General features: G+C 40.4%; 1 protein-coding gene across 2 annotated transcripts; it reads left to right on the top strand.

The window, feature by feature from the left end:
* Positions 1 to 591: 591 nt before the first annotated feature.
* Positions 592 to 44,609, top strand: LOC137153169 (ubiquitin carboxyl-terminal hydrolase 12-like). 2 transcript variants are annotated; one of them, XM_067548266.1, is made up of 10 exons: positions 592 to 759; positions 21,256 to 21,336; positions 27,463 to 27,676; positions 28,787 to 29,013; positions 30,373 to 30,449; positions 31,412 to 31,495; positions 32,156 to 32,353; positions 35,250 to 35,328; positions 39,063 to 39,127; positions 42,132 to 44,609. In XM_067548266.1, exons 1-9 carry the CDS (start codon positions 712 to 714, stop codon positions 39,078 to 39,080), a joined length of 1,026 nt encoding a protein of 341 aa, XP_067404367.1. In that variant the 5' UTR covers positions 592 to 711; the 3' UTR covers positions 39,081 to 39,127; positions 42,132 to 44,609. The 2 variants fall into 2 exon arrangements, with proteins under 2 accessions (XP_067404367.1, XP_067404366.1); XM_067548265.1 differs by lacking the exon at positions 39,063 to 39,127.
* The last annotated feature ends 16,339 nt before the right edge of the window (positions 44,610 to 60,948 follow it).

Genomic DNA, 60,948 nt, shown 5'->3' with positions numbered 1-60,948 from the left:
ACTACCCCAGAACAAGTAATAAATACTGTACTAACAGCACTTCACTCTTCTTGAGCACCTTCTGCCCCTGGGTCTCAAAGTGCTTTACAAATATTCATCACTTCTCCCATCATCTTCTTGGGAGGTAGGGATCTGTGTCCCCCTTTTACAGACGGGGAAACTGAGGCACAGCAGGATTAAGTGAGGCACCCAAGAGCACTAAGCGAGTAAGGCCCCATAAGTGTTGTAGCACAGATGCTTGCCAGCGGGAAGACAGGGGATTTTCTGCCACTGTAGTAAATCCACCGCCCTGACTGAGCAGGGGGTAGCTGGGCCACGGCGCCGTTCCTCTGCGCAGCTCCTCGCGTCTACCCAGGGGTTAGGGCGGCCTGGCTACTGCCAGGACACTGCAGCAGGGAGGCGGTGGGGGGCTGGTCCCGGACCCGCTCCCATTTCCACCACGGGCAAAGCGAGAGCGGGCCGGGGGAAGGGAGCGGCAGGGACCCGCCTGAGGTAGAGCGGAGGGGGCGGGGCGGGGCGGGGCTTGTTGGCAGGGCAGCGCGGGCACCCGGCGCCATTTCGCTGCCGCACCGGCGGCGCCCGGCCCTGTTTGGCTGTTGCGCCACCTGCGGCTCTGGCTGCCGCTCGCTGTCAGTTGGGTCCCAACATGGCGTCGGCGGTCGCGGGGGCGGCTGCAGGGTCCGGGTGCGGGCCTGGGTCCGGGTCGGGCGGATGGAAATGCTGATGACGGTCCGGAGACTCGCCTCCATCTGTACCATGGTGAGTGAGTGCGGGGCCGAGAGGGCGGCTGGGGCGGGCCGGGGCTGGGGGGCAGCGCTCCAGGGCCCCTCTGCCCAGCCTCTCGGGAAGGCTGGCACTCGGGAGACTTCCGTCCGCCAGGGCCCCCGCCCTGGAACGGGGGCCGAGGAGACTCCTTCCCCTCCCCCACAGGGCTCCTCTTCCCTCAGCCCTCCCCCCGGCGGAACAGGGGCCCTTCCTCCTGGAGACCCCACTTCCCTGGAAACCAAGAGACCCCCCCCCCCCCCTTTCCCCAGCTCTCACTCCTGGAGAGTCCGCCCCGTCCCTTTCCCTGACTCCCTTGGGAGATTCCTCTCGCCTCCCCCCCTCCCCCCCGAGATGAGGTCGGGGCCTCCCCCCGGTAGCAAGAAAGATTTCTCTTACCCCAGGGAACCAGGTTATCCCCTCTCTTGCAGGTCGATATCCAGAGTTAAAACATATTTTTGTCAAAATGTACAATTGTATTCAAATAATTTCCTTCCCCCGTCCCTTCAAACAGAGCATTGCGTGGTAACTACTATTTATTTAGGTTGTGAGTGCACCCACAATGTACCAGGTGCTTTCTAACCATATGTAAAGTGGTGCAGTCCCTGCCTTCAAGAGTGTGCATTTAAAAAAACAAAACAAAACTATAGGGGTGATTTGTTTATAAATACAGCCTCATGAAACAAGGGGTGTGTAACAGGAAAATGGTGGAGGAGGAAAGCTTCTCTGGTACCACATGATGGCTGTGATGAAAAATACTTAAGACAGGAAAGGCTGTACAGAACAGCATTATCTGCACAAGAGGCCTCCCCTTTCCTGCCCAAAGAGACTTCTCCAAACATAGGCCTGGAATGATACCAGGACAGCCCTGCTCCCATGCAGTGACCATTAAAGTCGATGAGACTCAGTGCAGGACATGTTGGTGGTTCTCAGTGCAGGAATGGTGCCAAATCTGAGTAGTGTTCTGTTCCACAATTAGTAGAAACACATCTCCTTTGAACAACCAGTTTGTCAGTCCTTTGAGTGGTTGTTTAGGCCCTGATCCCACTTGAAGCTTTTAAAGTGTTTAAAAGTAAGAAGGGATGGACTAAGAGAACTTGAGAGAATGTCAGACTTCACACTTGTGTTTGCAACCATTAGTCCCAAAAGAGAAGCTCCCTATAAGCTAGTATAATTGTTTTAAATAAATTTGTAAACCTCCACTCAGGTTAATATGAGAATAATAAGAGTAGCATGAGTTTCATATGTGTTATTACTGTGGGATTTGTGAAACTGTATAGTAATTAAGGATTTTATATTTATCTGGTACCTTTAACAAACTAAAACTGATCTATAAAATCATACACAGCAACCAATTAATTTACCACTAAAAACAACTGCCTCTGCCGCAAAATATTGCATCTGTTCAATAGCACACAACTCCTCTGCAATCTTTTAGAACTCTTCTTCATGTAGAAAAATCCTTTATCCAGGTGAAATTGCAACTAGAATTTAGGTTGGCAGGATGAAGTTGTATGAGTTGGAATTTGATCAGGGCATGCAAGCTCAATACTCATGTTCTTTATAGTTCCATGGAATCTTAATAACCCCAGGTGGTCAGAACCTCAATGTTATAATTGACAGTAAATTTAGGAGCACAGTAATCCTGGAGTGTCAATTCAGCATTGACTTGGCACCACTCTTTTTTCCTAGCAACTAGGAAACGACTCTTCTTTCCTAGCCAGTTATGCTTCCTGCAATGTTTAGATATTTTTAAGCTGGTCTTCTCAAATACTGACTACCCAATTTTGCTTAACTTGAGATCTGCTTGAATCACACTGTGTTGTATGGTTGCAGGTTTATTGTGCTAGGAGCCTCTCTTAATTAGAAGTATAAATATAATTGAGTTATCTCTGCTACTAGGTTTTCTAGAACAAACCTCCCAACTACGGGTTTTAAAAACTCACAAACCCATTTAAACGTGCTCATGTGCATGCATGCACCTAAGTTTCCTCAACACAAACACAATATAAGACTATGAAAAACATGAAAATAAGACCATGGTATATCCGGGAGGTGTGGCCTCTCTCGGAGATTGATGGCAAGGGAGAGCCAAACCCCCTCTGGGGGGCGGAGCTTGAGAGTACAACCCCACTTGACCAGAAGCAGAAAGGCGGGGCAGAAAGTATAAAAGGCAGGCCTTCCCGCTCAGTAAGGGGAGGGTAGCCAAGGGAGAAGGACGTCTCTCCTTGATGCTGGAGCATGGACCAGGACTAGACCGTTACCCGGAGGAGGAGCTGCCAACTGCCTGGGGCCCTGCGGACCTGAGACCGGTGAGCTGGCGGAGACCCCTGGATCTTGTGACCTGGAGGAGCATCCGAGCTGCCAGCCCCCTGCGAGCCAGAGGAGACCCCAGGACCCTGCGACTTAGAGGAGCTGCCCTCCGCAGACGGCTCCGAAGAGGTCCTGGACCTGCCGTCGAGCGACAAGGCCGAAAGATTCTGGAACTTCCCTTGGGCAGAGTATCCTGAGGAAACGGGGGGCGACTCGAGGGACCAGGTATTCTAGAGAAAGGGGGAAGGAAGGAGCCCAGGGGCTCTAGACACCTGTCTGGTTGCGTTATGGCCTGTGGCTGAGTCAGCGTGTTTCGGCTAGAGCCCCGCTGACCCAGTGACGGGACAAATCACTGCCAGGGCCCTGGACTGGGACGTAGTGGAGTCGGGTGGGCCTGCGTCCCCCTTCCTACCCTGACCTAGGGGTGATCACCCGCTGGGCTTTGGACTATTTCCTTGCCCTTCTGACGGCTAGAGACTGCCTCACTTCTGTTTGGCCTACCCTGCCTAAAGGCCGGGGCCTTGGACTGTGTGCCTGCCCTACAGAGGGCTAGTGACTGTTCCCGTTTGCTTGGCCAGCCTAAGGGCTGGGGCCTTGAACTGCTTGCTCGTCCTACTAAGGGCTGGAGATTGTCCCCCTTTTGTTTAAACTCCCCACAGGGTGCAGGAAATTGATGGCCCCGCCCACGCCAGGGAACCTTTACATATGGGAAGTGGCTGGACAGTTGCTTTGATGTCAAGTTGGATGCAGAATTCCGTGCCCACAAGCTCCACTTTGCACGTGATTGACTCGATCCCGGACAGTTCTCTGGACAAATTCCCTAGCTCAACAATCTGAGCATCAGAATAAGAGAATTAAGAGGGCAAATGTAAGGCTGAGTGTTTTCTGTGAACATGCAGTCGACTTTAGTCATGCTTCCAATATTCAGAGGTTTGTTCTTGGTAACTTTGGACAAACATGCACTTTTGGATTGGTTCTGCTCCTGTCGTGACTTTTCTTTTGGTTGGTGTAGTAGATGGATCACTAGCAGATGCCTATGTTATATCAGCATTCTCCTTGCAGTACAACTTTTTGCAAGAGTATGCAGTTAACCTTCATGTCCTTAGCAAATTCCAACTTTGGGAAGGTATATTCCACCTATTTGAATGCTCATTTTTGTTTCAAGCAAAGAAGTTATTTTTCACTTCTACAAAAACTGTTGTGCATTGCTAGTGGTGCAGAATGCTGTGCTCCGTCCCAGAGAGGACTACTTGCATAAAGGTCCCTAGTTTATGCGCTGCATAAAGTTTTATGGTATTTTTCAGGATAAACATTTTACATTTTTGGAGCAGTTATTTGATTTACCTTCGCTGAGTTTATTGTCAAGCTCACCCATAGTTGTATTTTCAACTAATACAGAAACATTAGTATGATGGTTGCAGTGGTTTTATTTAACTAAACCAATATACTGTAGTTTACATCTTCTTCAGTGATTAAGTTAATGTCTAGTAAATCCAAAATATAACAATCACTTCTACCATAATGTGAAAATGAAGACTCTGAATAACCATTATTTAACTAAACCATTTAATTACTTAAGCAAGCTGTGTTTGGGAATTAACTTTTTCTTTTAGGATTCTAATAATTTGTCACATGTAAAGTGTTTTATATCTTCAAAATACTCTACAGGCAGTCTTGACACTTTGGTGGTGGTATCTGTTTTATAGACTGAAAAACTGAAGTAGGAGGAAGTTATGACTTGCTCAGTGTCATACAATGAGTCTGTGGTAGAACCATGATGCATAGCTTTCAAATTGGAGCTCCTGACTCCCAATCTCATGTTCATTCCAATAGACAATGCAACCTCTTTAAAAAAAAGCGAATATTACAATTGGTCATTTCAGTTTTATCTCTGTACTAAGTTTAAATCCTAATGAACCATCCACCTTAAAGGGATTCACAAACTTTTTGTAGTTTGGATCATATCTCAAGTGTCCCGTGGACACTCTTCTTCCTCTGTGTGACCATCCTCCTTCCCATTCACAATTGCAGAATATCCGGTGGCAACTACAGCAAATGGAAACATTAGTAACGGATGCAAGGAAAACATTTGATGTATTGTAACTGCCTTTGATTGTGATTCAGTAGCTGGAAAGTAGAGCCAACACCATGTGACTAGACAGATTCCCCACAAACCATTAGCAAGTTCTCAGGGGACTAACAGTGGCCCACAGGCCATAGCAAAAATCTGTGCTGGGCCTGCTTGACTTTAACTCCCTTCCTACCAATAGATGTTTTTGTCACATATTCCACAAGGTTCGTTTTTCTTTTCGGAAATGGCTGTGATGCTGATTAGGATAATGTATTGGAGAGGATATTGGTGACATTTCCTTACATTCCCTTATGCCCCCAGGACATACACATAGATCTTGTGCTGAAGTTATTTAAAATCTCATACCTGACCAGGTATATTCCTAGTTGTCTCTGTATCTAACTCTAAAATTATGTTAAATCAGATACTACAACCTTCTATGGAAGGGAAGGAAAGAAGATATTATTTGGCCTTCATTAGCCATGTTGATATAGCCAGTCTGCAAAGCTTCCTCCCTCTGCTAGCCATAAGACTGAGACTTAACACAGAATCCTTAGAGTTGGAAATCAGCTTGTTTTATTGCATTATCTGTAGCTTTTGCATTGACTGGACCACAACAGTATAGAAATGAGTGATGAAGCACGGATCTGATCTTTCCCTAACTCAGATTCCTAATCTTGTGATGTGTCTTTACAAGGAGTTAACAGCAATGTTGTTATATCATAGTAAGGCAATTAAGGCCCCTTCCCACTAGAATCTCATGTAATCGCTCTACAAAGCTAGTAAGACATACTTGGAGAACACGAATTCAGCATATACATTAATGGCAGTCCTATTTTTGTCCCCCAAATCAGTACAGCATGGGCATAATTATTTTTAGTGCTGTTAAGAAAGAGGACTGAATACTGAGCATAGAAAACAACTTGCAAGAAATGAAATTAGTATTTTTACTATTCACTTTGTGCAATTTACTTGCAAATAAACATGTCAATTTACCATATGAGCCAGATATATGATCCGCATCAATAAGGTTTTTGAATGGTCTTGTTGCAGTTTCACTGATAAATATTTTTAAAACTTTGTTGTACTGGTAACTTTGTGGGGAAGGTAACCTTTATGGATAGACTAGTAAATAACCAGGGAAAATAGTTCAACTTTTAAATCAAACTTTTGTTTCCAGTTGTGTGTCTCTTCTTACTTAAGAGTCAGTTAAAGGAAACAAAAAGTTACTTCCACTCTAAGATCGGAGCACAGCTAGTTAACACTAACAAATATTACTCTAGAAAAAATTGAAACCATATGCAATCCTTGGCAAGTCATATAGTACATCCTTTCTGGAAGATTTATACTACTTGCCATTAGTTCTTGAATTTAAAACCAGGCTTGGTAATAGCTTATGCTGGGATTTTAGTCCCAACTCCAAAGGGATGCATATGATTTATCTAGTAACTGCCTGCTGGCAGCACATAGATATATTATAGTGGGGTGAAATATCGGAAGTGTGTGTAAGGGATGTACATTCTCTTCACATTGTGCATCCTTCTTTGCATGCTTCTGTGCAATGGGGATTTGCAAGGGAGGCCAGTGGATGTGATTTGTGGATACACTGGTGCTGGAGCAAGGACAAAAATTCCCCTTAGTTGCCTAAGTGGGTCTGATAGAGTCCTCTGATATTACAAGAAGCTGTCATGAAAGAAGGTTGAAATTCCATAGAAGGTCAAAGGACATCATCTTGTACCAGTTCTAATTCTCTTCCCATTTCCATCAGTAGTATTGGGCTGAGCTTCTCAACAGGCTCCTGGACATTCTGGTGGCCCTTCTCCACTCATTTGAATTGGTCTGTGGCTAGTAGGTATCTGGTAAATTATTCAAGGTCAGCTATGAGTCTGTGTAATTGACTCATTATGTATTTAATAATTCTATGTTTTCACATAAAAACATCATTTGTTTCTTTTGGATTTATAGAGTAAAATTTTCTGGGTATATGAAAAAGAAAAATATGCATATCTTCTTGACCAACATCAAATTGAAGTTGAGATAGAGGCACTTACTCTGATATTTTTTGTTTTACTAAGTCAGGTTGTTGGTCATCATGCTCCCTTAGTTGTGAAGCAACTCTAGTTGAGCTGGCATAGGAAAGAGATCAGTATCTGTTACTTTCTCTCTCTTGCCTCCAGACACCTCAGAAGTCCTGGAAGAGCTGTAGAGCTCACTGTAAGAACAGAGAAAACCAGGGGAGCTGAGTAGCTGTTCTCTCTAGCATGCTATCCTGCTCCTCCTCAGGAAATTTCCATTGTAGATAGTGCTGTTGCACCATCTTTTTCAGGTTTTGGGGTTTTGAAGCACTTGTCAACAGGGATTGCATGGCAGTGTGGATCCTGAGGGAGCCTTGGAAGCTATACTGGATCACTCAGCCTCCACAGGGATGCTTCAGCAACTTGTGGAATCTTAATACAGTATACCCATTATTAGAACATAAGAACAGCCATACTAGGTCAGACTAATGGTCCATCTAGCCCAGTATCTTGTCTTCCAAGAGTGGCCAATGCCAGGTGCTTCAGAGAGAATGAACAGAACGGGTAATCATCAAGTGATCCTGTGTTGGCCATTCCTAGCTTCTAGCAAACAGAGGCTAGGGACATTTCAGAGCATGGTTTTGCATCCCTGCCCAACCTGGCTAATTAGCCATTGATGGACCTATTCTCCATGAACTTTTTTTTAACTCTGTTATAGTCATGGCCTTCACAACATCCTCTGGCAAAGAGTTTCACAGATTGACTGTGCATTGTGTGAAGAAATACTTCCTTTTGTTTGTTTTAAACGTCCTGCCTATTAATTTCATTTGGTGAGCCCTAGTTCTTGTGTTATGAGAAGGAGTAAATCACACTTCCTTATTTACTTTCTCCACACCAGTCATGAATGTATAGACTTCCATCATATCTCCCCCAGTTGTCTCTTTTCCAAACTGAAAAGTCCCAGTCTTATTAATCTCTCCACATATGGAAACTGTTCCATACTCTTAATCACTTTTGTTGCCCTTTTCTGTATCTTTTCCAATTCCAAAATATCTTTTTTGAGATCGGGCAACCAGATTTGCATGCAGTTTTCAAGAGGTAGGTGTACCATGGATTTATATAGAGGTAATATGATATCTTCTGTCTTTATTATCTATCCTTTTCCTAATGATTCCCAACATTCTGTTAGTTTTTTTGACTGTTGCTGCACATTGAGTGGATGTTTTCAGAGAACTATCTACCATGACTCCAAGGTCTTTCTTGAGTGCTAACAGCTAATTTAGACCCCATCATTTTATATGTATAGTTGGGATTATGTTTTCCAGTGTGCATTACTTTGCATTTATCATCATTGAATTTCATCTGCCATTTTGTTGCCCAGTCACCCAGTTTTGTGAGATCCCTTTGGAAATCTTTATAGTCAGATTTGGACTCAACTGTCTTGATTATTTTTGTATCATCTGCAGATTTTGCCACCTCACTGTTTACCACTTTTTCCAGATCATATATAAATATCTTGTGAATATTTATATTCTCAAGCTATCCACTGGTTTAAGGATCCAAACCCCTTGGGCGTTCCATGGAGTAGAGAACTATAATCCTTCCTCATGGTTCCATTGAGTAAACTTGTAGCATATAAGTCTGTTGTTTGAAATATTAACTGATTTAGTTTATTAGAGCTTTTTTTGACATTGTGCTAATACAGGGGTGGCAACCTTTGGGAAGGGGCATACCAAGTCTTCCCCTCGCCCCTCTCCCACGTGTCGTGGGACCAGCGTCCTGGCCAGTGACTTAACCGGGTATTTGGCGGCAGTGGGGGAGGAGTGTCTGTGGGCCCATTTCCTGCTCTTTCTGCCACCCCCTCTGTGGGGATGGCAGGGAGCAGAAGTGAGAGGGGGGGAAGGCTGCCTGGCCCCTGCATGCCTGGGGTCCCTGGAAGGGGGGGGGAGTGCCCTCTGTGTGGCCGTGTTTGGGGCCAGGAGCGGCGCAGTGTGCCGCTCAAAATCATTACACGTGTCACCTTTGGCATGCGTGCCACAGGTTGCTGACCGTTGTTCTATAAGATTCTGACAGCTTAAACAGTGGGTTGTAATTAGTCAGTGAGAGCCATTTAAAATAGCAAAATGTCTGAGTGATTCAAGTGGTGTTCTGTATTACTGCATCTTCCTTGTCTGTTCTGCTTACAAGTGTGGAAGTTAAAGTAATCACGATTTACGAAATGTAGCATAAAGGTTTATATGTCTTCTCCTGCTTGCACACCATGTACATCCCCATATCTGCAAAAACAGACTGTGTTCTATTCTGCAATCTTACAAATGTCAGTCTGAGAGCACTCTGGCCTTGTGGTCAGGCCAATGGGCTGCATTGTGGACAATCATTTTGTGATGTCCTCTGTGCCCCTCTCGTCTTTATTTTCAACTCCATGCCCAGTGATTTATCCACTTAACTCATCATGTGTCAAGATGTGAATGCCCTCATTCTGATCCACTAATAGGTTCTATGACTGGATTTCGATACTCCTACTTCTCTGTGCCAGTATGTAAATGTTTAATAGCTGAAATTGCAACCCATTCACAAATCCATAATGTTAGACTTTCCCTTCATCAATAGCTGCTTCTGTATTTTCCTGGTGTTGATCTGTCATTATTTGGCACTGATATGTGAAGATCAGGCAAAACTTTTAATTCATTTTCAGTTTGCAAAATAGGTGCTGGTAATAGTGCCCTGGGTGTGCCCTTGGACCTTTTCAAACGGGCAGCTGTACTGGCAGGTCACATGCCTGCTCTTAGTCATATGCCTGACAGGATACAGCTTAGAAAGCTTCCTACTTCATAGGGAGGGGTCAGACAGGAGAAATCCAGACTCAGATAAGGACCTGGGAGTGGACTGTCTACACTTTACAGGTGGGGAAGGCCTGGGAAAGGGTGTGATGGTTCTTGGGGCCCTCAGGACTGTGTCGTCTTGTTACCTTCTGCCTCCAGTGGGAAGGTAGTCTTTCTTGTGGGAGCTGGGTGTCAGCTCCCTGACACTGCCAGCCTTCAGCCACTCAAGTACACTCCTCTGGGTTTATGCCAGCCCTTTCATTGCCTTGCAGGTTAACAGTAGGTGCATCCCAATCCCAATTTCCTTTGAATCGTTCCCCCAGCTCCTGACACCAACTACTCCAGAAATTCCGAATCCTCTGCACCCAAAAGTGTAGTGTTTCCCAGTTTTACCTTAAACCATGGCTCCTGTAAACAAAACAACACTTGTGAACATCTATAATGAAACAAAGTGGGTTTATTTAAGAATGAATAAAGATTTAAATAGAAACGAGTGTGGGAAACAAGTGGTTACAATATAAAACCAAATCTTAAATGAGACCCTTAGTCCACACTTATCAGTAGTTACCTTTCCTATCTAATAAAGTAGATTTTCCCCCAAAGGTCAGTCTGTTGCAGAGCTGCCTGGTTTCTCAGTAACCAGGATCCAAACATCCATGGAAGAACTCCCTTGTGCCAAGGATTTTCCTTAGTGAATGGATCAAGAGTGCCTTCACTGTGTCATACTGAAAATGGTGTTTTGTCTTTATTCATAGCCAGGGCGATCTCCTGCCTACTGTAGTGTTCCTTTTCACCTCCAAGGGGTTCCGGTTGTTTGATGTTGTCTCTGATGGTTTTCCATTGACTGTTCTGGGGTGTGGCCTGGGTAGACAATAGAACCTTGCATTACCTCGCCAGCTGACTAGCAAGTGGTAGCAATTCACTTTTCCTTGAATGGGTCATCACCGAGGCACATGGTGTCCTGGTGACTAGTTTCTATTCTAAGTCCATAAAGCATATTAGTCCTTAAATATTGCCCAGACACATATCTCGCAGTGATTGAGTCTTGACAAGTATTCTGCAAATACTTTGCTTTTTTTATAGATAAATATTATGTAATGATTGGTATAATGAGCTTGTCAGGTCTGGAATTAGAGCTGTTTGCCCATATATAGCCATATATAGCCAACATAACCACCTCCGCGAATGGCAGTAGCTTTTTTATGCCAATGGCAGAGTTCTCTCCCATTGGCATAGATTATCTTCACCAGATGCACTGCAGCAGCACAGCATGTGTAGACAAGTCCTAAGAATACTGAGTGCTGGAATCCGAAGTTGTTTACCATAATTTGCTAAGTCTAGAATGGCAGCCTTGTTTGTCATATAAAAAGAGATCATTTCAAAACACAAATCACAATGTGAAACAGACTGAGCTTCTGACAGTTTCCTTCTTCCCCTTCATTTGAATTTGATGTTACTGGGCTCTGCAAACACTCAAACCAAGAGTTAAAAATTGGCAAGAGATACTTTCTCTTTTCTGAAGGCTGATGTTAGCATGCAAGCCTTGTCTTGTAAAATGTGGGGAAGGGTAATCACTGCAGCATTTTAAGTGTAGGCAAGCCCTTAGTGCTCATAAAACTGGAACAGCTGCTTTTAGCCCGTCTAGCAAAGTGAAGAGGGCAGGTAGGCCTTATGGAAACTCCTCATCCTATTCAGATTCCTTTTTTTTTTCATTCCAGGTTCTAAACTACTTTACTTTTGCCTACATCTCTTCTCATCATTCCCTCGCTCTCACTGTACACTTATCTAAATTTTGTCTACTGTACTCTACTTAAATTAAGTGTCCTGGAAAGCATTAACTGTAATGGGATAGGGAGGATTCAGTGATTCTGTGCTTTGGTATAAAATATGTGATGATAAAATTAATATGCCGCTCTGAATTTAAAAATTATTTTAACTGTTACCCTAGCACAAAGGCACATGGTCAAATTTCCTCTGTGTATGTGGAATTATCTGTGGAATCACTATTTTAAATTAACCAATTAAGCTTCAGTCTATTAAGAGTAATCTAAGGAATAATAATTAAAGCCTTGGAATATATTCTAAGTAGGGCTGAAGTAGTGAATTTTTAAAAAACTATGGATTTAAAAAACCCTATATAAATAACAAACTGGTGTGGGGGTTTTTCTGTAGCTCTGAGAACATTGGTGTATTAGGCTGAATAGTTTATATAGCAGTTGTGTGTGGGCAAGACAAGGTTTAAAAAAAATAACATGGGAAGCCAAATAACCAATCATTGGCCTCTGAATAGCAGTGTTCAGCTTCAGAAGACCTCAAGGGAGCCCAGCACGAAAAGAACAACCATCCAGCACATGTGCAGAAACATCCCGAGCACCAAGATGCACCATGGGCTATCCTGGATGTCCCAGGCATGGTCGATCTTGGTGCAGCGAACCATGCCACACCTGAACCTGTTAAACTGGCTTCAGAAGTGGCAGCGGAGCCCAAAGCCACGTAACTGTTCATCCAGCCTGATGATGATACAGGAGTTCCTGGTAATGGCACAGGCTCTCTAGTACTACAGCATTAAAAATTCACATGAAAATGTCTTCCAGTCTCCAATGAGTGGTTTTGAAGTGAGCTTTAATGTTTTAACCTGAAGTGATGGAGCACCTCAAAATAAGCATATCAATAAGTTAACCAAACTTGTCACAGATTTTGGAAGTGTCTGCATAATCTTGAATAAATAAGATCTAATCAGCAGAATATTATTGTGGGGAAGATATATGAAAAGGGTCTAGTAATTCTAGTTATTTCCTTTTGCTGCTCCTTGAGCAACTGCTGCTTTCTGTGTGGTGTGTGTGTAATTTTCCATGGAACAAAATGTGTTTGGAACATTTACTGTCTGCTTAGGCATTTTTGATTTTTCACATTCCCTTTTTAAAAAAAGCTTTCAATTCCTCTCTCTTGGATTTTGAAGAAACTTGTATCAGTGATGAAGACAGGTAGAAACCCAGTAACAGCTTCATGCCCTTACACAGTTTTCTTGGTTACACATATGTAACTAGAGCATATCTCCAGCACTGATGCAGCTCTTAACTCAGATTTAATGATAAATGCATTTCAAAATAACATATTGCTAATCTTGTGAATAGTGATATGAAAATTTATTAGTGTCATATGAAGAAATGAAAAAAATTGCTCTAAGTATTAAAGTAAAGAGAAGCACATATGGGAAAAGTGCATAATCTTTAAGGTAACTGGGTACGGTATCTCTCTTGGGTGCGCAACTTGTAATCATTAAATAGGTGGAACAAAGTAAGCAGAGTTGTCAAATCATTTTATCTTTTGTTAAAAATAGTATATGGTCAGGATGCGGGACACCATTGGATGGGAGGGATGTTCTATGCAGGGTTTGAGAAAATATTATCAAATGCTTACTAGCCTGAAGATTAATCCAACTAATCGGGATGGAAAAAATATATACTGCCTTATCCCCTGCAATTTAAAAGAATAAATATTTCTGTCTTTAAGATCCAGAAGAACTTGGATTTTAACAGTTCTCTACACCTGAGGTTCATCAGGTTATACTAGGTCAGATAAATGCTCCATCTATCCAATATTCTGTCTTCTGGGGGTGGCCAGTGCCTGATGATTCACAAGGAATAAATAGAACATGGCAATTATTGGGTGATGCATCCCCTGTTGTCCAGCCCCAGCTTCTGACTGTCAGAGGTGTAGGGGTACTCAGAGCATGGGGTTGTTTTGTTGACCATATTGGCTAATAGGTCCATCAGTGGCTATGTTCCATGGACTTACCTAATTCTTTCTTGAACCCCGTTATACTTTTGGCCTTCACAACATCCCCTGGCAATGAGTTCCACAGGTTGACTGTGTAAAAAAGTACTTCTTATGTTTGTGTTAAACCTGCTGCCTATTCATTTCATTGGTTGACCCCTGGTTCATGTCTTATGTGCAGGGGTAAATAACACTTTTTTTATTCACTTTAAAATCATGAATGGTGTTGACAATAGACTCTCTATCATATCCTCTTCTCCCCCCCCCCCCCCCCCACACACACACACACACACACACACACACACACACAAGTCTCTTTTTCCAAGCTGAAGAGTCCAAGTCTTTTTAATCTCTCCTCTTATGGAAGTTGTTCCATATCCCAGTCATTTTTGTAGCCCTTCTTTGTACCTTTTCCAACTCTAATATATCTTTTTTGAGAAGAGGGGGGCCAGAACTGCATGCAATACTAAAGGTGTGAGCGGACCATGAATTTATATATTGACATTATGATATTTTCTGTCTCATTATGTATTCCATTCCTAATGCTTCCTAACATTCTGTTAGGTTTTTTGACTAGCGCTGCACATTGAGAAGATATTTTCAGAGAATTATCCACGATGATGCCAAGGTCTCTTCCTTGGGTGGTAAACAGCTCATTTAGAACCCATCATTTTGTATGTATAGTTGGGGTTATTTTTCCATTACTTTGCAGTACTTTGCATTTATCAACATTGAATTTCATCTGCCATTTTGTTCCCCAATCACCCAGTTTTGTGAGATCGCTTTGTAACTCTTCACAGTCACCTTTGGACTTAACTAGTTATCTTGAGTAATATGGTATCATCTGCAAACTTCACCACCTCACTGTTTACACCCCTTTCCAGTTCACTTATGAATATGTTCAACAGCACAGGTCCCAGTACAGATCTTGGGCGACCATACCATTTACTTCTCACTAGTGTTTCCAGATGTCAAAGCTCCTAAACTGGTTTTAAAATTGTATATAGATTAACTTGCCTTGCAGTTTCTTGGGCTCTGCTCTGTTATTTCAAGATGCTGTTTATTACAATTAAATTTGTACTCTTTAAAAGGATAAACTTTAAGGTTTTCTATGGCTGGCTGGCAGGGAACTAAGTACAGTCATTCTAGGCAGGCGCTCCCTAATGTAGATGTTCATAATATCCATAAACAGTACTTGTTGGGAGCATAGTCGCTGCAACTATTGTAGAATATATATTATCCCCAGATGATGATGATGATTTTTGTTCATAATTTATTGGATGACAGTATTTCCCCTACTTGCAAGCAAAGAAAGAAATAATTGCTTGGAATGTGTAGAATAGTATTTCCTGTGCAAGAAGTCTGAGTGTCACAATTAAGCTTCATGATATCCCTGTGAAGTATGCTGAACTATCACCATTAACAGAATGATGAACTGCAGCACAGAAAAGTCAGGTGACTTGTCCAATATCATGTACTAAGCTCGTGCCAGAAGTTTGAAGAAACCCAAAATTAACGTTTCCAGTCCTTTCTAAACACTAGGGACCTGATCCAAAGTCAATTGAAAGATTTTCATTGACTTTAGTGGGCTTTGAATCAAATTCTATGATGTGTGTGCTTTTAGAACAGAATAAAATAGAATGGAGGAGGTCTCAATCCGGACAGATAGTCACCATCCCTTGGAGCTCCATAGGATTTGCAATATGCTATAAATTGCTGGGCACAAGTGATTGTGCATTGTTTTTGGTTGTCAAGTGGTGTAAATCTGTGTTTCTCAACCTTTTAAGTAGCAAGTACCCCCTAACTTCTGAAAATTTTAATAAGTATCGTATTTCCCCATGTATAAGACGCTCCCATGTATAAGACGCACCTTAATTTTGGGGCCCGAAATTTGAAAATAAATGTATTATTTATTTACATCACCGGTAAGTACCACTGTATAAGACGCACCCAGGTTTTAGACCCCAAATTTTTCGAAAAAATGTGCGTCTTATACATGGGGAAATACAGTACTCCAACACTCAATTTTCCACTCTGAGAAATACAATTTTTTCCCCCTTTCCTGCTGGACGACTGTATTTCTTGTAAAGCAAGAGAGTTCTGAGTTCCGCAGTGCTGTGTGGCTGTGGCAGATCACAAAACCCCTGCTGTTTCTCCCCTCCTTCCTCCTCCCCTTCCTCCATATAGGAGCAAAGGTCAATGCCAGCCAATCACTATGGCCTGATGGCAGGGTCACGTGGTGTTCTCACACAGGCGGGAACTTGTGAGGTATAAGCAGGCACTAGCAGCCCATCAGAGCCGATAGCAGTGCTCCCCATGGCCGTCCGTAGGGGCCCTGTGTGGGCCCCTGTTAACATTTTTATACTGGTTAAATCTGGGGCTGTCATAGTTGTCAATAGTTGAGCAGTGAAATTGACAAGTAAGCCTGCGGGTAGAGCCCGGCTTCAGGACTGGGCAAGCCGCTGGGCTCTCCACCTGGCTTTCTGGGCACCGGTCTTTGAGCTGGGGAGGGGAGCTGCCACCTGGGCAAGTTGTAGGCGGTTGCCATCTTGTTGCGACTGCCACCTGCTCCAAGCTGGGGCTGGGGAGGCTTCCATGGAGGCTGGGACCTGGGGATGTGGGCAGGCGGCAGGCAGCTGCTGCCCATCTTCAAGCCAGAATGTGGGAGACTGTCTCTTGGCTCAGAGCCAGGGCACAGGTGGTAGTCACCCAGCTGCAAACTAACTCACAGGGTGCAGGAGGCTTCTGCTGGACTCCGACCTGGGAACTGGGGCCGGGCGGGATGCAGGCGGCTGTCACCCAGCTTCCCAAAAAGCCAGTGGCTGCTGCCCAAGCCGGTGGCTGCTGCCCGGCATCCCAAAAAGCTGGTGGCTGCCGCCCAGCTTCCCAGGACTGGAGTGGCTGCCATCTATCTCCCAGCTAGGAGGTGGGATCGGGCAGGAAGCCGACGGCGGTCACCTGGCTTCCCCAGAAGTCGGTGAGTGCTGCTCGCCTCCCTTCACTGGGTTTTTACTGCGTACCCCCTGCCTGTGTCTCACGTACCTCCAGGGGTATGCGTACCACAGGTTGAGAAACTATGGTGTAAATAGTATCACCACTTTAGTCAAAACCATGACGATGTGTTCTTAGAATCACGCAACCTTTCAGAAGGAAGACTTATATTGACTGTGTGAATTTATAATTGATGTTTACTTCCTGCTCAAGGAGCTATGTATAGAAAGTTATACCTCCTCTGTGAACCACTGTATCAGAACAGTTTATTGAGAATAAGGTATTTATAAGTTTCAATGCAAGTCTCATGGATGTACCTTTTGGAAGCTTTATAGAAAGAATTATTTGTCCCTTGAGATGGGGGGATAATAAATCCATTTTAATTTGGTCCACCTAATTGCTTTCTTTACACTGTAAAAGAGTTACTGTGAAATACAAGCACAATGAGACGTGTGGGAGGAGTAGAGGTGGGAGACAGAGATTTTGTGCAAAAAGCAAGCAGAAACATATTTAAATAAAAGTATTTGCTTTCATGAAATGTTGTAAAAAGGTAACATGATACATGTGAACTGCCAGAGTTAAGATTCTAAATCTGATTGAATTGGGCTTAACTGTAGGCTTTTGATACTAAGGCGATTGAGTCATTCTTAATCAGAATTGTATCAGTAGCCTGGGAATCAGGCTAGTTTGCAAACAGTTGTTTACAATCTGTAGTTTAAACCTATTATCCCATGCACAGTTTGAAGCATGTATGTCAAGTAAATCAAGATCTTGCATTTTTTCATGTACGGATGAGAGTCACTGTTGGTTTTCCAGCAAACAGCTTGCCAGCTGGTCAAGCGTAAGTTCTCAGGTTGTATTTGTCACTGTAGAATTCAAAACTATGGTATGCTTATATAGCACTTTCCACTATCTAGATTTAATGCAAGGCCATGTGTATGAGGAGGATCACTTGTAAATCTGTCAGTGTCTAAGGCTTGGTCTACACTAGAGACTTTTGTTGACCAAACTCAGCCTGTAAGTTTTAGCCCTTGTTGACAAAGTTGTGTGTATCATGGTGCTTTACAGATACTTAAGACAAAGGGTCCCTGCCCTAAGATGCTTGCAGCTTAACTTGGCTATTCATGAGACTCCAGATAAATCCAAATGCAAAGAGATGTAGATGTGGCTCTGGGAGAGACTATTGGAAGGTTTTGTGAAAGATAAAGAGGAGGCACTACTGGATGGACAAGAGGCATTAGTGGGTTATGGGATGATATGAAAGAATGCTTAAAACTCAGAATCTGAGGTTATAAAAGGAGCCCGGGAACAAGGTTTTTGAAGGAGAGTACAGGGCCTGGAGGAGAAAATGAAAACAGATACGTAAATGAAGTGGAGTTGTGCAGGAGACACATTCCTCCACAGGAGAGGAAAAAAATGGTCTGATGCCCTTATTTGCTATTTTATGATGGTTGAAGCTCTGAAAATTTGGGCTTTTTGAAAGGATATTCAGAGTCTTCTTTTTTCTTTGTTTTTACATTAGAAATATGGATCATATCTAGGCTGGATTAGTGAATTCAAGTAGTGACCCGATGAGTGTGAGAGCTGAGCAATTGAGAGGAAAAGGGATTTTTTTTAGTCAAACTATTTTGAACTTCGGGAGTTTTGTTTTTTGTTTATTAACACTAATAAACAATATTTAGACAATATAGACAATACTAATGTCTAATATTTTGGATGAAGGGACATCTTTGTTAAAGATTCAGCATTTTTGTCCCTTTAATTGAAGTATTAGAGCTCTCAATAAATATCTCTGTGACTTCCCTGATTTTGCTGGAGGACCTCTAGGAAAGACCAAACTTGACAAAAACAAGCTGCAGAAAAACTCTTCAGGCCTTCCTTATATATCATACAATTGCCAAAATGGCAAAAGTGTAAATTAAAAAATATTCTTTCCAGGTCACCTGTAAATGAAAATAAATTGGAGGTGTTTTATTTGCTGCTTCATGATGTATAAAAATGGCCTAAAGTGTGCTTATTATTTTTCTATTTTAGAAGTATCAAAAATTGCAAGTCTGGTCTTCCAGGTTTTGCTGGAGAACTTATGGGATGTCTGCAGAGATATATTATGAGATTTCTAGCAATTAATTGAAGGAGAAAGTTAATGAAGATAAACAAAATAAAGTTTTAAGCAGTCTGAATAAAAATAACTCCCCTTCCTAATGTTTCTCTGTCTTAATCATACCTGTTCTCCAGTTCTCAGTAGTGCTTTCTAGGAACAGCAGCAGAAAAGACTGAGTTTCTAATGTAAAATATGAGCTGAAATTTGGAACACTTGGAAGCTGGGGTAGGGATGGGAATCCTTTCTGTGATCCTTGATACATCATAAAGATGCAAAAGAAATACAATCCTAATCTTTTTCCCCCTCTGCAGGTTACTTTCAGTTTTAGTGTTCATTTTATATCAAAAACTTAAAGAATGTGCAAAATAGTCAAATGAATATTTCTGTTGGAACATCAACCTTTGCATTTGCTCATTTCTTTTATGATTTTCAAGTGTGCAACTGCAACATCTGGTTAACATAGGGGTTTTTTACTTACTATTTTAATTTGCACTTTCAGTTACATTTATTTAAATAAAAACTGGAACAGCATTGGAAAAAGAATAGTGAGATTATTAAAAGTACTTAAGGCACGTCTAAGCATCTTTAGATTTTAAAAATTGCTATGGAAAAGCACTTGTCTTTAGTGATTCAGAATCCTTAAAATGCTGCTTGAGCTATAAATAGGACATTAACAGAAGACTTGAAATGGGGACCTGGCAACTGACAGGCACAGTTTTAGATTATGCAACAATCTTTACATACATTTTCACAGATAATGTACTCTGGTAATCCAATTTCTTGTGTAGTTTGACTTTCTCAATGGATGATTCAGGGAGACACATTGTTCCCTTCCTGTAGGCACACTCCTCCGCTTAAAGATCTATTTTCTCCCATGGTACCCATCTTGCCTACCATTCTGCCTGCCCTCCTGTTGGTTTTTTTAAATCCATCTAACAGTGAATTTATTTTGAGTTCCTTGTTTATTTTTACAGAACATGCTCCATTACATTTAAGCGTCCTGTCTGGTGACTGACTAATGTGAGATCTCCTTAGTGAATGTGGAAAAATTCTGTGTATTTCTCTAGCAAAATTTTGTATAGATTCAAATGCAGAAATCCCTGAGTTTGATGTACCTCATGTAGTTTTGATGTTCACCTCAAGAAAAGATGGTATCTTTTTTTTAATTTAAACCCATAGTGGACTATTATAAAGTGGAGTTTTAAAACAGAAAGCTTGATGTATTGATAATATGAAATGAATTTGAATAAGGTGTCCATACTGTGGTGCTCTTTTAGGAGTTGTACGGTTAAATGCAAGTAATGTTTTAGACCCTAATCCTATAATCAGTTCAGTGCAGCTGCAGTGGAGGGATTTGGGGGGAGGCGGGGGAGTTTAAATGGTAAATTATATTTTTACACTCTTGAAACTCAAATATCATAAAATAATTTTTTGAAATAATTTAAAATATTTTTTGAGAAAATATGACAGCTGCAGTTGTTTGATCTAAAAAGACGACCAGTACTTACTATTTTCATGTGGTTTTTTTTGTCTTTATAGTATCTTTGGAAATATTGAAAATGAGCAATGTTTCAGGTTTAAATTTTAAAGTTTCTTTGATTTTTAAAAAAATTAATGCTACAAGAATTGTAGAACCTAAAAAAGTACTTCTTTTCCATTGTCCAGCACTGATAAACTATTTTTGTTCTTCACCTCCATGCCCCACAGAATCTCCACTGGTAACTTACTACACCATAGCTAGTTGCACCATCATTGTTAAGGTTCTGTTACAGTTTTCCGTGAAGTTCTAGAAATAATGTAGAATCAAATATTTGAACAAAAATGTGTCGTGTTACCATGTTGATTCCAGCCTTGCAAGCATACATCACTGTCTTGTAGATAACATTTGAGTTAGTGTGCAGGAGTCCAGTAAATTCTCTGTTAAACTATATAAATTGTTGCAATTTCATTTTAGACTCTCTGAACTTTGCAGTCTTTTAGTATCTGTCTTTCATAGAAGTTCATATTAACTTGCTTTACTATCCTTTAAAATCTGAAATGCACAAATTGTCTAACATTGAATTAATTTTTTTGATGAACTGGGACCTATTACATTAACAGCTAGTTCTGACCCAGCTGTCTTACCACACAACTTCGTAAAAATCTTGGAAAGAGATTTTAAAAAGTTGTATTCATTGAACCCTGAAATCTAAGCTACAGGCTGATGGACATTAATTTAAAATATTATTTCACATCTACATTTAATTCACCCTTCTTACATAGCATATAAAATGTTTTAATTAATTGTTCCATCCTCACTCTCTTTGTTTTACTAGAAATGACACAAATTTTATACGGTTTTTTTGGTAGGTAGTTTTTTCCTACTGGTCATATGTGGTTGGTTTTTTGTTTTGTTTTCCCCAGGGCGCCAATGCCTCTGCTTTGGAGAAAGAGATTGGTCCTGAACAGTTTCCTGTGAATGAGCATTATTTTGGCTTGGTCAATGTGAGTGAATTTTCTTTTCTATTTTTAAAACGCTGCTTTCTATTTCAATCCTCCTATTCTGAAATTGACAGGACTCTCTTTTAGAACCTTATCTGTGGGTAGTTCTGGCACAAATAGAAATCTTGCACTACATCCTGTAACATGCATGCTAAATTTTGTTTTTAACTAAAATATTTATCTTAAAAGTTAAATATAGTGAAACAGAAAATATTAATGATTACAAAAGTCCGTGGGACATTCATACTTGGGCATACTTTTAAATATAGGATTAGAGGAGTTAAAGCTGGAAAAGGCTTGTGAGATCATAGAGTAGATACTCTTGTAAAAGCAGGGTCAGGTCCCAAATAGAGAAGGTTTATCGGATATTAAACTGATACTTTGGTATCAGTTTAATATTTGATACATATACTTTGGTCTCAAAGGCTCAAACCAAAAAAATCTGTTCACTTTTCAAGTCTTAAGTTTTTCATATGGGCTTAGAGGATACAATCCTGTTTGAGGAAAAATCAGAGAATACAGGGGAAAAAAACAGTTAAGTCCATTCTCTTTGTGTAGAAATGTTTTTTTTTTTTTTTCAGGTTTGTATCAGTATGAAAGTTCCTGTGTAAAACAACTGTTTGCCATAACTTCAGTCCGTTTTCATGTATCCAGTGTGATTAAGTCCTATTAGACAATTTTTATTGCCTTGCAATGTTATAATTAAATTAAGGATCGTGAAAAGAATCCAACGTTATTCTATCACTTACATTCATCTTCCTCATCCAGAAGCATTAATCCCTAAGTGAAACATCTGATCTGTCACATCCTTTTATTAATAATATGTAACAGTCAAATGTATACAATGATCACAGGACATAGTCATTTTTCATGTGAAAAATATGGCTCTGGTTAACTTCATTCACAGTAAATTAAACTTACCTCTTCTTCCTTTAATGGGTCATTTAGGCCTTGTTTACTCTAGAAAAATGTCAACCTAACACAGGTCAACTTACAACCACCTTACTGCAGTGGCTGATGTCCACACTGCTCTCCTTGAGTTGGTGGAGTGCATCCTCACCAGGAGCACTACCACTCATGTGGAGACTGGGCTCTTGGTTCCCAGTGGACTCCCCTTCCTCCTCCCGCTCCCCCCGCCCCCCTCCCGCTGTTCCCTGCTGGGAGCCAGTCCAGGGCTTCTGCCCTCCCCATTCCCTGCTGGGGGAAGCCTCCAGGGACTCAGCCCTGAAATTGACAAGGCTGCCCCAGCAGGTGAAGTGCCTGGGCTTTTCCCTACCAGGAGCTAGTCCAGCTGATCAGCTCTCAGGGGGCTTTCTTGTCAGTTTCACCACTCCAGCTGCTAGTGTAGACTAGCCCTTGGATGCATATTTCACCTCAGAATTGAAACAACCTAATATATGTTTACACACTGAATACTGCTAATACAGTTACTAAAGTATTGCTTGCCTACAGCTGCACATTGAGAACTCATTTGATGTTATTGATTTTTGCTTTGTCTGTAGCAGATCATGTTCTCAGACACTTAACAATTTAAACATACTGAATCATCTTCCTTAAGTGTTGTGTTAATGGCAGTGCTAATGGTTCTGAGGTTTGTATCATAATGGGAAAATATGGAAGGCATGTTCTGTTGTGACAAGTGATAAATTGCTTGAAGAAGAAAAAATTGTCTTCTAAAAATAATGAAAAATCCTTTTACCACCCACATGTGGTATTTCAAAAGACAAAATATGTCTAATATCTGTAGTTTGTTTGTTTTGATAACTTTTTTGGATTTCTGTTTCTCCATCAAAAATTCCTTCCCCATTACCTAAATTTTTCCCCGTTATTCTCAGCCCACTTGGTAATGTGTGAAATCAGCTGGAACACCCTAAAGGGTTGCAGAACAGTTTTTGACTTCTGCAGATTTTAGTCCTCTATTCTGAAACTGTAACATTTTCAATTTTAAGAGTCATCTGTTCCCAAAGTGCAATGTGCTGGGAATTCTCTGTAGATGGCTAATTTTAAATTATTTTGAATTCAGTTAAAATTGGATAGTGTTTGAGCTAAATATTTTGTTTTAAGCGAGATTTGTTAAATTGAATGAGTCATGTATTTTGACTTTTTTAAAAAAAAATTAGTTAAAAGTAATGTCATGTTATTTAATGGCCTAAGTCCTCTGTTCAGTTTGTGTAAATTTACAATCTCATTTTCCTGTTTAAAAAACACAAACAACTTTCCTGTTGCCCTGTGGGCTCATGTAGGGGGAGTAGACTATAAAGGAGAAACAGTGAAACTGACTAGACACAAAGAGCTTGTTACACACACAACATGAACAAACTGAAAAGAATATTTTATTTATAATTGTGTAGTATAAATATTATAATTGTAATGTTTATTTCAGAGAATGGTCTCTGTAATACAAATGAGGGCATGATCAGAAGCTGGGTTCTTCAGTACACTTGGGGAGATATCCTGGCCCTCTTGAAGTCAGTGGAAGTTTTGCTATGGATTTCAAAGAGGCTGGGACTTCACTGTTGGTGTTTTTATTACTTTTGACTCTGAGTTCCTAATATAAGATCTTTGCAACATGTACCTTTTTGTGTTTGTAAAGAACCTAACGCACTTTTGGATGCAACGAAGTTAATAATTAAACTGCATAAATAGAAGATAAATAGCTTTTTCTCTAATCACTTATTTTTAATAATAATTTTAGGTATTACTTGTAAAAATAGTAGCATTTTTAAAAAAAAATCAGACAAGTGAGTTGTTTTTTTTTTAAGTTGGCTGGGTCTCTTTAAAATGTCCTGAACAGTGGGTCTTCCATTCCTTAGGAGACTATTACATAGTATCTTAAATCTCACTGTTAGAAAGTTTTTTTTCTTGATGCTCAGACTAAATGTTCCCTTTATTTATTTAATCCTTTTGCTGTTGATTCTAAGTTTTATATATTACATTCTCTCTGTCCTTGGTGTTTACACACTTCAAATATTTATAAAGACCAATACCATGTTGTTCATATTTGCCTCCTAGTTAAGCTATACAGATTTAGTTCTTTTACTCTTTCTTCTACTCTTGATCATTTTTGTTACTTTTTATTGAACTCCCTTCAGTTTACCCTCATCTCTTGGAAAAGTGCCAAAAATTAAAGGTGATAGTCCATTTGAGGTCACACCAGAGTTGTATACACAGGACCTATTTATTAATCCCACACTCTGTGACCTGATTCCTCTGTGTGCACAATCCAAAATCACATTGGCCTTTTTGCTGCCATATCACAATGTAAACTATTTAACTAGAAATTAGCAATGCTGAAAGAACTGGAGGTTAGTAAGGACAGCAAGTCCATTATTAACCTCCTGCTATTTTAGTATTGCTAATTTCTAGGATCCTCCCTCCCATTAAATGTGTTTCTTGAATTTCCCCCCCAAGTATATTAGCTAGCATTCTTCCAAGAGATTTTCATTTTTCTTTCCTGCTAGTGTTTCTAATCTTTCCAGGTCCTCTTACATTATTTCTCTATCATCATTGGTGTTGCCAACGCTTGCCAATTTTCTATTATCTGCAGATTTCATGAATGTGCTGGTTATTCAGTCTTATAGGTTATTAATAAAGAGGTGGACTAATAATAAACCTAAATTAAATGTTTGTTCAGCTTGTATATCTATTTTGAACGTGTAACTAACAATTTTTGACCATTGTTCACCATTTCTTGTACCATGTGAAGTGATGATGCAATTATAAGGATGACCAGGCTGTAACCTCTTGAGCTGCATGAATTAAATTTTAATTTTGTATTTCTCTTAGCCAGCAAATTGACTGTTAACCTGCAATTGTTCTGCTATAGTAATTATACAAAATTCTCATGTACGCTGGTAGCCATAGTTCCAAAGTACCACTTAATGTGACTATTAGTATTCTACAGTTGGTTTATTTGTATGTTAATTATGTTTATTTAAAATATTTCACCCAGAATGCTCTTGAGATATAGAGCTCATTTACAGGAATATCCTTGGGATAGGCAGACCTGAAATCATTGTTTGTTTGTTTTTTTGAGTAACAGTATTATACAATCCAGTCATTCTAAAATAAATTGAACGGAGTACTGTAAACAGAAGGAACCAAACCACCAAAAATGAACTATTTCATGTCATTGTATAAAGACATCTAACTTTTAAGCATTTCTCTTTGCTAAGCAATCTGGGACACATTGCCTCTAGACATTACATACCATCAGCCCTGGCCTCTAATGACTTAACCTTCAGATATGGTAGATGTAAAACAGCTGCTCTTAGATATCTTTGCATCACATGCTTTTGCAAATATTTCATTGTAAACAGGAAATATTTAATGTTACTTATTGTCTCAAAAGTAATTTTGTTATCTGACACAGGCAAACATAAAATCTGAATCCTATTGTGACCTTGTTACTGTAATAGAACTGATCTGAAGGGATACAGTGATGCTACCAGTTACCATCCTATCACTTTGCTCCTTGTGTCGTCTTATGCTCTTAGGTCTCTGTGGCACTTCTTCACATCAGTGACTGCAGCCTCTGCTTGATGCAGGACTGACTAATAATCATGCACTCACTAGTTTTACCTGCCTGTGGCAGACCCTGGAGTAGCCTTCTCTTAGCAGACACCTGTTGGATTATCCCACACACATATACCACTCCTCTCAATAATTTAACTATGGCGGTTGCTTTTGCAAATAAAATAAAATTTTTATACTACCTAATTACCACAGAAAAAATCTTGCAGATAAGATAACAACTGCATTGATCCAGATCCTTAGTAAGTTTGGTAAAGGTATTATATAAACATAGTTACGCTGAAAATAAGAGAAGAAATATTACTTCAACTCCTATAATGGAGAATCTGTTCCATTACACCCAGTTGCTTTTCTTGTCAATCATGCCACTTTTGATTTGATGTATGTTTAAAATCCAGGTGAAACTCCACTACTCTTAGTTCAATCTCCTGAAGTACAGGCTAATCTTTTGATCTTAATCAATGCTAAAACTTCCCATTTGATCCACAGCACATACTGACTATTCAATAATATGTACCACTAATGTATCATTAATATGTACCATACTGACTTCATTAATATGTGCCATTTCTTAAACGTGTAAGATGCTTGTCCCAATTTACCCAGATACTATAATTTCAGATCTATTTCAGAGAGGGTCTTTGATAAAGCTGTGTGGTTATTGAAACTTTGTTTCAGAAAATTTACTTGCCCACTGTCTGAGCTTCCAAGATTGAAAGCAGTTCTGTTTAATGTTTACTTTCAGTTTCTCCCATCTGATGGGTACTAAAGGCCAAGATCTGAAACAGAGGCTTGTGGGTTTTTTGCCTTACCAATGTCCAAACTGAGCCACTTTCCAGGGGCCTCTGAAAATGAAGCCCCTTTGTCAAGTTCTGACCCAAAAGTCACTTCTAAAAATATCTTGACTGATGAACCTTTGTATATTTTTAATTTAAAACTCTTCTGCAGTTGTAAAGAATGCAGATTCAGTAGGTGTCTTTCAGTTTTTCCTTTTACTTTTTTTCTGTTAGTAAGATGTTCCTAGTATTATGTGTGCTTCCCATTGTAACTGTTGAGGATACCTTCTCATAAAAGTAAAAAGTTAAAAAATAAAACAAAGTGTCCATGGAAACATCTTCCATAAAAAAGGCCAGTAGTCTGTTGCTTTGCCAGAACTACAAATGTCAGTCTTCAATACCTTCTCAATAAGTGATTGCTCAGAACACCACAATTTGTATGCATTGATAGTGAGCCTATAAAGCTAAAATTGTTTGCAGAAAACCTTTAATTATTCAGCTTAATATAAAGTTAAAAATCTAATTTTTTTTCACAGTTTATGTTGTTACACCTTACTCTGTTCAAACAAAGAAATTGTCATGATCTGTCTTTCACATTTTGGTTCTCATGCTGTTATGATTAGGTTTCCAGTATTTCAGATGGACTGTCTCAATTAAAAAAGCAGTCATGGGATTTTTTTAATTTCATAAAAATATTTATCTATATACTAGTTTTTGTAACCCATTTACTGTTTGTCCTTAGTTGCCTCAGTATCCCTTTGTTAGTTACTTTTTAACAGACATAATAATGGAAATATGTGTTTTGTTCTGTTTTAACCAGTTTGGCAATACCTGCTACTGCAACTCAGTCCTACAGGCACTTTATTTTTGTCGTCCGTTTCGGGAAAAGGTTTTGGCATACAAGGTCCAGCCCCGGAAGAAGGAAAACCTCCTTACGTGCCTCTCCGATCTCTTCAACAGCATTGCCACACAAAAGAAGAAGGTGGGCGTCATCCCACCCAAGAAATTTATTTCCCGTTTAAGGAAGGAAAATGGTAAATGAATAAGTGATCAAATTTCAATATTAGGATATTTAGGCTGAACATTTTTAAGTAACCAGAACTCTTTTCAAGTTCATCCAGTGACTGACATTTGGCAAATTTTAATAACTGGATTTTAAAAGGTTCATGCCCCAGTTTATGTGGTGTGAATTTTCACTGCTTCTATAGCATAAAGAGACTATAGATGGTCCCTGCAAAGTGTTTTTATTTTAGGTGGGTTTTCCAGCTTGCTTAGTGAATTCATCCTGATGTAGGCCAAGCATACAGAGCGGGTTCCAGAGCTCTCGGTGCCCTGGCTACTTTATGCTAATGTAATTGTTTATAGAGGTCTGTAACAAGCCATTACAACTTAGAACATCACTGGCAATGCTTTAAATTGTGCCATGGATAGTACACAAATCGTGAGGGCCAGAATTAGGGAGGTTCAGTGGTGACTTAAAGTCACTCTCACCCTCTTTCCCTCCTGTGTTCAGGGCAGGAAAAAAGTAATGGGTAATCAGTTTCTCTCTTTGTATTGGCAATCCAGTGGTTATTTCCCAGGACTAGTTATGAAAAGCCCTTGTGCATGCTAATTTACAATCTCTGATTGGCTTGACAAGACACCATTAATTGACTATTGTAGGATTTTTTTCAGTTTCCTCTTGAGGTAAGATACTGGACTTCATGGACCAATGGTCCCTTGCAGCACAGCTGAACTTCCTCATCTTACCCTCATTCCCCAAGAGAATCTACAGAGGGCAATTTTACATGTTTGTCAGGCCCTTAAGTGGCGGGGCTTAATTAACTTTTAGAAGGCTGCCTTCTTTCTGAGAGCTAAGAAGTAGGGGAGAGTAACTCAAAGTCCACAACATCTGTTGCTAGAACTACATAATACAGCTCTGTTCTTTGTAGCATCTTTAACATAGTTTATACTAGAATGATTTAGAGCGTTAAATACCATTAACTAATAGCAGTGGCTGAAAGAATGTAAAAAATTAGAGAAGAGAGGGAAGAACATGCAGTGCTTTCCAACCGCAGAGTAGCCTTATAAAGTTTGTGCTTTAACAATACTGTGGTGGTGTTGCTGTTCTGCTCTTTCATTCTCCCAAACCTTTTCCTTTCCAGAGTTGTTTGATAATTATATGCAGCAAGATGCACATGAATTCCTAAACTACCTACTAAACACTATTGCTGACTTACTACAAGAAGAGAAAAAACAGGAGAAACAGAATGGCAAACTCCAGAATGGCAGCATTGAGAGTGAGGAAGGAGACAAGACTGATCTGACATGGGTCCATGAAATCTTCCAAGGAACACTAACCAACGAAACCAGATGTCTTAACTGTGAAGCTGTATGTTGAAAAACAAAACACCTCTTTATTTGATTTTCAAAGGCGCTGGACCATTTTCCCTAATTCTAAACACAATTTTTCATTTATTAGGGTAGATGAAATTGAACATTTTCTGATTAAAAATTGAACCTAATCTATTTTATGACTCTATCAGCTGTCCATTCAAACTAGTACTCATTAAGGTATGTTTCTTAGAAAAAGCATAGTGTCCTTTCCTTTCCCTTCCCCATTTTTCCCAAAGCAGTTTGCACCTGGTTGATAGGAGCTGCCTTTTTGTCCTGTTGTAATTTCTTGAGACAATGATAGTGTGTTATGTTTCCATATGAGTTACTCACCATTTACTTACTTTACAATAGCTGAATTTGCAGTGATATTGTAGCCATGTTGGTATTAGAATATTAGACAAGGAAGGCAAGGTAATGTCTTTCTTTTATTAGACCAACCTTCTGTTGGTGAAGGAGACATGCTTTCGAGCTCCACAGACCTATTCTTCCAGTGTAGGAAAGATGCTCCTGAATTTGTGTGTTAACCATGTGCTTTCAGTCAAAAGATTGCATTTCTTGGTGTTGATCCAGAATGACTGTATTAAGAATGAAGGAAGTACCAGAAAGACTGAAGCTGCAAGAACCACTTTGGGGCTGGGAATTTATACTTAGCCATGTAAACATTGTTTTAACAGTATTTCAAAGGAATGAAAGCCCTGTTGAGAGGAAAAGAAAAATTATTATAACATTAGATAGCAACGCTTTTTCAAATAGCTCTGAATACTAGTCAGCATTTTAAATCTAAACTATGGTTATGCTCTAAAAAGGGTCTTTCTAAAAATGGCACTAATGGCACTTTCTCAGGAATGTTGAGACGAAATGTGATTGGCTCACAAGTCAAAAGAGAGTTTTCCTAATCACCCCAGCATCTGAAAATCCAGCTCTTTTTGTTTTTCTTATATCCTCCCCAGTACTAAAGAGTCTGAAATACGGGAGATAATTGTATTTCTGTACAAAGTAGAATAGAATCAATGTAAAGCCTGTCTATCGTTTTGATAGCTGTCAATGGCAAAAACTTGTTTTTGTCAGTAAAGTAAACAGATATGACTTGCAGGCAGTTTGAGAAGAGTTTTGTGCAAGGAGGTTCCTTTTTTACAGAGTCCCTTTTTGGACTATTACTACCTTCAGATTGTTTCACTATTTCTCAAGTAGTTCAGGAAAGAGCCTCTTAATGCATTTATAGATGTGTCAAATCCTGAAACTTCTTACTTGCAATCACAACATTTGTACCATTTCCGGGATTAAAGCAGTTCTAAACCTGCCAGATTCCAAGCCATAATGAAGATTTTGTTTTTTGTTTTGTTTTGTTTTTAAGGTTAGTAGCAAAGATGAGGACTTCTTGGACCTATCGGTTGATGTGGAACAAAATACATCAATTACGCACTGCCTAAGGTAAATGAAAAGGAATCTATGGCTGGAAGAGACACCTGCAAACATTCTGAATGGAGTGGCTACTTTAAGTATTCAGTTGTGCAGCAGTTTAGGACTCAAGCTTACTGTAAACTAATAAATTCTGCTCAAGATCCTGTTACACAGAAAATTTACCAAACCTGAAAGAATTATCCATGTAATTGTGTCTTCTAAGGCTGTTAATTTATTAGTATTGTTAGTGGGTGTGTGTGTGTGTGAGAGAATTTCTTAGTGGCATATTATAGGAAAGGCTTCAATATGATCAGGATTTGGAAATACTACTTCATGTGTTCAGACTTTACCAAAACTAAAGATTCGTGTTTGTGTTTAAAATATTTTTACTTTGTCACATTGCTGCTGCATTTTGCTAAAATGCTCCTACTCTTCCTCAAAGAGGGTTTGAGCTTCTGAGGACAGGCAGCAGGGCATTCTTTTTGAAGAGCTCTCTGCTTTAGAATTCACTCTCTGATAGCTTGTCAAAGCCCAAGCTTATCAGCTTAGCACTATGCAAAATGCATCCCTTGGAACTGGCTTTTTAGCAGCTGATAAGGACTCTAATGATGAGTGAGGGTTAGGGAGTGATTATTTGCTTTTGTGGCCAAATTATGGCCCGTGTTGATGGGTTTTAATTTTTGTGTATGCCCCCAAATATCACACAATAGGTGTGAACTAGATAATTGTACAGCCAAAACCATGACAGCCTACACTGCTGGAAGAAGCCATATCCAAATTTCCTCAGCTGGAATCTTAGATCCCACAACATGGGATTGAAAGAAGTGTGGTTAAACCAGTGGTTGGGAGGTATTCTTGTTTGAGAGAAAAGACTCTTCATCGCATGTACATTTCTTTTCTCTGATCTTAGCAGTTACTTTCCTACTGAATAGAAGGTTTGGCTCAGTTTCCCACATGTTTGTAATTCATTTTTTTGCTCTCAATTTCCACAGAGGGTTCAGTAATACTGAGACTTTATGCAGTGAATATAAATACTACTGTGAGCAGTGTCGTAGTAAACAGGAAGCACAGAAGAGGTAAGGTTAGGATATGCTGGAAAGTGTTAATGTTCTCTCTTAGTGGGGGCACATGTTTGTGTAAATTTACAATGGCGGCAGTTTGAAAAAAACAAAAAAGCCTCACCTTCTAAGGTGGTATCTGTGTGTGAGGAAAATATAAATTGGGAGCAGCTCTTATTATCAGAGGAGACTCCAACAAGTCAGTTTCACATTCCTTCCTCAAAGAATTAATATCTGGCACTGCCAGACATCACTCCTTTTTCGCTGTTAGTTGTAATCAGTTTGAAGCCTCTGGAACATTTGTCCCCTTCAGCCACATATACTGTAGAAAATCCATTTTTTTTTTCATTTCTTAGTTAATAGCAGCAGGGCCACAAGGGCAGAGGTTTATTCCATCTTCCACTTTCCCTGATGTGATGAAAGATTGATGTGTTCAGCATAGACAATCAGCTGTCTTGCACGTGGATATCAGTTGTGCTGTAAATCTTTCCCACTTGTCCCAAAATGCTTGTATAAAAAGCAGCTCTTCACAGATCATCTTTATTAAAACTGAATTTCAGATTAAACTTTTTTTGAAATCATTTAAACACCAATTCTAATTATTTTCTTTTTAAAAGATCCAATTTAAGAATTATTTTCTAATGTGGTGTTCCTTGTTTAATATATTTTATGGTCTAGAATGAGAGTGAAGAAGTTGCCCATGATTTTAGCTCTGCACTTAAAAAGGTTCAAATATATGGACCAGCTGCATCGATACACCAAACTCTCCTACCGTGTAGTCTTTCCTTTGGAGCTTCGGCTCTTCAATACTTCAGGAGATGCTACAAACCCTGACAGAATGTATGACCTTGTGGCTGTAGTTGTTCACTGTGGCAGGTATGTCTCCTATGATTTCGGAGTTTTAAATGAGATTCCATGAAAATTAACTTGCCTAGTCATTCATGTACTTCTGCATTGTCAACTGCTGAAGTGATATACAGAACCATCTCAGCGAATCAACTGAAAGAATAAAAAGGTTTTTACATCTAAACATTTTTGTGAAAATATTTTTAATCTATTTTTGTATTCAGTGTGCACAGTCTCAGCCTTGCTCTTTTTATATAGCTTTAAAATATGTTGAAGCTTCCAGGAAAGCTAAATGAAATAAAGCAATTCTTGGAAAAATGAAAATATCAAAATAGAATCCGTTTGTATGTTGCTGCTTGCTAGATCGTTAAAAAGTTTTTAAAAAACGGGTGCCACCAAGTGGCTAAAATTGTGTACTGCTCATTTTTAAGTCAGCTACACAGTTTTGATCCAGCGTGATTAAAACTTAATTAAAATAACTGAAAAACAAATATTGTTTAAAAAAAACTTAGTGCAAATAGAAAAGCCAGTGTAAACACTGCATTATATATATAAAAAAAATCAAATGATTTTCAGAAAAGTCAAAAAAGGGATATGTTTACGCTATGGGCTGGTCTACATTGGCGTCAACAGGAGATACGCAAGCTACCTTACGTAGCTTGTGTATCTCCCGTCGACTTACTTACACTGACGTACCGCCCTGTCTTCATGGCACAGGTGTCTCCCGTCAACGCAGCCTTACTCCTTGCGGGGAGATGGACTAATAGCGTCAATCAGAGAGCCCATTTCCCCTCGACTGAGTGGGTCTTCATGACCCACTGAATTGATCGCCACGGAGACCACAGTGTAGACAAGACCTATGTAAAGACGGTACTAGCATAGCTGTGCCAGGATAGCCCTGTAGAGTAGACACATCCTTCGCCCAGGGCCATCCCTACGGGGGTGCGGGGCCAGGGGCGAAGCTGGGACCCTGGTGACTGCCGCCCGCCTTCCGCCCAGTCCCAATGCATAGCCAGGAGGTAGGCTGCAGCCACCCGCCTCCCATCTAGTCCTGGCACGAAGCACGGGGCCCCCCAAAACACAGGGCCCAGGATTCGCCGTACCCTTGGGACGGCTCTGCCTACACCAACAGAAGAGGTTTTTCTGTTGGTGCAGGTACACCACCTCTGCTAACAAAACTAGCTACATTGAAAGAAGACCAATTCTGTCAACATAGCTGTGTCTACACTGGGAATTATGTTAGTATAACTACAACTATTCGGGTGTGGTTTTTTTACAACCCTGACCCAACATAGCTATGCAGATATTACGCTTTAGATTAGGTCAGGCTTTAGGATGGGATGGTTGAGAGGGTTTTTTTTGGAGTGGTGAATTTTAAAATAGTTGGAAGTCTAGCATAAAGTCTAAAGAATGTTTCCAAATTCTCAGTGTCGATATTAGAGAGCCAACAAAAAACCAACACATGCTGGTGTCTGATGAATTTATCATGTACATGTTTTTAATTGTGATGTAATTCTGACACACTTTTGTACAACATGTTGATGTTGCAAAAGAAAGGATCCTATCCTGCAAACTTTCTTGTGTGAGTTTGCAGGGCTGGAACCTAAGTTTGCTCTCTCTGACACACACAACAACAAGCACGACTATCATCTTCAGTAATGATGTCTAGAAATGGCGGTTAGTGTGGTTTTGTGTTATTGAAGGGGTCAGCAATTGTGCTCTAGAGCTGCTGTTTTGTAAATACTAGCTTTTTAAGTCTTCCATAGCTCTATTGTAAACTTTGATCAGGCTGGAACTTAACATATCAGGATAGACCAGATACAAATGTGTTTTCTAAATATTTTAGATCTTTTAAAACATCTGTTTTAAATATTTTGCTTTGATAGCTTCACTTTAATTTACCCTCTCTAAACAAAAAAGACTTCATTTAAAGCAGAAATTGTATTAATTTCAGTAAATTTGTAACCCTGAATGGGGCTAGAGAATCACTTTCCCCAATATACAGTAAAGTACTTTTAAAAAGCTGTTGTTTTATGTTTATGTTGTTCAGATCATAAATGAAACACAAAATGAAGCCAGAAAAAGTGAGAATTTGGTTTCTTGTTTTATCCTGAACTTGCTCCTTCACTTTCTGAGGTCAGCAGTGAATGGCTCACCTTGTATGTGCTATTACACCCCCAAAATTCTTCATCCCAATCTCCTTCCCTTGCCACCCTCCCCCACCTGATCTGGCTCTTGTCCCCTCTGCATTTGTGTTGGGCAGCTTCCTCCACCCCACTTCCAACAGGAGAGTGTTAAGAGCACACGACAGAGGGGGTGTCTCTGCACTTAGTTCTGGGGATGATGCCACAACAACTGGAAGCAACAATTGCACAGAAAGTCTAGCTGAGTGTCTACAGCCCTGGTCTGAAGCATGCTCAGTACAGATGGCATCTTCAGAGAATGTAGCTGTCAAACTCTAACAAGTCTCTATTGAGAAAGTGTTTTTTCCCCCAAAGGTTTGTAACTTGGCTGATTTGGGCATTTTTTCATGAGGATCACAAATGGCACAGACCTGTTACTAAATAGCAAGCCCTTGCGCCAAAGCAGAGAGACCCTAGAGCTTCTCACCGAAAATACTGCATGGCTTTTTACATGGTCAGAACAACATATTGACCCTAACCTCATTCTCCAAAAAGGCCAAACTATTTTTGCTGAAATTGTATTTTATTTATTTTTAAATCAAACTGAGGTAGACACCCAGCCTGTTAAGATATGGCAAAATTATAGGCAATTGAAAATAAGGTCTTCCACTGGAAAGGACTGGTGAACCTTAACTATAGGTGTCCCTACCAGCTCCACCTATACTAGTTTGAGTTATTTACAGATGTTTTGTTTTTCATATGTAGGCATCAATGTAATAATTTTTTTACCCTTTTTCTGGCAGCGGTCCAAACCGTGGACATTATATCACCATTGTGAAGAGCCATGGCTTTTGGTTGCTGTTTGATGATGACATTGTAGAGGTAGGTATACAGATTGCTTCTATGTTGTGAAAACTGTGTAGACAGTGCTATTCTCCAACTATGTGCAGGGGTCATGTTTCAATATCTAGGATTTCATTTTGCATCCATGAAAGAGATTTGTAGCAAAATCTGTGCATGGGGCATCCTCGGCAAGTTCTGAGTTCCTCAGAAGCAGATTTGTGTGTATATAATTGCCTTATACAACCTTGCTCAATTAGTCACTTGGCAGAAGACTGAAAATGACATCTATTTGGTACTACCCTGACTGCCCTGTTAAGAATGTAAAACTCCAGGGTATTTTTCTCCACATCTCAAGCTCCCTCTTTAGACCACTTTGCTTTCTAGAGTCAGTGGCTTGATCCTAAATATTTCTGATGGCTGTAGCTCAACACTAAATTCAAGACCATTTCATTTTCTTTTGTAGGTTAAGAGTATGTAAAAGGAAGGATTCAGATAGCAAGATCTGTGGAAAGAATTAGAAAATCAGAGACTTGTGAGCACATAGATAGTTAGATACTGAAGATATCCATAGAATGGTTTCTCTTTAGCAGAGTATTTAGATTTATTCTAGCTAAAATAAACTTTTCCTGTACTCCACAAAATATCTTGCCTATAAATATTTTGAGTACACACATACATATCCACAAACATTGCATTTTATGCATGACTCCTGAGCAGGTAGTAGCATTTTGTTGCATCTCCCTGTGACCTGTCTGTGCCTAGGGTAGACCACATGAAAATGCCAAAGTCAGGGCAGGCTGTAAAAGGAGAGCAGATTCTCCCAGCACAGGTAGATAACACTGAAGTTAGACTTCTCAACCAGCCACAAACAGTGCTTCTGATTCCCCACACTGGCCATGAAGAAGCTAAAACAAAAAGTACACAGCCCCCTTTACTGCATTTCAGTCTCTGGCTCCCAATCAGCCACTAGGTCCAGTAAAGAGAGAAGTTATTTAAAACTCTATGCTCTTTACCAAAAAGTTCTACTAACCCCAAAGGGTCAGCCACATTGCCATGCCGCTTATGGAAATGTACAGAAATAAGATGGACTCCAGGGTCACATGAGTAAGTCACCTGATGACTCATAAGGTGTAGCCCCTGGGTTCTTTCCCTGGTCTTATTGTACCTTTTGAGTTCCCTTAATGGGCCATTAAGCAGCTTACTGCCTGGTGTGTTGCCAGAAACACAGCACAAGTTGAAATACAGATACAAACATATCCATAACTTCCAATACATACATGACACATACACACAAACAATATCATCATACTTAGCAAATTATAACCTTTCTAATGGTACTTGACATGGCATATCTCATATGAATTATTGTCATTTTGAAATATTGATATTAAATCATATTATAAATGGTCCCCCTAATCCAGACAGAGTCACACTCCCATTGAGCTATTTTTAAAAAAAGATGGAGGTATCATGGACTTCTTGAGATCACTCTGTAAAGTTAATCCAAACTCTGATTAGTAATAGCATCAAGTTACACCTTTAAGACTATGTGTATGGATTTTAAAGAGGCGATAGAATAGCCATGTTATATATCTATTCTCAATCAATTACTTCCTTGTCATATTTGCTCAATTTATGGGCCAAAGCAAAATTTCTCTGTCTGAAAACACTGATGGCAATTGTATTGTACCATGAGTCAGAGCAGAATACAGTCTGATCTCTGGCACGTGTGCTGGTGTAGTCTAGAAGACACACACAGAGTAGATTTGTCTCCTTAAACAAAGATGTCGGTTTTTCATTCACTTTTCTTACCTGAGTCATGCTTTAAAGTAACGTGTGAAATTTTATTTTTTTACACCATAATCTCGCTGATCTGAAAATAGTACTGTCTCTGTGTGTTGTTTCTATCTTGCATATTCACTGTGTTACTCAGGATCAGGAATCCAGAATGTAGCTTTTGTAAAGCTGGAGACTAAGCAGTTGAAAAATTCACTGGCAAGTGGGAAGCTTTCCCATATTAGTGAGGGGAAGGAGCTGGTGGTGCAGGGGGTTTTCATCAATTTCTGCAGAATGAGAGTTTTCATTTAAAACGAGTTCCTATCCCATATGGTTCTGAAAGCCACAGTTGAAGAATCGGGGGTAGAAGGGTTTGGCATAAGTGAAGTCCAGGGAGAAAAGTCCTGTTGAAGTCCAGTTCCACTGGGAAGAGTGTAGAATATTCCTACCAGAGTTTGTCTCTGAACTCCATTCAATGACAGTCTTTCATATCAGCTTCTAACTGGTGGTAGATAAACTTCAAGCCCTCCTCCCACCCTCTTCTGTCAGAAAAGCAATGTTTCTCCTGGCCATTCCCACCTGTCCCTCCTCTTCACGCACCTGCTCCCCACTTCCCCTCCAGCTACAGCACCCCTGAATAATGTGATTTTGGGGATCATCCTGGTTGCTGTAATGGTTGGGGAGATGGAGTGGTTTCCACGACCCTGCCCTTTACGTACAGTGCTGGCTGCAACAGGAACAGTGTCTACAGCTCTGCCCATCCCCCTTTTCCTTTTCTGAGTCCTCTGTTCCTATGAATGGCTTTGCTCCTTGCTGCTACTGCTGCTGTTCTAGCTTGTCCAAGCAAATGCAGAGTGAAATTGAAATGATTCTTGTCAGTTTCATTGCTTCCCACAAGTTTTTTAGTAGTGGTTCTGAAACTGACCATTGTGATTTCATTTTATGTTGCTGTTGCTGCTTGGCATCACAGAGAGATTGCAAGAAACTCAGTACTTTCATCAGGTCAAATTCAGAAGGATATATTCACAACCATGAGGCATGAAAAAAGTAATTTATAAAAATAAATTTGAATTCTGCAGAAGTAGCGGGCTTAGGTTTCATCATTTGCAAGGGGGAAGTTCCTGCACACCAGTGTAGACTTTTCAAGCCCTGGAGATTTAACCTGCTAATTATGAAACAAATTATGAAAAGAAAGTTGTCTTCCTGAGTCTGCTGACAGATAACTCCAAGATAATTCTGTGCCTGCTCATAGCTTTGCCAAGTAGTAAAAGAGCAGAGGAGAGAACTTTTTGTCTCTGTTGGTTTCATAATGTAGGACTTCAAAAAGCTTTATCACATTTTTGTTATAAATGCTATGATTTTATGGATCTGAAATGTAAATAGGAAGCAGTTTACTCTTCAGTTGCTAGCCTGAAGATTTGCTAAATGCCATAAAAGTGGAAGCGCCACTTTTCATTTTTGCTTGGGTGAAGGCTCAAACTTCAAATAAAATGTCAGGTAAATGAAAGTTATTCAGGTAAAACATAGTGCATTATTACAGCATATGTGCAAACCTGTCAAATACCAAAGGCAAATGAATATTCAGATAGAATAATATGTAAAGCTAAATTTCTTGGAAGCAGTATGGGTAAATGCACTTTCCTATACTATTAGCTTGTCAAGCTATCACATTGTAACAACCAAAAATGATGCAGCACAGTGGCAATGTCTATATGGAATAGAGGGAGAAGTGTATATCCACATTGGTTTTTCCCAAGTTATGAGGAAGGGTAAAAAGAACAAATTTGTAACTTAGCTAAACAGTTATTCAGGACTGTGGTAACTCTAATTAGAGTTGTAAATGCTGTGGAGGGAAAAGTATTGTCTAAAGTGGATTAGAAAATGATCAAAGGAAAATGTAGGCTCAGTAACAAACAAAAAAGATCCTTAATAACAGGTCAGTTAGTCTCCCAAAGAGAATTGGTGGAAACATCAACTGATTGTTACTTTAAAACTAGGCTGGACAAAACTCTTGAGTGTACTGGTGGAAAACAATCCTGCTATGGAAGGGGGAGGAGACAAGGTAATCAAATAGTTATTTTCTGTCTCTAATTTGTTGTTCTGTGAATACTGAATGTGGAAATGAGTTAGGATGCGTAGCTATGCTACCAAAGAATCTAAAAATATCTGGAGTAAGTGAATCTCTAAGAATATTTCTGGGTTATATTCAGAATACTAGGTAATGGAAATAGACTTGATTTTTGTGGTAAATTAGCTGGCCTTGAAATTAAATTTAACAGCAAAGAATGTTTGCTGAGCTGTCCGATAATTATATTATGAAGTCTGTTGGTGAATATGCTTTGTGAGTATATTGTTTGTTAGAATGACTGATCTTTCTGTCTTGAATATTGTGGGAAAAGACCTTTGGAAAAATATACTTTTCTGTAGAAATTCAGAGCATTTTGAAATACATGCGTTTGAGGGAATTTGGATTTTCATACCACATAATGCATGTCTTGTTTCAAATCGTATCCTACGTAATTCCATTTTGTGTTTGTTGCATCTTACTGGCAACTTACCAGCTGTGTTGCCCCATGCTCATAAGGTGGGTGAAAAAAGAAAAGTACTGGCCTAAACAAGCAGGGTATTGTACATCCTTCAAAACTCAGCTCACCCACAGGCAGCTTTCATTTTTATGACGAGTACATTCATAGCAGACCACAAGAACAGTAGCTGAAGCTGTTGGATCTGTGCAGGCAATATTCAGAGAACCAATTTGTTCCTCATGCACATAAACTAAGAAACAAATTGGTGGTTCTTTGAGTATTGCCTGCACAAATTCACATGCTTGGTTCAGCCTTTGCGCTCTGCATTTTCTTAACTGGAAACTTCTAGAAAGTTTTGGTGTTTGAGGCTGCCAGCATGCTCCCTCGTGGAACTGATTGTTCAGACCTGAACATTTTATATGGAGCTGCAGTGCTATCCTTTGGTTCCTGATGGGTGTCTAATTGGAATCCCTTTAGCTTTCTTCAGCTGCTTTTTTGTTTGCTGTGTTCTTTGTTGTTGCTAAACTCTTTTGTTTTTAATATAGCTAGAATGGTGTAGTTGTGTCTTTGCGGTTAATTTTACCCCTTTGTGTTTTCATTGTTTCTCTGTACTGGGCACCTCATCTTTCCATAGGATGGCAGGCAAGGTAACCAGCTTCAAATAATGCCCGCTGTAATGTGAAAATGTCCTTAACTGCCCTACATCCATAATACTCCCCATGTACCACTGAGGTACACATACTGTGAAGGTGTCTTCTTTGCTACCTTAACCCTGAGAACTCAAAAGGACCAGGAATCTCAGCTCTGGATACACCCTTAAAGCAGCTCAGTTTGATGTTTGATTTGGAGTTGAGCCTTCATTCCTTGCTTGATGCCATGTTGAAGTCTGAATCCCAAGAGATCTCTGATCTGATGAGGGGAATATTCCCATTGGTCCAAGTACTCTAATAACTCAGTACTACCATTGCTCTCCCCCTCAGAACTGAGGTGTAGAGAAGGAAAAAAAGAAAAGCCACTGTTTTTGTCCTGAATATCTGACTCCATATGGATCTGTGAACTCAGAACCAATGATATCAATTCTGAGAGGCTCCTTGATACCAAGGACTGCACCCCCTGCCTAATCCGTACCAATAGCCATTTTGGAGTGATGAGCTTCCTTAGATGACTTGTAGCTTGGGGCCTTCCCCTGTGTGTGCAAGCAGAGAACATTCTCTGCTACCTCCACCCAAAGCAGTGTTTCTTCTTTGGCCCAAGGGTTTGGTTCTTTGGTGTTCTAAGGCCATCTTCACTGCTCTGTGGGGTAGTATTAAAGATCCTTTTGTATTCTGAGTTTCTCTCTGGTTCCCAAATCTTCTATTTTGGCATAGTAGAGGAGATACAGCTTCAGTTGTTCTAGACTAATTTCCTCTTGGCTCCCCACCTCAGGCCATCATCTTATCCTTGTGGATTGTCTGACCTAAAGACATTTTAAAATACTAAAGGAACCATTGTCTGCTTAGCAACACAGGTCATGAAACATTCCAGTGTTTCAGGCTCTGTACTGGCTGCCCATTGACTGCAGAATCAACTTCAGTCTTGCATGGGATTAGTTCTTGCTGCCTGAGACTTCTCTTCCTGACATTGACCTCTCAGGACAGCTGCATTCCACTAGAATAATGAAATTGTTGGTCAGTAATGAGAAATGGATCATTCTCAGAAGGTGGACCTATATTGTGGAGATCACACCCACAAGAGATAGTGACCATAGGCCTAACCACTTTGATAACAAAATGCAAAACTCATTTTTCTGGCTGTGCTTTCCCGCAGTAATTTTCTCTCAATTTTAAATTATGTGTAGGCAAGAAACATATCCCTGCCTATATTGAAAAGAAGTTATTTCCCTATTTAAATACTTGTGAGGTTCTCAACATCACATTGGCTAGCATAGATCCCAGGAAGCGCATACCCTGCTCCGTTTGTTCTATACTTTTACAAAGAATGTGAAAATAGTGACTCTCTATTGCTAGGTGATCCAGATTAATAATCAATAATGCAGGAGTTTTCTTCATTTCTGAAGCCCAGTAACCTCCTGCAAAGTAGCAGTTCACTTAGACTGCATGTTGAATTTACTGTAGGTTTTGTATGCACTCCTTGTTAGCTGGTGGAGATATTTTTGTGTGTTAATAGCAGACTGTTTTTCATCTGCACACAGGTTGTGTGGCTTTGTGTAAGAGAAGGTGGCAACTCCAGTTAGTAAAAAGAGCTGAGAGTGAAATGTCAGCTAGAATTTTTATAGTAGGTCTTCATAGAGCCTTTCTGTGAGTGTACTGTACCTTCACAGTGCACTGATTTTTTGATCTGATAGTCTTATAATTTTATCTTGATTTAATCTTCTCCAAATTAAGCAGTTTAATCTACCGAATAAATGTTTAATGTATTAGTATTAGGTAGCTTTCAGTTAACTCCTTCCAGATAGTAAACTGAAAATAGTGTTTCTTTGTGGGAGAGGGGTGTGTTGGTTATTTTGAGTGGGTCTAATCTTAATGTCTTGTTGACTTGCAGAAAATTGATGCCCAGGCCATTGAAGAATTCTATGGGTTAACATCAGACATTTCCAAAAACTCAGAATCCGGATATATCCTCTTCTACCAGTCAAGAGACTAAGATTAAAATGATAAATGTGTACAAATACAAGAAAAAAAGGGATCAAGGTTATGTCCAAGTAGGACATCAAAGTGACAGCAGAAACAATTCCTCATCATTGCTGTAGGACCATGAGAGATCCAGCAGGGAGAAGAAAGTTTATTTACCTCTGTCATTTCTTGGAGGATGAGTGCTGACTTCCATAACAAGAAGAGCTTTTGCTCCGATTTTCTTTCTGGGCTTTTTTTACATGCTAGCTTCCAAAATCTGTGTTACCTCTACTTGAAACCTGGCTGCTTATTTGTTCAAGAACTGAAGAAAGATTTTTAAAAGTAGCATTGTGGAATTCTTTTACCATTTGCTGTCAGCCTGAGGCTATACCTTGGAGTCTATCATTGTCGTTTTTCTGTATTTTAGCAGAATGATTTCAATATTCAGTGTCAGCTGAAAACATATTTTGAGATATGAGCTGCAGCTAGTTGCTGGATATTTTTGGTGACTCAGACATGCGAAACAGTACGGTGCTGAAACGTATTGAAAAGTCAAGTCTGTAATTTAAAAAAAAAAGTAGACAAAAAGCTATTTCTGCAGCATTATAAATTCCTCAGTATGTATCATCTTGGATTTAGATAACACTAATAGCACTCTTTTTTGTATATTTTTAGTTTTTACTATCCTATTCCCCCTCCAGAAGATGTAATTTTTTTTTCCATATTCAACCTAATCTGTTGTACTTTTTAAATTTTTTCAGCAGATGTTTGAGAGTCAAAGCCACAATGCTGCAAATTCAAAGGGAGCAAAGAAGCAGTTGAGCTTTTAAAAGTGCATGTCTTGCAAACAGTTATAGAAAGTTTAAAGTTACAGTATTTCTTGGAGCTGTTGCATAAGCCAAAAGTGCCCTCTTCTGAAACAGGATTTGTTCAGCATTTCATTCTGTATAGTAAATAGGTGCCGGACTGTATCTGCCTATGATAATACACAGAAGCAGCACTAATTGTGAAAGGTTAACCAAGGGAAGCATTATTTACATAATTAATCCAGTTTCTAGCCTTTTGAAATAAGAAATTGCCATTAAGGAAGAAAAACAAATAAACAAATGATAACACACACTACCTTGCAAAGAGTTCCTCTTCATCGTGTTGGTTACGTTAGTTTTGACATGAGACTCATTACCCCTGAAAATGCTCTCTGATTTGATGTGCTGCTGTAGGCCTTGCTTAACAGGGGAAAAGTATGTTAGTCTTATGAAGACTGAATTTAAGTAACTATCCATTACACGTGTATATAGTATAATCTCAAGGATAATTAGAAAGAAAAGATTAAAGGGAATTTATAAGAAATCTCTGAAAACCTTATGTAATTTTCTTTTTGAAAAGTCCTGTTACAGTGCCAAAGCTTGTCACAGCTGGCTCTAAACCATGAGTGGAAATTGATATTTTTCCTTTCTCCATCTTGTTAAAAAACACAAAAGCTGTCTTCTACCTTGTTGGTTTTAGTACAGCGCTTTGTAGTATGCATTGGTGATTGTTATCTATGAGGACATTTAATTTATGCAATTCTGTGATTTGTACAGGATAAATAGTATATTTTACAAATATTGTCCTCATGAAGACAACCCATCATATACATGCAGTCCCTTATGGTGGCTGTACTCATTATCGGTTGTTCCCTTTCACAACTGGAAATATCTTGTTAGCAATTAATTCCCTTCTTTAAAATGGAAATTATTAAATATTAGTATACTCCAATTGAGTACAAGTTCTGTCCCCTCTCCCTTCTCCATCTCTAGAAGATAAAGTATGGACAGTCAATTCCTGATTTTTATTATGCAAAGTACTCTCATTTTCAGAGATTTAATCAGTAACAGTAAAATCTTTTATGTCATCTTGTTGTTCCTACTTGTGTGAAAATTGCTGTTGGTTAGGAACCCTCTCCCCTTGTTCACAGGAAAACCCAGAGCCCCTGGATGGTGACACTAGCAGAAATCTGTCATCGGTAACTCTAGCAAAAAGGAGAGCGCACTAAGTTTAAAAAACGAATCTAAACAGTAAATACAAAAAAGTGATGTAGAACACTATACATGTATTTTGTATATCTGGTGATACATTTTTACAAATAAAATACCTGATTTGAGAGAGATGATATTGAAAGATATATACTATAGATTAAAAGAAAAACTGCTAAAAGTGCACTTTTGCTACAGATTTATAAGGAAACTAAATGGGATTAAATTGGAAGAGAATGGTGTTGTTACTTCTGTATAATTAATGACCCCACCTGTCTCCAATAAAGGTCATGTATGGTCAAATGCCCATGGCCCAAATGTTTTTCCTTGAATTATGTGAATCTCATTCGAAGATGAAAAATAAAAGTAATTGGTTAGTTTTGTTCACTCTCGTCAAGGCCCCATTTGTTTTTTCTTCTCTCCATGTTAATTTTCTGAGAATATTTGTTGGTAAGTAGTACCCAAGAATCTCCTGCTTCCACCAGTCCTTTAATTGTTAAACTGTGGAAGAGAAGGCTGTGGAAGTGGAAGGGCTATGAAAGGAAGGAATCCTTTGTCTAAGGTGGACTCGGTAGGACATTGCTGCTCAATTCTGAATTTTACTAATCTGGTGTTAGCCCAAGTGAGGAAATTAAAAATGTGTCTGGTGCATACATGTGCTTGGAGCTTTACGGACAAAGATGAAGTGCCTGCCATGAAGAGTTTACCATCTATATGAGTTAACCCACTTAGTGAGTAAGGACTACTCACACGAGTAAGAGTTTACAGGTTCAGGTCAAAGTATAAGGACTATATAAGTAAATTATATTGGAACTGAGAGGAAGTTCTCTTTTAAAAAAACAAAATTTAAAATCAGAATAAATTCCTTTCCTTATCGTAATAGGCCACATATTGGCAATAAACAAATGGAGTCCAATTTTACTTCACTATAAGTGGGTATAACTTCCATTGATTTCAATGGGAATTTTAGCTGTTTGCACCCGACATGAATTTGGTTCATTGTAGTCTGAAACAAATATGGGAAATTAATATCTGATCACTTCAAAATATACTTCAGGACTGAAAGGTTCATGGTTTGATTTTGTAGCATGGAATAACTCTGAGCCACGTTCTGCCACTTTTACTCATGCTCAGTAGCCGTTTACTCCTCAAGTAGTCCAGTTTGTTTAAATGAGACCACTTCAGTAAAAAAGTAGTGGTCAATGAGAGTAAGAGTGGCATATCCTGGTCCTGTAGCCCGTTTATCTCTGCAAACTGGTGACAAATAGGAAACACCCCACCATACTATTGTATTGATATTCCAGGAGATCCCACAATGTGTTCATACACCCGAGTCCCTCCCGCACAGAGTTTGCACCCTGGGAATGTTGTTTGTCGATTAGTATTTGTCCTTGGCATGTTCTTGTTAGTGTCCCTAGAGTTTGAAGTGACCATGCCAGCTCAATGCAGAACGCCTTTAAAACAAATCAGATTTAATGGGTACGAGGAGGCAAATAGAATAATAACGGTCCCTGAGACAAGTAAAACCTTCCTGCTTTAGTCCTCAGGATTCATGGAAAGGAACAACCCCCTGAAATGCAATTAAGTCTCTAAATGTGGATTCCTGCTAGCAATTGCTATCGTGTGCTATTAATCTCTGTCTAGGCTACTTCTGGAAGCTTCCTTCCTTTTATGTGAAATCTGTGCTTTCTCTCTGAAACTTGCTTCCATCTACGCAATCAGCTTTGTTTTGAGCTTGGTTCACACATGCAGGGGTGAAATGGGATTAGATTTTTCTCTGCAATGAAAGTGAACAGTTGTGCTTTACATTATATATGGTATTAGTGGAGCAGCTGCAGTGGTTTTCAGGACACTAGCATAGTTTAGGAACATGATATTCAGTCATTTTTCTCCTTATTCCTTTAGAGACTGAATATTTTGCAAAAGGGAAATTACTTGATCTTTAAATTAGTACTGTTTATATTTTACTCTGAGCCATTTACTTAAACTAACTGCTCTTGGCATTGATACATCCTTTGAAGTGAAGCACCTCAGGACCTCTTCACACTATATTTATTTCTGTTGTGGTAGTCCTAGGAGCCTAGTCATGAACCAGAATCTTCTTGTGCTTGGTGCTGTACAGAGTGTATGTGACCATGTTTGATGCTTTCAAACACTGACCGTTTAACACAGTTGTGAACTGGTTTATCTTAACACCAAACTTACAATGGTGTTCAGAAACCATAGAATAACACTAGCTTGATGCAGTAATCTCTATTCCTTATAGTAGTATCAAGAGATTGTAATCAAAGTGGAGCCCGTTACACTAAATGGTGTACAAAAATATAGGAGAAAGAGGTCCTTATCCTAAAATAAAGAGGGGGGAAGTGAGGAGGAAAACAACAGTAACATAATCTGGTTACACAGGCCGCTAGTGATGTGCATATTTTGGAGGTTCTGAATCATTTTTAAGTTTTTAATATGAGATAAAATAAATAAGTCAAGGCAAGCAATTTCCACTGGGCACCTGTAGCATACTTTTGTTAATAAAGTTAGGGGAAAAGCTGGCTACTAGCTACCGAATCCTCGTAGCAGCTTCTGGACAACTGTCATAGCAAAACCGTGCTGGAAAATATTGTCATGCATAACTTTGGGAAAACTTTGTTTTACATTGGTTTTAGCACATTGTTGTAGCTAGGATAGTTATGCACCTGCTGCAGGGCAGGATTTTCTTGTCTACTTGAAGAGAGAGCCATCATACCAGACTATGGGTGAGGTAGTGGGTGTAAACTATTTAAATGGTCTCTTCTTATTATCATAGGTATGTATTCACAGATAATTTTAAGGCAACTCCCTGTCCCAATGGACTCTCAAGCTAATTTAGAGAAATTATCAAGAGGTGAAAGACCAAAGACAGGACAGCAGGAGGCTGAAGGTTGTGTTAACAGATAGTGTTTTGTTCCATACACATCTTGGTTTCCTTTAAAATAAAGAAATAAAAATTGTATTTAGGCTTTAATATGTTGACAATGTTTGAGGAACATCACCATGGGAAGACTAACCTGGAAGGGAAAGTAGCGATTTCATAAAAGTCGTCATGATTTCACTAACCTCGAGGACAGAACTTAGAAGGGAGAAGATATAGACTTACCCGCTAGACGAAGTTTCAGCATCCCTAGCAGAGACCAAATCATGAACATTCCAGAAATTAAAATCCAATGTGGAATGAACCATCTCCTTTCACCACTCACCGATGCAGACACTGAAGAAAACAACAATCAGTGTTTGGTAGAAACTAGGTAACTTTGTAATTAACAGTTTTGTCATTAATGCCTTAATAGACCATTTGTCTCCTTTAGCGAGAAACAGCCTGCACATGTTTCAATAAGATGCGTCAGCAAAGCAAAACAAGGAGTCAGTGCTGCTATGGTCTTTGGTCTCCTTTAACCTTTTTGAAGCTTAAGGAAACGTGTGGTGCCAAAGGGATAATCAGAGGCAGGGGAGAGCATATGTGGAATCTGTTGCAAAGTAGTCCAGCTGCAAGAGCTCAGATTTACTGTGCAACCTCTACTCTTGCAGCATTTCTGCTTGGGATTGTGGACTCAGTACTGTGTGCGGGACTGGTGTATGTTTATATGGAGGCAATTAAAGGGATGTGGGTGGAACTTTCTTGTTAATGACTGGGAGGAATGTGCAATGTGCCCTGTTCAGACCAATCCGAAAACAGGAGACGTACTGATTCCTCAATAGGTTCAAGTCACTTGCATCACAGAGCTCAACCAATTTGGAGCATTTCATTCTTATCCCCTTGCAGCCACTGGGGTTTCGGCAGTAAACGCCACACAAGTGTTGGTAAGGGTCCCTGATGGTTTGTGGGCCCATGTGAGTCACACATAATTTGAACTTCACTTTGGGTACATATTTGACCAGTCAAGTTTATAATTTTGTTTTTCATGATTATTTGTAATCTTGTGGGATGTGGGTATTTTTGGGGCACGGGGATGTTTGTTTTTCTTACAGGTCCTCCTCTGCTCAATCTGCAGAGGATGAGAGTCTGTTATATCCCCAGTTCGTGTCTTAGCTCTTTAAGTCAGCTTTTGCTTTTAGCTTGAGATGTCCCCAGTTCAATTCGTGGTGTATTGGCTAAGCTGGTGGCTATCACGTGTTCACCCTAGCAAAATTTCTGTGCTTGAATGTTTGTTTGCAGAGAAAACCTGGAATAAGGTTAAATCGTAATGCGCCTTTCAGTTCTAAGCAGTATTGGTAGACAATTTTGTCCATATCCATTCAGGTTTAATTAAAATACCTCAGTGCTCAAACATTACTTAAGCATGAAGCTTTTTCAGTATTTTCCCCTCCATTCTCACCCCAGCATCCCCTCGTTTTCCATAAAATAGCGGTTTAACCAATTGAGGGGGTGGGGGGAGGGGGAAGAGTAATATTCTTGGCAATAGTTTCCAAATACATGAATTTTTTCTTAGACTGTTCATTTTGAGTTTGAGTCACAATATTTCTCAAAGCAAAAGGCCAACAGCTTGGAAAGAATCCAGTTCATTTCTTAAAATTTTGTTTAGAATCGTTTCAGTCTGTAGCAAAAATGAAAAAGCTGAAACACTTCAGTTGCTGTTCTACATGTATATCTAAAAGTTCTGGCAGTCTTACTGAATGTTGTTCATCATCTTAGTGATACGTGATAAGGGACTGAAACATCTGTGTATGGCTGCTATGTGATTGAACGCCCTTCCTGTCTTATCTATGCAACGAAAGATGAGGTGTCTAAGCAGCTGCCTATGTAATGAAAAGATTATTAAAAGTATGGGGACCAATTTATTCTTGGTAATGAAAAAAAAAGGATAAAGTCATAGACCTGAATTGCTGGAGGGGCAATTTAGGTTAAATATTATAGACAAAGTTGGTGACAATAAAAACAGGCAATGGAATAAACTGCCAAAAGTAGTCAGAGGTGCTCAAGGGTTAATTTTGTCATGATTGAAGGGAATGGAGAGTTGGTATAACTTGTGTAGAAGTCCTAAAACTGTGAATGAAATACTAGTAAATGGGAAACCACATGCCATGTCATGTTCTCAGTTATAGCACTGCACAATTGCAGATGCTCAGCACCTCTTGGGATCTGGCCCTGGATGAACAATCTAAGACAAAGGATTGGAGGGGAAATGACTGGACGTGATATTATAGAGAAAAAGTAGGTGAGGTAATCCCTTTTATTGGACCAACTTCTGCATTCTTTGTGTGGTCTCCTATTATCCTGTGATCAGACGTGACTGTTTTTCCACAGAGAGGTGGGTGGAAGGGCTAAGTGCCATCTCTCTTCTAATGAGATGCAGATAAAACAATGCGATATTAAGTGAGAATGAAAACACTGAGCTGATGATGGATGCCCACCTTCAGCTAGGCTGATAAAACATCTTTAGCCAAGGGCAAGGAAAGAGAGAGAAAGCAGGAAGGGAAAGGATTCAGAGAGTTGCAAGGAAGAGGACTTTAGAGACAGAATGGGGAGGTGGCAGAGGATTCGCAAAGTGTGAAATATCCAGACAAAAAAAATGTAGATATGTAGATAGAAAAAAGGTGACCCTATAGTGGGTTTAAGGCTGATATAAAAACGTATTTGAGAGGGTTTCTTTTCCTGCTTGTGTGTGTGTGTGTTTTTTTTTTCTTTTAGGGGCGTTGCCTTAGAAATATCTGGAATGTCACATTTTGTTTTTGCTGAAAACCGCAGAGAGTGGGAGCTGTCTCAGTCCTGAGCCGAAGAGACTTGGGTTGTTGGATCTTTGACAAAGACAACTTTTCTCCCAAGTGTTTCTCCTGTTCAAGTTGAGTAGGTGTTTCAAGCAGGCTGAATAAAAATCACTTGCCCGCTCAGTCAGTCAAGTTTCCCTTATGTGGTATCTTTAGAGTCATCTACTACATCTCCAACCCTCTGCAGTCTTAGAAAACAAAAAGCCAACCAGGTCAGCAGGAGCCGCAGCCTGGGATTTAAGGACCATGTGGTATTTTCTGTTTTTTAAAAAGTAAGAGATTTTATAGCAAAACAAAAACCCTTAAAAAATCACTCTGAAATCTAGGGATCTAGTTCAGTGTTCTCGAGAGTCCACAATTCCGTTCTTGGCTGCTGTTCTGTGGATTGAGAGTCTCAGTTAAAAGGGCAGTAATTAGAAAGCTGTTGTTACTGTGTCTTGTGAAATGTGTCCCTACTCAAAGGAAGTGCTGGCAATGAGACAAGCCAAAAGAAACCTGCTGCCTTAAAAGGACTCTGCTGGAAGAGATTTCCAAGTTGTAGCAGTATGTCAGGTTCCCTTAGGGACATTGCTCTGAGCATTTGTATGAAGGAGTAAAAGGGCCGAATAGTGAGGACTTCAAACAGACTGACGAGAAAGGTGTCTTTATGGAAACTTCCCCAATGGAGCAAGGTTGGCAATGTCAGTGCTTATGGTGTGTAAAAGAATCGGTGTGAACCGGAATGAAAGCACTGTTAGTAGAAGGGTAGCACTGTGGACACTGCACTTATAATTTGTGGGGATGAGCACACCCTTGTCACCTTGCGTGCATTGCTTAGCAAACAAGGGAGGGGCCAGAGCAGTTGATTACCACTTGTGCACCTTTCTGAGCTTTCCCAAGTGAGTCTAGAGGAGCTTCTTTGCAACAGCTGGAATCTAGGCTGAGTGGTCAGCTGTCACTTGAATGATCATGCATGGACGTCCAGCTGTTAATTTGCCACTTATTTTTTTAAAAGCAGCAAACTGACATCAAACATTCTGAATATTTTTGGTGACAGCTTTGCTGCGTTCTCTTTAATGGTTATTTTCTGTCTAGTTTGTTTCCTTTTGTTGTCTGCAGCTTGCCTGTGAATTTTCAATGGTGCAGTCTTGTTCTGTCAACAGATATTAGGAGTTTGGTGGTTTTCAGAACAATTGGGGGTGAAATGATTTGGGACTGATTACGCAATGTTTGACTTCCAGCAGTTCATAAAATGACATGCAGAGAGAGCTGGCTGCATTAGTTTCAAAGTTTTGAATTTGAATTTCAAAGACTGACCATTAAGAGGCCTATGGAACTGTTTAAAAAGCGGCTGTGTTAGACTCTGTCTGCACTTCTAAATGCATTGAAATGAGACTAGAAGAATCTGCAAAAACCCAGTGCTGTAGGAATTCCCAATCTGGTATCTGTTGGTAACGTGCTTTTGGCACCTTGACGGGGGTGCCATTTAGAGGGTGCAGGGGGCAGTTTCTCCCCCCCCGGGAGTTTTGTACAGGAGGTCTGATTGCAGCACACATGCTCGCCCACCTGAGTGTGGAATGTGATGTGAGCTCTTTAGAGAAGTGTGGCTCCCAGCTTATGCCCCTGGGGCGGGGAGTTGGTATTTTGTTTACAAACAGAGGCAGGGTAATTAAGATAAGAAAGGGCTGATGATTTTAAATTAAGGAACTGGAAGTCGTTAGATGAGCCTGCAAGGGGCGGGAGGGGGATTGAAAAGAGAACACAGGGGACTCAGCAGAAATACAGCCAAGCCCTCTGAGCCAAAGTTACATTCAGAAAAGAGGGAGAGGTCTGTGAAGGAGAGAGGTGAAAAGAAGGGGCCAAAACCAAGAGAAGGGATAGCATGTGGCACCATCACCGTAGTATCTGAGTGCCCCACAATGTCTCACCTATTTCTCCTCAGTGAGGTAGAGCAGTGCTGTTATCCCATTGTACTGATGGAGCACTGAGGTACAGAGAGACTAAGAGCCAGATTTTCAAAGGTACTTAGTTGCCTAGTGGGATTTTCAAAAGTGCTGAGAAGGTGAGGTGCTTTGTAAACCCTGCTAGATGCCTAGCTGCATCGTTGGGTCTCTAAAAACCTTTGAAACTCTGTCCCGCCCTCGGGCACTGGCCTGAGGGCACACAGGAAGTCCATGGGGGAAGTAGAACTCAGGTCTCTCAGGGCTAGCTCCCTGTCCACTGGACCCGCTGTCTCTCTGCTGCATGTTGCAGCAAAACAGAGGACTGTGATGGATGGGAGCAAAACCAAGAAGGCCAGTTCTCTGTGACTCCAGCAAACGGTCCCAGGCGGTTGGGAAGGATGATCATGGTTGACAGCATGAAAAGCAGCACAGAGGTCAGAAAATTGAAGAAAGAGAGAGAGAGCGAGCTAGAGTCAGATGAGAGGAGATCGCTTAACCCCCGGGGGTGGCAGGTTCTGCCCCCATGCTGGGTTGTAAAGCAACGACTGCTGTGAGATTTTACATTTTAACAAGGAACCATTTTGGTTTGTAGTTGTTTGTTCTGAGTTTGAGAAAAGGAAGGAATGAGAGAGTGTCGTATGAGTATCAGATGTGTTTATGCCTCAAATTCTTAGGGTTCCAGCTGTATTCAGGCCAATTCCAGAACAAGGAACAGAAATTGCATCCGCAGAGTCCGTAAAGTCGACGATTATTGTCATGATTTGATATTGTCATGATATTCACTGGGCACCATCTGTGTGCTCAGCACTGTTCAGAATATGTCAGAAAATGCAGTCCCTGAGCCAATGTGTATAAATTGTGTAGCCCTGGATAAGATGGCTCAGCATGAAATGTATAGTTATTGCACATATTAATATCTTTGAGTGCAGGCACTGATGGCAATCGAAGTTTTACCTGATTAAGGACTGGAAAATTTGACCTTCCAACTTTTTATCAAGAGGAAGAGCTGCCCAGAGCTCCCATGCCTGTTTATTTTCTCAATTTTAAAATGTGGAATTGTCTTGGTGTTTGGTTTTAAACATTCTCCTGTGACAACTGCAACTCAATCACTGTAGTGTTGTTTGAGCCTTCTGGAAAGTAACTAACCTTTAAACAGAAGTGAAAGCAGTGTTGCCAAGTCTCATGATTTTGTCATGACTCTCATGATGATTATTATTTTCCTTAAAGCCCCAGCTCCTGGAGTCAAGTGGACATGTGATGATTTGAGCCTTCCTTCTTAAAGGAAAAGTATGTTTCTAGCCCTCGTGGCTGTGAAGAAAGCTTCAACTGTGACCCCAGTGCCCCCTACAGGTTCAAAAAGCAGAAGGGAAATAAAAACACCATCTATTATTTTTATACAATCTCATGATTTTTAAGACAATCTTATGATTTTTGGTGAGCCTGACTCATGATTTTTGAACATTTGGGGTTGGTAATACTGTGAAAGTGACTTGAAAGTGTCAATTCATCCCTGTTTAAAGTCAGTTTCTATTCTATTATTTATAGGATGGGGACACTCCGATAGCTCCAGGCAGATGCTGTATAAACTCACAGGGCCTTGCCCGAGTAGTATGTTTCCAAAAGTTAAATGATCTAGTCCAAGTTTGGTGAACTGCAGAAAGTAAGTAGCCTAACTGACAGAAAGTCATCCAGAGTTTTCTACAGTTGTTTCAAGAGTTTGTAACAAAGTAAAAATATACATTCCAATTTTAAACCTAACCAATGTCCCTTAAATGACTTGACACAAGATGTCAGAACATATTAGTATTAGAGGTGAGTTGGTCTAATATTTATTTAATTTCCTTTCTTTATGTAGGAATTAGATACAGTGCTTTTGTCAGCTAATTTCTAAGTTATCTGAAAAAACTAGAGTTCTCAGATACCTAAGTAGGCCCTGGAATCATGATTAAAGTTGCCCCCTTCCAAAATCTGAAATTGCATCCCTTTTTAGTCACTTAGGAATATATGGGCTTGTCCCCCAAAGCTCCTTTTTGCCCTGATAGAGGTGCCATACCAGTAGCTTTGGAAGATTTTCCTCCTCTCCTTTTCACCCTTCCATCCACACTCCTCATCTTTATCTCTAAGCTCTCAACACATCCCTGTTCAATGGCTGGTCCATCTCTCGGTCTTATTTCTGCCCTCCTTTTTTGCCATCACACTAGTTTTTTGTTTGGTTGTTTGTTTGTTTTTTTAAATGATTTCCTAGCTAGGTCCTGTTCCCCAGGGAACACTGGCTCGGTAGAAGATTGGAGGATTCATCATTACACAAACTCACAGAGGTGGTACCTCAGACCCTGAGGAAAATGTGCTAATTTACAAGCAATCATGGTCCTCCTTCATTCTTGAGATGTCTCTGATCTCCTAGGAGATCAGATATTTTCCTGATTTAAGGATCTGAACCGCCACCCCCACCCCCTCCCACACACACACCAAAGCCTATATAATCACTTGTGAGTTTAGTCATATTTCTAAGAAAAGAAAACCAGCATGATGGTGAATGACAGCTACTGAAGAACTGCAACTAATTATATCTCAGCACAGTGACAAATTACATGAAGGCCTGAGAAGCTTTCTTGGAAGGAAGCCCAGCTCTTTGACTGAATGTCTTCAGGTCCTGGGATTTCTGGTATTATAAAATTGCTGTTGCAGCTTCTGAGATTCTCCTATCAATGGTGGATTCTCACCCCATCCTAGTCACATGGATTCCCCGTCCCCACTGGCATAACGGATAAAGTAGTAGGCTGTCCCTCTCTCTTTAGCAGCTGACTTCTCCCTGCATCTTTGTATGACAAGCTGCCTGTGAAAGCAAATAACTTGCAAGGGGCTCCATGGAAGCATGGTAAAGCATGCCAATGGCACGGTACCTCTACTCCTGGAGAACTGTCGTATGGAGGGCTTGCCCTATTGAACCCAACCAATGATCCACTGATCTGTTATCCACCTACACCAATCATCAATATGAGATGCTTCAAGAAAGACATGAAATAGGATGGTGAGAGGGGGATTGAATCAGAGGGTTTGAAACCACTACTGATTCTTTCCCCATATTTCATGAAGCCAAGCTACACAGAAGCTAATGCTGCCCTTAGCAGCTTCCTTTTTCTACTTCTCACCATTCCCTTAACACAATGGTAACAACAACAAAAAGGTGTCATCTCTTGGCAACCTCCACTACTGCACTGTGACAACGCCCACAATACTAATGCTGGGGTGTCAGTAACAAGCTTCTGTCTCGCTAATAAGAGTAAACGTTTCCCCTAATAATACACTTATGGGGAAAAGTTGAGGAGAGAGCAGCAAAGGCAAGTCCGGGCCAGGCTTAGAGGGTCTGCAGGGTTGGAGAGGTTCTACTTACACAGTCTGAATAGAGTGACTGATCCTCCAATGTCCTCCAGCCTTGGGGGGCTGGTTCTTCTCCTTCACGTTCTTTTCTGCATAAAGCAAAGGGTTCTCTTGTATATAGTTTTCACTTCACAAACATCAGGCTCTCATGTTTCCAGAGATGGCAGATCCCGCCCCCAGTGAATTGCTTGGAAAAGTGAGGGCCATTCGCAGAGATGTTGCAACGTGTAACTGATGGTGTGTCAGAAACTGCAGTTGCATGCGTGAGCTAGGTATGTTCTGCCCAGTGGGAGATCCAGACAACTTTAACTATCTAATAACTACCTGTTAGCCAGCCTACAGTGCAGTTTGCACCAATTTGTAAGTATCTTCCTGAGGCCTGTGAGTACAATCAATGGTTCACATGTTGGGTTGGGTTGTTGACAAGCTGAAAATACAAGAACGGCTCATATTTCAAATGGATTTATCTGTTATAAATTCCATTTTCAGTTTGGCTTATGAGGGTGGGAGAGATGTAGTAACGTTTTTACCAGTGAAATCTGCTGTATTACAGGTTGTTTGCTATATTAGGCAAACAGGAGTCAGGTGAACCTGGAGGCTACTCCCCAATTTGCCACTAATTTGCCCTATGTTCTTGCACAAATCACTTAACTTCTCTGCACCTTCGTTTTCACCATCTGTAAAATGGTGATGGAAAAAACTTCCTTTTTCTAAAGCGTGTCGAGAGTCTCAGGCGAAAGGGACTCTATTGGCCAGATTCTGCCTCTCCATTACATTGATGGCTTCAGTGCAGCTGCACTGGTGTAAATGGGAGCAGAATTTAATCAAATACATGCAAAGTATTATTCCTTGTGCAGAGCTACTGGGTCCTCAGCACTGTGGTGAGCCTAGGACCTTGTATTGCCTTAATTTGGCCAGAGCTGCACTCCACTTTCCCCAGAGTTTCTTCCTTCTTGGAATTCAAGGCACCAGTCTCAGCACAACTGACAGGTCGCTGAGTGCAAGAACAAGGGAACTGATGCTGGTAAACTGCTCACAGATCCGTGGGGCCGATGACCTCAAAAAAGGGACCTGAAACCGGCATGATAGAGGCCACTCTGCCCACATCTGTTGACTGCAGCCTGCAGAAATGATACAGCCTGATTCTAAGAACACGAGGGGTGACTCTATTGAATTTGGTAGGATTATCTGGAATTTTATACGGGTCTCAACAAGATCGACTCTGGATAGGAACATGGAAAACATAAGCACTGCCACAGCGGAGCAGATCCAGCGGCCATCTAGTCCAGTAGCCAGCCTCCAAAGGGGGCCAGTACCTGATATTTCTGAAAGTGTAACCCTCCCGTAGGTAGCTGTGGAATAATCTGCCTCTCCCAGTCGGTCTCACCCTGATTGCTTGCACTTAGATATTGATTGAAGCACAGGGGCACAAGGTTTAGTATCCCTTCCAAATGTTTGTTTTTCATTAGAACTCTGGATGTTCTTGTTGCCTATATCGGCCAATCCTGTTTTGGATCCTTTGTGAATCTGAACTGGGTAGGAGTGGGGGTAAGCAGGGGCACAGCCCCCCGCCCCCAGTAATTGTTGGAGGCACAGAACTCCTCCAGCCCTGGGGCGGCAGGGGCAGGCGCAGAGCGAGCTCCTGCCAGGGCGGGGGAAGGAAGCACCAGCTCCTGCTGGGGCCGTGGTGGGCAGGGATGGAGGAGGGGGCAGGCACAGAATGGGCCCTTCCAAAAGGGGTCCAAGTTAAATTTCTGGGCATGCCCCGGGGTAGGATATGCCTAGCGTGTCCACACTGCTAAAGGTGCTGTCTGAGGAGAAGTACAGCATTGAGCACCTCCTCTCCAGTGCTGGCAGCTCACTAATAAAGCGGAGTTGCTGCTGTCTGGCAGTAAAAAGGAAGCGAGAGGCCAGTGAAAATGAACGCAGGGCTGGTTCTGAGGGACCTCTTTTTTTTTTTTCCCCCCAGGTGTAAGTAATGGTGGATCTGACTGGTCTCATCAACCTGTCCCCATGCATATACATTTTGCCAGGGTTTCTTATTTGGCTTCTGTTTCCACTTCATTCATTTTACAATACAGTCCTCATGCAAGTGTGGCTGGGAGCCCAGGAAGTGACTGCCAAGTGCCCTAGTCTGTTTGTTAGCTGACACTTCATGTTTCTTAATGAAACATCATCCCCCTTCCACAACAGCAGGTTTGCGCCTCATGCTAAACCCGACTGAGCACACTCACCCAGCAGGATACAATAAGAAGAAGTCAATCCCAAAAGATTTTCTACGGGGGATCTTCAGGGTTGGGAGGGTTTTCTACGTGGTCTAATTCATACCAAGGACACTGACGGAGCCATCAGCTCATTGGAAGGTTTAAAGGATGTATTGCCAAAACAAGCGAAACAAAGGAAAAACACATCTCCTGAACCAGATGCTGCTTTCTGTGACGTTGGTGTAAATCTGGAATAAATGTATTGAAATCAGTGGAGTCACTTCAGATTTAAATTGTGTAACTGAAAATGGAATCAGGGCGATACATTTTCTTTAAACAGAGCATCTTTGCCATTTCCTCTTCCGTAACAAACACGCCAGGCAACCTGCACTGTATTTGTTTCACCCTGCTCTGCAGGCAGCTAGGATGCTATTCACAGAGTGTCAATAGAGATGAATCAGAATCCAATTTTTCATATCAGGGGACAGAGGCTGGTAATGAAGAGCCTTAAAAAGAAAAAGCATTGCACTATCTCCAGCACAACATCCTTTCCTCTGTCTCAAAAGCCTGTGTTAATGACAGACCTGCAATCACAAATGAGGAGCACTACTTTGCTGCCTGTAGTCAGGTATTTGTCATCATTTTCATTATCAACTCCTGTGAGTCACACCTTTCTGTCTATACATACTAAGATATATAAGCTAAAGTTTGCCATAGAAGTCCTCTTAAGGGGAAAAGATGGATTCTAATTTATTTGTTTTCACCAAACTTAAACAAATCAATTTGTGTCTTATACAACTATATTCAGAGATTTTAAGGCCAAAAGGGCCTCTTAGATTGTCTAGGCTGAACTTGTATATGTCACAGGCTATAGAGTTTCATTCAGTTCCTTTTGTTTTGAGTCTAACAACTTGTGTTTAACTAAAGCAGATCTTCCAGAAAGTTGTCAGTCTTGTTTGAATGAGCAGCAGCAAAAATGAGATGTTTAAATGGTTTCAGAAGTGCCTATTGAAGTCACTAAATAGCTTCACTACTAATAAATACATTAAAGAATTAATCAGCGAAGAGGATAATGCACATTTTTCTCGTGTGTGTGTGTGTGTGCGCGCATGCGTGCATAAAATAGTGCTAGTAAACAGGGCAAGACTGAAGGATTGTGGTTGAAGGGGCTGATTCTAGTCTCAGACACTGGTCAAAATCCAAAGTAACCCTGCTGGGGTGAACCAAGCTATTCTACAGTTTACACCAGCGTAGCTGAGATCAGACTCTGGCCCCAGGTCCTCAGCGTATCTACAGAGCAGGTGCAGTCCAGGCATCTCTATATTCCACCATTATGAGAAGAGAGCCCACATCTGGGGGGGAGGGAGAGAAAGGGAAGCATTTTCCATCCCCACAGTCCATGCTGTACTTGGCAACTGCTCAGCAGGCATCAAGCAGGGCCAAGAGTGTGGGCTGTGATACTGGTGAGGTGGAGTCTATCTATTGAATGATGGAACAAAGTTACCAAAATCCATTAAAATTAAAACACTTAAAAGACGTCAGATGGTGAAGGCTCTTGGTCACTATGATCCAAATCCTCAATAGTAATTAGATGCCTGAGTCCCTTTGAGGAGTTGAGCTTACCTCCTTGTATTGATCACATAGAGGTGACAGTCTTTCTGTCCATTAGCAATCGCCTGAGGATCCCGTTCCTTGTATGTATGTGGAGATTATGTGTATCTAGTTTTAAATAATTGCTTCACCCCCAGAGACGTGGGTCAAGGTCTAAGTGATGGTCTCAGATCTGAATCTCCTGTACTTACGCTATAAACTTAGCATTTTTTTTAAATGCAGTTTTGTTGTTTTCTATTTTCTTACTGTACTAGCTTCGGGATTTAGTTTAGATACAAACTAAAGTATGGAAGATATTGATCAGTCAAAGGAGCCAGGCTTTGCATGCAATCACAGATTGATATTCTCTATTCCTGCTCAGAGCATTTACTTCCTAGTTATAGCAAGTAGTGACAAAAAATAAATACATCCTATATTAAGAAAAGTCTTGGAGTGAAATCCTGGCTGCACTGAAGTCAATGGCAAAACTCATTGACTTCAGTAGGGTCAGGCTTTCTCAGTTGGTAGGCAGTATTGTAGGCACTGTTAATAGCAAAGATCTAATAATGTGATTGTAACGTCCTAGGCATTTACACTAAGCCCAGGGTGGACTGGCATTTGACTGTGGGAGTTTAGACAGGGCTTCATGGATACTCATGGAAAGCATCCATCATCATAGTTATGTCCTTCACTACTGTGTCTTGGTGCCTTAATTTATAATGTTCCCAGTAACCAGGACACGAGATGTCACTTTCAAGGTCAGACACTCAACCATACAAAACTTGTCAGACTTTTGTCAATTTCAGAATGCATGATGTTCCAGTCCTTGGGGATTGTTTTAAGTTTCAGGTTCACTTGATCCTCTTATCACAAAGGCAAAACTCAAAATGAAGCCAACAAGTTGGACTAATCACAGTGGCTATAATGTCAATCAGTATAAGCAGTTTGCCTGGTACTGAAGTTAGACTTACTGGCTTGTAATTGCCAGGGCCGCTTCTAGAGGCTTTTATAAAAATTAGCATCACATTAGCTATCCTCCAGTCATCTTGTACAGAAGCTGATTTAAGTGATAGGTTACAAACTACAATTAGTAGTTCTGCAACTTCATATTTGGAGTTCCTTCAGAACACTTGAGTGAAGATCATCTGGTCCTGGTGTCTTATTATTGTTTAATTTATCAGTTTGTTCTAAACCTCCTGTACTGACACCTTAATCTGGGACAGTTCCTCAGATTTGTCACCTAAAAAGAATGGCTCAGGTATGGGAATCTCCCTCACATCCTCTGCAAGGAAGATGGATGCAAAGAATTAATTTAGCTTCTCCACAATGGCCTTGTCGTCCTTAAGTGCTCCTTTAACACCTTGATCGTGCAGTGGCCTCACTGCTTGTTCGGCTTCCTGCTTCTGACGTACTTAAAATTGCTTTTGCTGTTTGTTTTTTAATTTTTTGCTAGGTGTTCTTCACATTCTTTTCTGGCCTGCCTAATTTTATTTTTACATTCGACTTGCCAGAGTTTATCCGCCTTTCTATTTTCCTCGGTAGGACTTGACTTCCAATTTTTAAAGGGTGCCTATTGCCTCTAACCACCTCTTTTACTCTCTTGTTTAGCTATGGTGGCTTTTTTTTTTTTTTTTTGGTCCTCTGACTATTTTCTTAATTTGGGGTATACATTTAATTTGAGCCTCTGTGATGGTGTTCTAAAAAAGTTTTCCATGCAGCTTGCAGGCATTTCACTCTTGCGACTGTTCCTTTTCATTTCTATTTAACTAGCTTCCTCATTTTGGTGTAGTTCTCCTTTCTGAAGTTAAATGCTACGGTAGTGGGCTTCTTTGGTATTTCCCCCACCCCGATGTTAAATATAATTCTATTATGGTCGCTATTATTGAGTGATTCAGCTA

This window comes from Emydura macquarii, unplaced genomic scaffold (genome assembly GCF_026122565.2).
Source record: "Emydura macquarii macquarii isolate MOO-44397 ecotype Brisbane River unplaced genomic scaffold, CSIRO-AGI_Emac_v2 contig_1253, whole genome shotgun sequence".
NCBI lineage: Eukaryota > Metazoa > Chordata > Testudines > Chelidae > Emydura > Emydura macquarii.
The sequence above is the reverse complement of the archived record's forward strand: the minus strand, read 5'-3'. Positions and strand labels throughout refer to the sequence as shown.

Coding starts and splice junctions, on each gene's coding strand:
- LOC137153169 (XM_067548265.1), top strand. CDS start 712: ATGGAAATGCTGATGACGGTCCGGAGACTCGCCTCCATCTGTACCATG. Junction 27,677..28,786: donor CCGTTTAAGGAAGGAAAATG/GTAAATGAATAA, acceptor TTTCCTTTCCAG/AGTTGTTTGATAATTATATG. Junction 29,014..30,372: donor GATGTCTTAACTGTGAAGCT/GTATGTTGAAAA, acceptor TTTGTTTTTAAG/GTTAGTAGCAAAGATGAGGA.